Here is a 72,089-nt window from a genome sequence, read left to right on the forward strand (position 1 = left end):
TTAGTTTACATTTGTCCCAGCTGCACTACAATTTAGATTCTGCACATACTCTGGCTCTCAAAACCGCATTCTTTTGCCCTCACACTACTTCTTTGTCATCTAACAACTGAAAAAGCATTGTTTCCTTGACTTGGCTCGAGAAAGGGGACCTCGATGAAGAGTAAACTTCACATTTTCTGGGCTTTCTTATCCTAGTGCCCAACAGGAGAAGGGAGGCCCAGTGTTTGGTGACCTCCTGCATTAGGTTAACGATCTGGATATGGGCCCAGGGGGATAATGAGCCCATGAATAATAGGGAGCTGATTGTCCAAGTCTTATCATGGTGAAGCTGAGTGGCAGAGCTTGCTTTGTCCTGGCTCCCCTGCCTTCTCCCCAAGCATCTCTTAATCTGTCGAAGCCAATGGGTTTATGTGGCAGACATTCATTCCTCACAAGCTTCGATTCAAGCGGCTGTGCACCAATTCAGGCTCAGATGTTTCTACACTTAGGGCTTGTAAAACAGTGAAAGAAATATAGCAGATAAATTCACAGAAAGCCTTCTGTTATAGGCTTGAAAAAAAGATCTACTCATTTCTCTACTGTAACAGGAGTCTTGAAAAGCCCAAATTAAGGTGCAGAAGAAGGGTGAAATGAGAACACTAAAAGGCCTAATACTGCAGAGAGCCCCGCAAACTTTTCCCAAGTGATATATATATTCCCGAAATCATGAGTTAAATTCATTTCACCTGCATTCTCTAATCAACGTTGTTTTAAGACCTGCCATGTCCTCCAAGGAGCACGTGGCCTAAACAATGTTTGCCTGAGATATTCTCGGGAACTTGGAGTCAGCTGTGTGTATCTAGTTGGAGCTGGGCAGGTTAAGACTGGACAGGAGCACGGACCCTCCAACTGGGCATGGGCGGTGTCCGCTGGGTGACCTTTCGACACAGAGGGCTGAAAACTCCACCCTCAGGATGTGCAGAGGCCTATAATATACTATTGCAGAACCTCGATTCCCTGACCTTTTTCCAATCACCTTTCCCCGTGCTCCCCACGCCTCAGTCGGCCCTGACGCTTGATTCCTAAACCTATAAATACCCCCGCCCCTTGCCTTGTAGGAGGCAGTTTTCAGGCTTCATTTCTTGTTTCCTCTCTTCGCTGCTTTCCCATTAAGCCCTCTTTCTGCTGCAAACGTCGGTGTCTCAGCATTTTGGCTTGCTGAGCAATAGAATGAAACTGGTTCGGTAACATGGTTCAAACTCAGAAGAAAGGTTTTTACTGCTCTATGGCTGGAATAAACAAACAGCCATAGGCCTTCCTAAGTTGTTGTTTTTGAGGGAACTATTAGTAAAATTTCTACTCCTTAAGGTCAAACCTTTTGGGGGGGAAACTAGGGAATGGGTGGTCTTAACTTCTGTCTGGTTTTCCAGGAATCCATCTAAGGGGCTGAGCTGGATGTATCTTGGAACTCAAAGTCCTAGCCTAGTTAGTGATCTTTTCATGCAACCCAGGGCCCAAGCATGAGCTATGCTTTAAAAAAAGGAGACTAAGGGCTTCCCTGGTGGTGCAGTGGTTGACAGTCTGCCTGCCGATGCAGGGGACACAGGTTCGTGCCCTGGTCCGGGAAGATACCACTTGCCTCGGAGCGGCTGGGCCCGTGAGCCGTGGCCGCTGAGCCTGCACGTCCGGAGCCTGTGCTCCGCAAGGGGAGAGGCCACAACAGTGAGAGGCCCGCGTACCCAAAAAAAAAAAAAAAAAAAAAAATGGACTGGAAGTTGGCAAGTAGGTGGGTTCAAGGAGAGGGGGTGGTGTCTGCTCACCATTGGCCGCGAAACCCGCTCTGCTTTCTACTCTCCTACTCTCTTGGGTCAAATGTTTGGTCAGAGCTTAAGAGATGAGGCGATGGGGCAGTTGTACACAAACTATCAACTTTCACAGTCCTAAGGTTAAACAGCTGAGAGGGGGAAAGAAAGATGCCAGGTGGCTTCTGCTTGCTTCAAGATTAGACCACTGAGGGCAAGAAAGAGACGGGTTTCAGGCACTTGGTAAACTGAAAGCAAACTTCTTTATTGTACACAGTACAGAATATAACGCAGCTTGGCAGGATGCAAACGGCCCTGCGCAGGGGAAAGTATTTCAAATCAACTGGCAGGTTAAAGCCTTTCTGCACTGTAGACTTTCCACACTCTGGAAAGAAGCAAAAACAAGAACAAAGAAACAAAACCATCAGGGAGGTGCATGAATCCGATGGGAAAGCGACGGTGATGCTGCCATCCTGTGTCCCGAGACAGCACAGGCCACGTGGCTACAGCAGGGGAGAGGAGCTCAGGCTACAGAGGATTCTTTTCAGTACTTGCTAAGACAGCATAAATCCATCAAAAAAAAAAAAAAAAAAAAACCCAACAAAACCCAAACCCGGATAAGTAAAGAAAGGAAAAAACAAATCCTATACAGCATTTACAACAAATTAACCTCTAGCCAGCTGGGGGTAAAATATGCATCTATGTATAGACTATGTGTAGGTTAGAAAGCTATAAATACCGGTTTGGAAAGTCCTTTGATTAGAATACAATGCTAATTAAGGCCCAAGCTACAGGTTCAATACCTTTGTGGGCTAATTAGCTTCCAAGAGAGGAAAATCTTGTCTTTCCATAGCTATAAAATGCACCCCTTATCTCTGTGACCCTCTTCACAAATGTGCTCCTGGTCACCAGGGGGACTGTTTGAGACTACAGAGCGGGTCCATCAATAGAAAAACAACTCAAAGCACTGTCCTTCGCATATGAAGAGTAGCATAGTCATTCTTTGTGTGCTAGGTGTCAGGGGAAGCACAGAATCCTATCAGCAGGCAGCAAGGTGCTACCACTTTCTAATTCTTTTTCCACTACTTTGAGCTTAACTTTCATATAGCTTTAGCTGGGTTATTTAAAACTTTCCCAATATAATACAGCAATCGGAGAAAACCTTTTTTAAAGTGGCAGGAAACTAAGATGCTAGTACTGCTTTACCTGTCAGTGTCGCACGTAAGTCTCAAACCCTATTGAGTCATATGCAGGGTTTAAAGTCCAAAAATTAAAGAAAAAGGAAAACAAAACAAACTGAAATGGAAATTGTCATCAGTCATGCCCAGGGAAGAATCCCTACCTAGGGTTTTCACCAGGTGACCAGGTTTCAAATGGACATGACATGTATTATGTACATATGCTTTCCAGAGAGGGCATGTGAGGGAACATGGGGGACTATACACATAGAATCTAAACGGTGTGTCCAGGCTGCCCTGCACACCTCAAAAATGTACAACTCAGGTGCAAATGTTCCATCAGGCTGTCTGGTGCAGAAAGCACAAAGCAGGCAATAAAAGAGGGCTTGTACTCGGCTAAGGGGACGCCCCCCAGCAAAGCCCCTTTCAAGCTGCAGCGTCTTCATAAGTTGGCACTGCCCTGTTTAAAGGGCGCAGTGCAGTTACCAAAAGGTTTGTTTTTTTTTTGCTTTAAATACCAAAACTACAAAAATCAGTTTATAAACTGTTTTTCCAAAACAACCACCAAAACAAAACAATCCCCCGAATCAAAGCAAAACAAAATACTGTCAAAAGTGTTAATCACCCTTCTCCTAAAATTAAAGCCATCCACACACACAGCCATGTGACTGGGAAGAGAAAGGGGGCCTGCTCTACTTGGTGACCACATGGCCAGAAGGTTCCCAAGGGTAGCAATGGTTTATTATTTGAGAACCATGGAGTGGGTAACAGCTGTTCATCCTTTTTCCCCTTCTTTCCAGACCAAGAGGAAACATTTCAGATTAAGCTGGAAGAGCTCTCTGAGTTTTAAGATATATTTGTAACCCTTCATGGTTTGAGCCTCCCCAACTTTGCCTACCTCCTCTTCTATGGGTTTGTGACATCTTTTTCAATAAATTGTGCAAATCAGAGCCCTTCTACGTAAAGGCATTTAGTAGTCCATGATCAATGCAGATTGTCACACACTCTGTCCTGGTTTGTGGGTACTAACCTGAACAAGGTATTGCTTTGCATATATTGTCCATGGGAAGGAGGCTCCATTTCAATTGCTTTCCCAGAAACCTTGTCAGGTTCAGAGCTGAGGCACCAGCCTTTTGGTGGTTTTCTGCCCCTCCCTGTTCCCACTCCCCCGCCAAGGTATCTGTCTTTAAGGGTGCCGATCCAGAGACAGCTTGGGTTCTCCAGATAATACTCAAAGGGCAAGCTTTGGGAACAGCCAGAAACACAAACAAAACCACTGCCCTCGTTTGCCTGAATGGGAACTGCTAGCTCTAGGGTTTGGCCGCTCAGCCGCTCGGAAACTTAGTAAGCAAAGCCTTCGGCATAGGGGAGGCTGCTGCAGCGGTCCACATCCAGGAGGTAAGCAGGGTTGTCTTCAAAGTGGGTCAGTGGCAGGGTGTCCTCCTCGCTGAGGTGGCACTCAGACTCCGCTTTCAGGAACGGACGTTGGTTGTCGGGGAAGGCCATGGAGAAAAGGGCATCGGGGTCGCAGACAAACTTGTAGACGTATCGTTCCCCAGCCACCTGAAGAGAGAAAACACACCTTATGAGGCCCAGCTGGAACAGGGCATGGGCCGGGGCCAGGGCACCAAGGGAAGAATGAGATATTTGTAAGTCACCAAGCTCTCAGGGAGCCAGGGACCAAGAGGCTCATTGGTAGCTGATTATCCAAATCATTCAGATTTATTTTGATAAACTGTGGGAACCTGTTACCTGCCAAGTGTTTTGTTGACACCACAGCTTAGCAGTTGAAAAGAATATCTGAATTTCAAACTCATATTAGGTTCTTTTAAAAGAAAATCCTCACTGTGTTATACTCACAGCCTAGAAACAATGGTTATGCTGAGGTTGGTGCCTGATATTACAAGAAGATATAAGGACTGAAAGACGCAGGAGTCAGACCATGTGTTCAGTTCCCTCCAAAGTTTACGGTCTTCCCAGGACAGCTTTGCTCTGAAGGGCTAGGAATTCAGAGAGCTGTGTGGGAATTTTAAGTTTGTTCCAAAACCAAACAGAACTGTGTTTTGGCTTACCTGCAGTTTTACATTACTCATTCCATGGTTCTGCTACACTGAAGGAACTGATGACTACCTTTATACGAATTTTATGCATTATAATATTACAAGAACCAAATGGTCTTGATTAAGGGTGGCAGATGTATACAATCAATCATCCCTATTTGGGTTGTTAAATCTCTCCTTCCCCGGCCCAAGAGTCAGCTCATGTATGTGGAAGAGGGAAGTAGGAGGACATAGTGGCAATGATACCGGCTCATAAGCCAGGAGTGGATGGCTCCCAGCCTTGGCTCAGTCGCTAACAAGTCTCAACCTCTCAACCTCAATCTTCCCTTTCAAAAACCGAGGGTATGGGACTACTGCTTTTCTAAGTCCCTCCCCAGACGGGCATGCTACCACTTCTCTTTTATTTAGTTCTCATTTACTCACGGGTCATGTAATAAATATAACAATGATCTCTTACACTGGACAGCACATTACTATTTCTAGAATGTTTTCACATATATTACCCTTTGAGATTAGATTAGGGACTATTATCTACATTTTTACTGGAAACAGGCTTTGGAAGGTTGACTTAAAGCATAAATGCAGTGCTGGATCTGAGCCCCCCAAGTCTCATTCCTGTGCCTTCCTGTACTTTTTGCCTGTTTTATTCTCAGAAAATTCTCTCCTACTTCCTTAGAAAACCTAGGAACAAGTTCATAGGGACAACTCGTTGCCCTTAGTTCAAGTTAACTGTGTCTTGATTACATTCCCTCAGACTGGATCTGGAGTTGGGAACAGCAAAGGAGTAATGGCCCTCCTTCCTGAGTTTAGGATTCTACCCGATAATGTTAAAACTAAAAGGGGAGAGAGTGTGTGTGAAGTTTGAGGGGGAAAAGGCAGTGACTGATAATGGGTTCAGAGTTTCTTTTTAAGGTGATAAAATGTTCTAAAACTGATGGTGGTGACGGCTGCACTACTCTGTGCACATATTAAAACCCCACTGAATTTAACCCTTTTAAAAAAGGGGGGAAGTTGGGTGGGGTGACCACCCATCCTAGAGTATCTATTCACTCTGTGACAAGCACTGAAGTCAAACCCTCATTCCTGCCCCAAAGGAGCTGATACTCCTGTAGCAGATACTGACAAGCCGGGGAGTAACTTACAATACAGACAGTAGGGGAAGTGATGGAGATGAGCCCAGGTGCTCTCAGAAGCAGAAGAGGGACCATGTAACTCAGGCTGAGAACTTCAGATTCTTGGAGTAAAGAGGTGATTTACTGAGAAAACAAGTAGGGGCTGGCCAGGCAATGAAGGCGTTAGGAGTGTTCTGAAGTAGGACGGTAGTTTAATAGGTAGTTTTTCATTTTATAGTGTGCTTGATAACTTACATGAATGTGATATGTATTGTTCGGTAAACAAATATATTAAGAGAAAGATGGCTATGCTAGTGAAAGCAGCCAAGTACAAGTGAGGAAATGAGGGTTTAATGGTGCCTTGAGCCTGTATGAAGCATTAAAAAGTCTGGATCTTATCCAGAAGACCATCCATGAAAAGCTGTTTTAATAATTTTTAAGGACATGAGAGGAATATGGGGTCATATTACCACCTGCCTCTGAGAAAGATAAGCCTGGCTTCAGCGTAGACAAGTTCTCAGCAGCAATGACCACATACTTCTGAGTGCATCTTGGCATCTATCATGTAGACTGCTTAAATGTGTAAATGCTAGAATCTGGGCAACAGTACAGTATAAAATCTGATGGCTAAGAAAAACCAATCAAAGATTTTCCATTCTCATCTTCTGCCTATCCACAGGATTTTAAGATTGTGGCTCTTCACCACCTATCGCAATAAGGATTTTGTATTGGCTTTCTCAAAATTACACTTCATCCTTTTTTCTGCTACCGGCTACCTGGTGATTCTGCCATTTTGCAAACCTTGGGTTTTTAACTTGAGTTCCAGTTTCTAAGGTTCTAAAAGAGAAATAAGATTTTTTTTTACTGCCCTAACACTTTTGGGAGTATTAAACCAACATAGTTGGAGGTCTCGGTGTTTCAACTAAAGACTTCGCCTAAGCTCTCATGGGAGGGGAGACCTTCAAGTCGATTCCCTCACTTGCTCCTTTATGGATATAATAGTTGGCCTAAATGTCTGGATGTTTTCGTAAGTAGAGACAGTTTAAAGCAGAGGAGCCTAATTTTCCTACAGTGTCTTCCATATACAACCTTTGGCTTTCACGTACCCAACAGCATTAAAGGTGCTCCTTATTATCTCATTTAACTTAAGTTTTTCCAAGATGTTTTTCCTATCACAGAATTACTTACGAGGCTAACATGTCCTCCCAGTCATCACATACAGTTTTATTTCAGAAGCCCTTGACATTTTCTTTGAGAGTGGTCAGAGTGGTCTAAGCGTCTCTAGTAATCGCTCACCTTCTGCATGATGCCCTTTTCATAGTAATAGCGTAGAGATCGGCTGAGCTTGTCGTAGTTCATGGCTGGCCGGTTCTTCTGAATGCCCCAACGCCGAGCGACCTGAAGAGACAGGAAAGCAATGGAAACTCATTCCCTGGGCTTAGTGGTTTTCTCCCAATCCCAGGAGAGCCAGTTCTAGAATCTGACTGCTTTGGTCAGTGACCCATTTCTCTGACCTGGAAGGAAAAGCACTGAATTCCCTCAAGACCAAACATTTAGCAAAGGTGATGATTCAGTCAAATGCTAAGAGGTGAGACCTAGAGGTGGAAAAATCCTAGCACTTTAAGATTGCAGAGGGCTCGGCTAGCGTCCCAGAGGAAGCAGGCTCTCTACTGTTTCTCCACATATGAATTATCGACCAATACCCATAGACCATTAGCATGTTGCCATTAAGTGCTATGGTTTCTGTAGCAGTCAATAAGGAATAATTAGAATGGTCATTCCTGAAACATTAGAAACACACTGGTGAGTTGCTAATGGGCCAGCAGAGCAAAAGTTCAATTCTAATAAGATTGGAGAGGGGCTGGTAGATGTTTACTTATAGCAGCTCATGGAGTAAAGGGGAATCGGATCATTTCAGCCTGCTGCCATCCAATCCCCTGCTCCCAGCAGACTTGCAGAATGGACATTAAAACATGTAGCACCATTATCCACTTAATGAAAAATTAACAGGGCTTCCCAAACAGTTCTGAAGTGCATTATATCCAACTTGGTCCAACTCTGAGGTGCAGTGATGGGGAGGGTGTAAATGGAGGTTTGGGCAAAGAGACCTTATAGCAAGAAAACTTCCTAGTGGAGTTCAGCAGGACAGCCAAGCAATTTCTGTTCTCAATTATCTCAACATCCCAAATCCTACTTATCAGGATGACTGTCGAGGTAAGAGAAGAATAACCTTGGAAACATGAGGTCTTTAAATGTATGCAAACCAGGGATCATGTTTTGAACATTTTGGGTCAGTTTTAGAAACTTAAAAAACCAAAATAACTACATTCCTTTTTATTAAAAAAAAAAAAAGATGACAAACATGGAATGAGAAGTAGGGAGCCTGCAAGTGGAAAAGGTGGATCATAAAACCACATTTCACTTGAAGTATTCTTTAAAAGTATTTGGGGCAGAATGAAAACAACATCTTCTGAATTCAGGATTCTAAGATGACCTTTAATAAATACCAAAAATAATCTGGTAAGTAGGGAAGAATGCATCTGTCCTAATTATATTGCAGTAATTCAATAGCCACGATTCCACTCTGCCTTGCAAGACACTGTGTGAAAGTTAAATTTCCATTCGTTTGCTTTGCACCCCACGGCACACACGATTATCCCTGGCTCTCCCCCTTTCTCCACATTGCACCCGTTCAACTCTTTGACATGGCCCAAAAGACAAAATGAAACAAAAATACATCCCCTGGTTAAAGAAGACAAACACTTTATTTTACTCTTATTATTTTTGGCTGCACCAAGCAGCATGCAGGATCTTAGTTCCCCGACCAGGGATCAAATGGTGTCCCCTGCAGTGGAAGCGTGGAGTCTTAACTACTGGACCGCCAGGGAAGTCCCAAGAAGATAAAACCAATTTTTAATCAATTTCTATTTTTAACCAGTTTTTAACCAATTTCAATTTTTAACCAACTTCTTTTTTTAACCAATTTCTATTTTTAAACCAACAGAAATAGGGGTAAGAAAGAACCTAAGTCAATACGTGTCCTTTTACCTGTTCAGAAGAAATGACACCATGAAACTGTACTTGAACTGCTGTCAGACACAAGTGATGCAGGGACCCTTAAAAGAAGCCCAGCCTCATCATTTTACTATAGTCAGTGGTGGAAAACAATTCGTGAATATTTTTCAACTTCAGCCGTGACCTCTCTTTGCTGTCGCGTGCATATGCAGTAGCTTGCTGGAGAGAGGTTTTATATATGCACAGACTTCAAAGCAGCTCTGGTAGCCATAGTTACTGACTCATCCTCTTGGGCCAGGGCCCTCTGATTCAGTAGCCCTCACCAGGGCTGCTCCTTCTGCAGTAATCATGATGCAGCACAACTGCAGAGCAGCTGGGAATTAGGGCTGTCCCATTTCTGGGGGGAGGGGAGCAGGCAATAGCTTGCTACCAGCTCCTCCTTTCTTTCGTCTTTCACATTCGTTACTTTGATAGCATGCATCTTGAGGACGGAGGCCGAAGGAGTTTTAAAAACAAACAAACAAGAAAACCTCACGTCTCTTCCTCCCTTTTTAAGAGAGAGCAGCCGCAGCGCAGGGAGCGGCTCTTTCTAGCAGCCCGTCCTTTTAAACCTCCCCACGGCATCAGTTATCCGCCACATGTTCAACAAACAACCCTACCCCCCAAAATATTCATTAATGCAGATTCACAGTTAAAATGGCTCCAGATTAAAGCCGAGTCAGTCATAATTGAGAGGGTGCTAAGCTGGATGACAATCAAAAGACATTTGATTAGGAGGCCTGCCAAAAGCAGTTCCAAAACCACAATTTCCATGCACAGTGTAATGGATATTATGGATAATTACCCAGAGTGCACTACTCAGCCACACAGCTGCCTACAATTACGGCCCAAACAGCTTCCTCCTCCGCTTCACCCTTCAAGCTTCCCCCATGACAACTTCTTACAGCTTTTTCGAGGAGTTGGTATCTTCCTGACAGTAACAAGAGTAGGGCCCTCCGAGTTATACAAGGATTAGAGAGCGAAAAAATTCAAATGCTGCATGTCCCGAGGCCAGAGTGCACACGTGGAACAGAGCTGATCCTGGGTTAAGAGAATGGAATATTCGGAGTTCATGGAATGCTCGGGGATTTCAAGGTGCGGCGGAAAGAAGTACTTCCTGAAGAAACAAAGCTGTCCAACCAGCTGAGGGAGGCTCCAGGCCACCACAGGCCTCCCCTGCGACTTGGCTGCTTGGCATTTCTGTGAGCATTCTGGCTTAGTATTAGCTTCGTTATTAAGAAAGCCGGGGCCCTTGGCCATCTGTTCATCATTTTCTTTACCACTGGTAGGAGAGCAGCAGATTCAATAACAGCTTTACAAAGGGTCATAACCAGGTTTACCTGCAGCTATACAGCCTGTGCTTAGGCCAGAGGCAGTGGCAATAAAGTAATAAAAGCTCCTGTCTGCAATGAGATAAATCAATAAGGGCTGCCCACATGACAGACTGACTTTCGAAAAGCCTTAGTGAGTCTGGGCGACATGCTTTCCTCAAGCCTCACATAAACCAGGCCACGTTATGAGGAAAAGAATGCAGGGCGGATGCTCTCCAGTGTGGCTGGAAGCCACAAACACAGCTCCACTTCTAAACACGACTTAGCCAAAAAGACACCCTTAGGAAAACACGGCAGTACCAAACTCTGGCTTTGAAGGTAGACTGACTCTTAACAGAAACCGTTTACAATATGAGGTGTTGACATATTTCTATTTTTTTGTGAATGATGCAAGATCGGGAACACCATACATGTACCTTCTCTAACTGCCTTTAATGAAGCCTGCCTTCCTCTCCTCTCAGTCAGGATTCTCCTTAAGTCTCCAATCCACACATTCTCCTTTGCTCATCTTAACTTTCAGGCTCCTTTCTTCTTCCAAATCTCCTGCTGTTAACCCCCATACCCACCTGTCCCCCTGGTGTGCTAAAGTGAGCCCTGGAATTGATGGAAAAACATCTACAACTGCAGTCCCTGTTCAAACTCCTTCCGAGAGCATTGGTCCCATTCCAATCACACCCAACCCAAAGATACATTTTGCTCTGCTGGTTTAATATGTAACACCTAAGTATATGCTACCAAAAGAAGCATATGTCGTATTTTCAGGGAAGTTATTTCTTTTCTATTTATAATCTCTCTAGATTCTAAATCAAATAGAAATCAAATCAACCCCTTTGGGAATTCCCTGGCGGTCCAGGGGTTAGGATTCCGAGCTCTCACTGCTGAGGGAACTACGATCCCGTAAGCCGTGTGGCGTGGCCATAAAACCAAAACAAACAAACATGAAACAACCCCTTTTGAAATATGCCAAACTCAGAGCCTGATTTAATTTACTTTGCAATATTCAGGAAAGGAGGAGTTCCATGATGTTCTCCCCTTTTGAAGAAATGGCATTGGTTCTGTCCATTGGCCTTTCTGTCAAGAGTCTGGGCAAACAGACAGTAACAATGTTTCTTCTTTCTATTAACAAAATAATGAAAGTTTGTGTCCTCTCTCAACCACTGTGATATTACATTTTAAAAAAAAATCTAACTTCCTAAGATTGACCCATCTCTGATAATTTTATTTCTCTAGGTTAGAGCCATTTGAAATACACAGTGGGGTAGTTGCAACCTATAATATATTACCAATATGTCTTAAAATCTGTTCATGTAACCTCTGGTATAGGCTATGACATATGAGGGTTGACACCAAAACAAGTTGGTATCACTGAAAGAACACTTGAAAAAGACTTTCCAACAGAGAGAGCAGACCCTATTAGAATGTAAGTCTTCATGGCCTCCCTCCCCAGAGTTTGCAGAAGTGTTACTAATACATTTTATATATTCTGCAGTGGAGAACTCTGCCTGTCTGTGAATTGTAAGTTGTCCTATTCATAGAAAAGGCACTGCCAAGCCCATTGGCCAGGCTAGAATCTGAACGAGAAGGAAGAGCGTATTTAACACCGTAAAAAGGCTCAATGGAGAACAGGAACAAACATCAACAAATCAAATCACCTGATCCCAGCTTCCAGCGCTTACCTCCTCCGGTTCTATCAGCTTGAACTCCATGCCTCGGCCTGTCCAGGCAATGAAGTGGGCATTGGCTGGGTCGTCAAGAAGGGTAACCAGGAACTGCCACAGCTGAAGGGAACCTCGCCTCTGGTAAGGAGGCCCCTCCCGATACATGGTGGGCTCTTGTTTGACTTTGCCTGTTTGAGACAAAGACACATATGTGGTACTTTAGTCTCAAGTTTCTCAGCTGATTTGGGCAAACACTAATTTAGCATCAAGACTGATGAACATACTCTGACATCTTGAACCTTCCAGCTTCCCAACAAACTGGATGTGGCTACTTACCTTCCAGTCTCTCAGGAACAACACAGGTGTCGTCAAAGTACAACCGGGGATCCTTCTCATATGAAAAACCTGAAGAAGAATTTAGAAAGAACATGTTGCTTAACAAATAGTGTTCTCTGAAAACTCTGGATTTAAGGACTAAAATAGGATTCTACCATTTCAGGTCCTCAGCCTGATGAACTGCTCTATCTATGCCAGACTGAATTTTGGAGGGAACTTCAACTTCACCAGGACTTAGGCGTTCTGTTCTGATGCAATCACCTGCGCTTCAGTCAGAGGAGCATCAGTTCCTGCTATCAGAGCTGAGACTGCAGGGAGGCACTGAGTCACCTGTACGTTCCTTTGCATCTTGCTTACAAGGTCTGCATGGATCAGTGTGTCCGTGACTAAGCCTTTGTATCTGAAAAGACATCTCATCTATTTCAGTTGGCCTTACCGGGTGGATTTGGTTGATCTATACGTGGTCTAGCCGTTTTCCTTTTAGCAAATATTAATTTCAACCTTTCTTACTGCTTGTCTAGGCTGCCCACACATCTCACTCAGTCATGAAAAAGCTTGGAGGGTAGAGAACAATGCCAAATGAGTAAAGGCTTGGGCCTGTGGAGGACTGTGACAAGCAATAATTTCAAAAAGTTGGAGGTATTATCACCTCCAGACACTGTGGAAGGAATCTGAAGAGACTTTCTGTCAATAAAACTTATTCACTGTATAGACAAGAAAACAAAGGGGAACTGACTGGTCCAACAACACATGTAAGTGGAAATGAAAGGAAGGCAGGGCAAAAAGTGGAAGGTGTCAAGAAGAAGGATGGCCTGGCATCCTAAACCCACCAACCCTTCATATGCATTCAACGCTGACCACCAGGTCGCCAGGCACCCTGACAAGGCCAGCGGCTCAAGCCAAAGCCAGTTAGTAGACAGGCGTGATGGGACCACACCCTTGGCTGCGGTCCAGCCTGTTCCAGGGGGCGAGTGCTCCAGCGTACTCTCCTCTACCCGCACACTTCTCAAGAGGAAGCAGCAGGAGCTCCTGTCTGCTCAGTGGTACTCCCTGTGCTTGGTTCTCTGATCAGTTCGTCTGGTGTGCGGTCCAGGCGTATGAGTATCAGGTACGTGGTAGGGGGAGGGCAGAGGAGGTTGCTCTGCAGTGAAGGGCTAGCATTAGATTTTGAGAGGGATTTGCTCTGACTTAAAATCCCTGGGTAAAGGTGCCAAGAAAGAATCTGTTCTTTTTCTTCACAATCAGCCCGGGTGAAGTTCTCCTTGGCAGGATCAGCACAATTTTAAAGAGGCCTGGGGTTGGGAAAACACTGCCCAACCAGGAGGAAACAGACTGTTTTAAGGTTCTGTATTATTCATTTTTGTTTCCTCAGCCCCAAGCATTATTTCTCTGCTTAACTACAAAGGAAGTATATTTTATTTAGTATTTAATCCAATAAATATTTATGCCAGGCACCGTGCTAGAAGGGGGTAGATAGAAGAATACAGACTCCGTGCTTGCTCTCGTGGAGCTTGCGTCCCAACTGGTGGGGACAGACAACAAAGTAGGGAAAAAAGAGACATGGTGTACTGTGGAAAGTGTGGGCCCTGGAGCCAGACTGATAGACCTAGGTTAACTGTGTGACCTTGAACAAGTTAATTAATTGCTCTCAAGTTAATTTCCTCATCTGAAGACTGGGGAAGATAATAATTCCCACCTTATAGGCTTGTGAGAATTTAATGAGTTGATACATATTCTGTTCCATTGACTGATTTATCTTTACAATAGAGAGCTAAGAATAGCTCCTGGTACATAAATGTGCAATACATGATAATTATAAGAAATTAAGACAGTAAGTACTTGTACATTGTGATAAGTGCTATTAAAAGATTAACTGGATAATGTGAGAGCTTTTTCTTATATTCTGTCATGGATTCTAAATTCCTTTAGTAAAAGGACATATCCTGAATATCTTAGCCTCCTTATAGCACCTGGTACGTAAGTGCTCAATAAATATTTGAATAAATATGAGGGAATCTATAGTTTCCATTAAAAGCTTTAAGAATGCAATACTAACTTTTAAGTTAGGGATTCAGGGACTCCTATAATTTATTTTCCAAGTTGGTACTAGGAAACTGACTTATGACAAACTATTATACTTTATATTAACAAGAATTACATAATCCATCATGCTTCATGCTTTTTGCCTTGGCTACCAGGAAGCTATGTATTTTTTGACTTTCCACATGGATTTTGCTATTCCAGTGATGTTTTAACAGCCTTATTATAAAGTCATTATAAATAAACTACAAAGTTTACACACCTGTCAAAATTGCCATTTTATTTTTAGAGCTTTTCTTCCTCTAAGGTAAAGAAAATACATTCACAGTTCACAGTATATAGGGAAAAAATGTAAATCCAGATTAAATTCTAGGTTTGGTTTTTCAAACTAATCAGATGAAGCCCTGCCCATGAGTATCGTTTTGGTGTACTTTGTGGTTTCTAGTCATTGCCACATGTGGTTCTCTAAAACATCTGGAAGATGCTGTTGGTTTAAGTGAAATTTAAGTCAGTTGAATTTGCACAGCAGTTACATCAGTTGTGGCCACAACCATCTAATGACTCAAATAAAGGTGGCAGGAAGGAAGAACCTGTTTGAGGGACAAAGTGGAAATGAAAGATTCAAAACAGTATGCAAAGATTCCAGGTGAACGCTAAGGCAGGATGGCTGTCTTAGTAATCACAGATGCCAATCAGAAACACTTGTCTCACTATTTCACGGGCATGTGTGGTCAAGCCCGTATAAGGAGGAGAGAAAAACCATGTCAGGGTAATTGAGAGCAATTAAGAATGCAGATCTCTTTGAAACTAATTTCTTCAATGTGTATGGGGTCAGGGAAGAAGTGGGGGAAAAACACAAGCTCGCAGATATTCTGTGTGTAGTAAGCAGCCCGATGCCTTACTAAAAATATTTCCTTTAAGAGCATGCTCCTTTCTAAATGTTGTAATCATGCAAAGTGTTTTCCTCCCTCTCTTCCCTCACTCCCTTCTAGTTTGCCTGCTGCAGACATCAACTGCTGCTATAGAAACATTCGGGAACCTGGAAGAGAGCCCCACACAGCTGTGCCGATCACGGCCAGAGGTCCAGTAGACTGCCCTTCCTTCCCAGGGCTGGACACTCGGAATATCCCCGGGTGCCCGTGGCAGCCACACTGGGTCTCCCCTCTAACCAAGTCAGTGGGAGGCAGCCACCCATAGAGACCACTCTTGTGAACCAATCACTCACAATAACCAGCCAATGCTTCACAGTGCTATCTTACCGGCTCTTTCAACCTTTCTCTAAAACTCTAGAACAGTAGTTGTCACCCTGGGACACATGAGAATCACCCGGGAAGCTTTACAAACTACTAACGCCTGAGTCCTACCTGAGAATTTCTGATTTAATTGCTCTGGGTGAAGCCTGGACACCAGAAGTTTTAACAGTTCCCCAGGGGATTCTAATGTGCAGCCAAAGCTGAGCCTCATGACTGCAGTCCTAGTTCTCAGGTCAGTGTGCGTCACAACTGCCTGGAGGGCTTGTTGGAACACAGTGCTGGGCCCCTCCCCTGGAGACTCTGATTCAGCAGGTGGGCCCTGAGAATCTGCTCTTCTAACAAGTCCCAGGTGAACCTGACTGATGCTGTAGGTTTGGGGAATCACACTGCTCTAGGTATTTATGGAGAGCTATATAGGACAGAAAACAGGACATACTTCTGGGGAACGTGTTCTAAGAAAGAAATCCTTCCCTGTTTCAGCGTTCAGAAGAGAACTCTTGAAGGTACCATCTCAAGTCGTGACATAGTTCCTAAGTGCCAGTTTAGGTGATAGTGTTATCTACAGCTATGTATACATAACCTCCTTGTATGGAAGGGTGGAAACCAGACGGTTCGTGTTTTTCCTCTTAAAAGTTACGGTCATTACTATGGAAAAGGATGGCAGCCCTCAAAGGTCAAGAGCATGCCTCAAACCCTGTGTGCGAGATAGCTGGGGATCACGATAAGTGAACTCTCGTGTTCACAAGCTAAGGAAGGTTTAAACTACGATCTCACATCTTAGCCCGGAAACTGTGCAACTTTAAGCTTCCTTGAATATTATTATTTTTTAAAGAGCTACTTACCTTCATGGCTACTGGAGAAGTAGCCCCCTCTCATGTAGGACGACTGGCAGTTAGGCACTTCTGAAAGAGAACAGACACACACACTCCTGTCAGTCTCTGCAGCTGAATCAGCACATCGGTCTAACTGCAGCACTGCAGGAAAGCCCCTAAACCTTCTCCTGCTCCAAGGTCATGTCTTTTTGGCCTTGTCTTGGAAAAGGGGTACCACTCTAGTAAGCAGCGTGGGAAACACTATGTCCCACCATCTGAATGGAGGACTCGACTCACAATCAAGAGAACTGGGAGGAAAAAATACTCTCATAACTTGCTCATTTTAGAAACTAGTTAACGTCAAACCTCGTGAGAGAGTTAATGACAGAAGAAGAAAATGGCTTTCAAAAGGCCAACGTGGCCTTCTGCCTGTCCTGACTCAGGGGCTTTGGGCTTTGGAGGGGCAGGAAGGTCACTTTAGAGCTTTCCCAGTTTGCTCTCCTTTACTGCTGATGGTCATATCCATTTCTGCTCCAAGAAGTGAGGGTATTTTTAGGTCAAAGAGATGAGGGGATGGGAAGTGATGAAGCTAGGACAAGAATGGGCAGGAGTGAGGAACTGCAGCTTGGCAAGCACATTTCTCCCACGTTATTACTGTTAGAATGGAACCCATGCTGAAGCGATCTCTTCTTCAGACACCATGTTATCAAGGTGTCCATCGAGACAAAAGACAGTGAGCTGAGCTGTGCCCATGTGGGATGAGGCTTCACCCTGGGAACACCTCTCAGATCAAAGCATTGTAGATACGGTAACATCTGCTGGGTGTCTTGCTTTAAGGGAGTGGGATGGGGTGAAAGACTCATAGGACTGATTAAAATGTCAGTCCCAAAGGGAAAATGCTGCTGGTCATGCCCACTCCTGAGAAAAATACATCAGAGCCTTCAGGAGGAATGCGAGTGGACATTTTATAAGCTATCGATACCTATACTTGGTAATTTTTCCATCATAAAGCAACAGATGTCTCCCTTCTGCCTACCTCCCCAGCCTTTCCCATAACCAATTTCTGCCTGAATTGAGCAATCTATGTATTATCTCAGAAGGCCGAGAGAAAATCCTATATCCTATTCCATTTGCAAAAGCCACTGAGTACATACTGCCCCACCCCCTCCCCAGGATCTTCAAGGAAAGCACGCACAGGAAAGGTTGATAACTGACCCACCACCCTCAAATTCCTTTAGCACCAACTGCAAAAAAAAAGGAGCAAAAAAGGGTCATTTTTTTAAATACGGGTAAATGAAGAAGAGGAAAGAGTTTCTAAATGTGCAAGCTGCAAAATTCCCACTCTCCTTTCCCATAATGATCTCATTTAATAAGCCTGGCCTACAAGATATGCAGTCAGTGAATGAGTGTTCGGGTGAGGGTGGAGAGGACTCCCAAGCCCAGCTTAAACTTCTTTACGTTTAAGTTTCTAGATAAGAGGTAACCCAAAAGCAAACCATACGTGTGCTAACATGTTATACCTCTCCCTGTGTACACTGGCAACAGCTGAAGGACACAGGAATTTTCCCAGATGAAAGTACTGCAACAGAGCAGCGACCCCTATGAAGCAACTAACAGGACAAACTTTTCCATGGCGTACCCAGCACCCTACACAGCCATGACAGACCAGGCGATTTCTCAGAACACCACTCATTTCAAGAATAGAAAGAATCCCATCCTACATGTGGACTCTCTTATATTTGTATTGGGAGTTTAATGGGTCACTGTATTCAAAAAGAAAGCCACAAAACTAGAGGCAGGCCTAAAATGCAGAAATAATATCCCCCGTGTCCAGTGACTTGAAAGATGACCGGTCTTAAGAAAGGACATCACCAAGACTGGATGGCGGCAATCTTCAGGCTTGGACTCAGATGTGCTGTGCACCACTTCTGAATGCCTACTGCTCTTCCTACCATTTGCATGGCTTTTCTGTTTTGTTTTGTATTCAGTTATGCATAGACATGTTTGCTTTACTAGCTCCTAAGTTCTTTGAGGGCAAATTTTAAAAAACTACTCCCCAAAGCCCTGCACATAGAAGAGACAGTAACAACCTGACAGATGAATGAGAGACTGAAGAAAGGAACGGCATGATTTTATGCTTACCTGAATCAACGCAGTAATCCCGGGGCTCCTGCTTGATTCCCATTGGTGACTGGAATCCATGTGCTGGGGGGCCCGGCATGCCTGGGACCCCATGTTCATAGAGTGGGTCATGGTATTCTTGTTTGAATCCCTGAGGGGGTGGGGGGGGTGCAGGGACGATAGGTTCTGACATTTGCCGGTGGTAATTGGGGCGATTATCTCCAGGAACTCCTGACTGAGGAGGGAAGGGGTGGCAGGGTTCAGACAGTTGTCTCTGAAATCTGCAAAAAGAAAGTAGTAGTTACATTGTTAAGTAAGAACAAGATGAATACCTACCGTGATATAGCACTGAGGATTAGAAGTCCAGATTAATGGAATTATTTGCAAAGTACTTATTAATGCTTACTTCTGGACATCTTACCCTCTTCCCAAAATTATATCACACATTTCAAACCTCCTGAGTCAGGGACTGGCCAAAAAAATAAATAAATAAAACAGTGAATGACATGGGAGCATCTTATTTTCCATGAATTTTTATTTCATGCACAGTCTATGTGTATAGTTGGGCCAGATTACGTATCTGAATATATAAAACCAATTATTTGCAAATATCACTAACATGTTATGTTTGTTCACTGGTTCATTCATTTTCTAACCTGTAGACAGAATTAATTTTTAAAGACAGAGGAGTATTTAACCAGAAGTTAAACAGTTAGAAAACATAGTTTTAAAAAAAAAGCCTATATGTAATAGCAATCAAAGCCACAAAATCCCTAGGAAAAATCAGGAAATGTGTAGGCTATACAAGAATAAAATCTTAAAACTATTTTCTAAGCAACGATCTAATGAAAGAAAATATTTAGAACCTGGAAGGTGTTCACTCACTGAAAATTATTCTGTAAAAGCAATTCCTTCCTAACCAACTTGACAAAATGATTCTAAACTTTAAAAGATTAAGAAAGAATGATCTATTAGACTGACAAATATTATAAAGCCACAATAACAGGAATACAAAGAATGAAAGATAGGCATGTCAAAGGAATCCAACGAGAAGTCACAAACTGTCAAGCATATTCCAGAATATGCTACGTGTTAAGGTTAGCATTTCAAATGAGAGGGGAAAAAGATCCCTGTTTTATACCACATGCCAAAATTTTTATATAAAGATTTCAATGTGAAACCACGATAGTAAATATATGTGAAAACATATCTTGGAGTGAGGAAAAATCTGTCAATACATCATACCAACAGCAGATATCATGAAGATAAATATGGATATATCTCCTTGTATAAATTTCTGTAAGTCAATAAACACAAGAAACCTAAAGAAAAATGATAAACTGGGGGGAAAAATCTATAATAGTCAGAAAATACCAGAAACAAGGCCCCAAATTAAACAAACTGAGGAAAAATCTCTAACAGATACAGTAATGTTAATACTGTTGATATAAAGGGCTTTTAAAAAATCAATAAATGATGGACACGCCAACAGAAAAAATGGGTAAAGAACATAAACGGGGAAATCACTAAAGAAGGGATGTAAATGGTCATAGACCAAAAGTTTCACTTCATTAGTAATCAAAAAAGTAAGTTTTAAAAGTCAACAATGTAACCCTTAATATTAAGGTCTTACTCTCTACTTTTAGTTTGATCCTATTAATAGTTTTAATCAAATAATTTGAATTTGATCAGAATCAATCTGTGACAACAGGTGGCCAATAGATTTCTAGAACATCAAGACTTAAAATCTTAAACTGAAGAGATTTGTGTGCAGATAAAACACTGTTTAGATCAGGGTATAGCATGGCTCACTCTGTGAGTCTTTACTATCTTACTAAAAGCAGCACCACAAGACCATTTTATAACATGAAGATCACCAAACTATTTTATATATATCTATCCTTTTCTCCCAGACACCAAAAGCATCAGAATCTGCCTGGCCAATTATTTAAACGAGTTTTATGAACTCTGTAAGGTTCAGTGGGCACTGAATGCATTACAGTGGATTGTCACCAGGAGTGCAATTTTCAAGGTTGCTGTTATTTAAGGAAACCCTTCTGTGGTCTTTGAAGTGTAAATTTGAAACTTGGGTTTAGGCTTGACATTTAGAATACAGGCACCAGAAGCATGCTGCACCTGATTTTTTTTTTAACGCAAATTCTGAAGAAGTGGGCAGAAAAGAAAGTGAAGATACTCTTTAGGGCTTTTTAAAATAAAGTACCCAAAGTTTATGCTAGCAGGAACAGTAACGAGGGCACCCACTTTCCATGTTCTCTCCCTTCCCCGCTTTGCAACCTTCCTAGCACCTTCCAAAGTAACGTCCACAAATCACTTCCTTGATGGCTCTGAGACGGCACCAAACTGCTCAGTTCTTTAACCGGAGCCTGTGCAGCTGGCAGGCCCAATCACTGCACTTCCGCTCAGCGCTCATCTTCTCACTTTCCAGAATGAAACTCTAGAGTTGGCCTGCTATGGTCCCCTCAGGAAAAGGTACTTCCAGGTGGGCACCAGCCAGCAACCCTCATCCCCTCCCCCCAGCATAACTTTAAGGATGCATGAAGCTTACAGGCCTGGGATCTGCAGAACAGATTCTATAACTGGGATTGTTTTGTCCTAGTTTGTTTTGAGGGAGCGGGAGTGGCAAAGGGGAGCTTAAGGGTAGGTCACAAAACCAACATATTTGGAAGAAAGATTCTCTCAGAGCTTGCTGCCGATAATGGCTTTTATTTGCAGAGATTAGTAAAGTAATTCAGTTCTTGTCCTCAAATACATTCTGTGAACTTTACTCACTGACCTTCATTTGAACCCCCTTCCCCTTTCTGCAATCCTTCTGAAGTATCTAAGAATGTGTTGTATACATAGCACAGCTATGACAGAGATGCCTCTTGTTTACTGAGGCAGGCAATCATTTTCAATGGAGGGGTGGCTTGGCTCCTAACAGACTTCTTTCTTCCTCCTGATAACCACTCCCCCCTTCCACCACCCCCTCACCCCGTGATCCCAACAGATTTCAGACCATAGTGAGCTCACAGTTGGTGAGCAAAAGGAGACTTCTGACTACTGAGCAAGCCTAAATTCAATAGGTTACAGATTAAGGCTTTTTTCAGTGCCAGTTTATTTAAAGAATCAGTTATTTATTTATTTGTCAGATTTATATAGCGCCTTTCCTCCCAAGAGCTCACCCACGCTACCAACATTTGGTTTACATTATGAAAACCGTTAGATGCTTTTTCTGCATTTCCTTTTCGGTTTCTGCTGCCAACACATAGAGTAAACACAATCCTTAGAGAAAAAAGGAGAAAAGTGTGGATTCAACGAAGGCTACACAGTGGCTGGCTATGGGTGCCAGGTGAAGTAGAGTGACAGTTCAGAGGCTAGCCGAGAGATGATACAGAAAATTGGCTAAGAAACCACCAGCACGTACTTAATATTTCCGTTAAAGCTAAGAGAAGATAGAAAATAGAGAAGCAGCATAGCTGGGTAAGAGGCTCTGACTGCGAAGTCAGAACACATTGGGTTGAAATCCAATCTCTACCCCTTACTAGCTGTGTGACCTTGGGTTAGTTATGTAAATGCTCTGAGCCTCAGTTTGCTCATCAGGAAAATAAGGACAGTCGGGTTACTTGTCCCAAAGATCTGTCGTAAAGATTACATAAGATACTGTGTGAGACAGGGCCCAGCACGCTGCCGAGTTCTTGATCTTATGTTACCTTCAAACGTCACCATCAACTCCCCATGCCACCTTGACCCCCACAGTAAGCTAAATTCAGAAGGTATGCAAATGTAAGGGAAGATCTTAAGGAACTGGGAGAAGACTTTCCTCCACACAAAATAAGAGTCTCCTAGCTGCCTACTCACTCTCCTGTCTCAGAAAGAGAATAAAAGAGACTTTTATTCCGGGTGGTAACGTACCACCTAACTTCACATAATATTGATTTTCCTGACATATACCAAGAGCCAGGTACTGCTGCAAAACAAAACCCACACATTGTCCCTAAAAAGCCCACCAAAGAACTCTGACACAGCTCTCAGGACTCTGTGAGGCCTGTTGGCACTGCTTAAACTCAAATTGGCCTAAACTCAAATTGGCCTATCTAAACTACGGTAAAACATAAAGAGATGACGAACAAAATATGTCCTTTAAAGGCCTAGATATTTGTCTGATTTCTCAAGATCTAACATGGAAGAAAAAAGGTGATGTAAATACAAGATGTTACCAGGAGATTAGATGGTGAAAGTATTAGTTTTACGTGTACAACATTAGTAAGTCTAATGATGAAAAGATTTAGGGATACAGGGAGGTTTACATTTTTTAAAACTTAATATTAAACAGTGAACCAACTAAAGTTTACGTTGTAGTATCTACATCATTTAAGGAAGATTCCTTTAGGATAGTTTTCTTTATGGAACAATAAAAGTGATTTTTTTTTTTTTCTTTTGCGATACGTGGGCCTCTCACCGTTGTGGCCTCTCCTGTTGCGGAGCACAGGCTCTGGACGCGCAGACTCAGCGGCCGTGGCTCACAGGCCCAGCCACTCCGCGGCATGTGGGATCTTCCCGGACTGGGGCACGAACCCATGTCCCCTGCATCGGCAGGCGGACTCTCAACCACTACGCCACCAGGGAAGCCCCATAAAAGTGATTTTTGAAATAAAACTTGTCATGGAAACATTTATTGAGTACTTTCCCTGTGCCAATGTGACTTCATCTAATTCACCCAATGATCTAGTATTCTCCCATTTTCAGATGAAGAAACCAAAGCTTAGAAAAGTTAAATGCCTGCCTGAGGTCACACAGATAGGAGAGACGTTAAGTGAGAGAGCAGTGTATTCCAAAATTCTTAGATAGGAAGTAGCAGAGCTGGGATTCAATCTTAAGCTGTTATTCTGTTCAACTCCAGAGCCATTGGCCTATACTATTTGTACAATTGTTTCTATAATTGTTTTAAAATACCCTCTTTCTGACATTTAAATAACAGTCATGTAGTCCAGGCAGCTAGAAAACTCCCATATGTTTGGAAATCAAGAAATATATATTTTAAGAACTCCAGGATTGAAGAAATAATAGAAAACACTTGGAACTGAATTTTTTAAATGCCACAAATCAGACCCTGTGGGATACAGCTAAAGCAGGACTTGGGAAGGGAGATCAAATAATTGATTGTCCCAACCATGATATTTTGAGGAGTGAAAAGGGAAGCTATTAGCAATTACTTTCATAAACCATAAGTGACCCAGGAAAAACTGAATGTATGGTCACCCCAGCCTTAGGAGAACCTTTATTTGGTTATATGGTTATAGTATAAAGAAAGCTAAAAAAATTAATGAGCAAATCATCCAACCAAAGAAGTTGGAAAAAACAGAATAAGCAAAGAAAATAGAGTAAAACATTTTAGTAGGAGCACAAATCAATGAAATAGAAAACATCCAATAGAAAGAATGAGCAAAGCCAGAGTTGATTTGTTGAAAAGATGAGTGATATAATCTGCTAAGACTAAGAAGGTCTAGATAAATAGCATCAAAAATGAAAAATGGATAAACAGATGCTATAGAGGTTGTTAAAAGAACATTACGAACAGCTTTATGCCAATTAATTTTAAAACTCATAAAACGGAAAAATTCCTAGAAAAATAATTTATTAAATTCACTCAATTAAATAGGAATCCCCAGAGCAAGACCATAAAAGGTGAAGACACTGAAACAACCAGTAATTAAAAAATCTTCCCACAAAGAAAACATCAGGCCCAAATGATTTTACTGGTAAATTCTTCCAAAAATTCAAGGAATGAAAACCCCCAAATTCACACGAGCTATTCTGGAATATGTAGAAAGGAGAATACCCTCTACTCATTTGGTGAGTATAACCTCAATGCTAAAACCCAACAAGGACAATGTAAGAAAGAGAAAGTATACATTATTCTCAATCATAAATACAAATGCAGAAGTCCTAAATATATACTGGAAAACCTAGCCCAGCAATGTATAAATGATAATACATAACAAATAATTTTGCCTTATCACAAGTATATGAGGTTGGCTTCACATAACTCAATGTAATTCATAACATTGAAAAATTAAAGGAGAAAATTTGTTTGATCCTCTCAATAGAGGCAGAAAAAGTGTTTGATAAGACTCAGTATGTAGTCATATTAAAAAATGTCAGTACAGGGGCTTCCCTGGTGGCGCAGTGGTTGAGAGTCCGCCTGCTGATGCAGGGGACACGGGTTCGTGCCCCGGTCTGGAAAGATCCCACATGCCGCGGAGTGGCTGGGCCCGTGAGCCACGGCCGCTGAGCCTGCGCGTCCGGAGCCTGTGCTCCCCAACAGGAGAGGCCACAACAGTGAGATGCCCGCGTACAGCAAAAAAAAAAAAAAAAAAAACCACTCAAGAAAACAGGATTTGAAAGATGTTTCCCTAGCATTAAAAAAAAAGGGCTTCCCTGGTGGTGCAGTGTTTGAGAGTCCACCTGCCGATGCAGGGGACACGGGTTCGTGCCCCGGTCCGGGAAGGTCCCACATGCCACGGAGCGGCTGGGCCCGTGAGCCATGGCCGCTGAGCCTGCGCGTCCGGAGCCTGTGCTCCGCAACGGGAGAGGCCACAACGGTGAGAGGCCAAGTCAGTACACTAGGGAAAGAAGGAAATTTCCTTTAGCTTGATAAAAGGTAAAAAAGAAAAAACAAAACCAAGAGCAACCCCCCACCCCCCAAAAAATCCTATAGTAAACATGGGGAAATGTAGAAAACAAGCCCTTTTAAGATTCAGAACCAAAAAAATCACCCCCTACTGGAACCATTAGAAGTACATTATTCAGTCCGTCAAAGAAGGTTCCATTAAGCATCTATGAAACTCAGTTTTGGATCCTAAAGTGAATTTGCGCTGCCACACATAACACGCTGTTAACAGGAGTGCGTGGAGAGGCATGCGTCAGCCAGGCTACAAGTGTGACTCACTGTCAAGTTCTTCCCTCTCTAAAAACTACGAAATATGAAGGACAAAAATGAACAGCAATTTATTAGGGATGGACTTAAAGAGAGCAAGTGGAAGCAAGAGAAAAACTTGCATATATTACATCTCTTAATCTAGCATCTTTAGGGAATAGTTTTCTATTAAATCACAATTCTAGAAAATGTAGGCTCATCCTTTAAGCTCTGAAGTTTCGATCATAACCACTGAGGGAACCTTCTCAACCAGGCCACTCACTCCTTTAGATTGTGTGGCACACAACAGACCCTTTCTTGATGACTCTGGGGACTCGGTTCTGACTATCGATTTCAGTGTGATAGCCTATTGCGATACTGATGCCCTTAGGAAGCATCAAGAAGCAAAGGATTTTTCCACCATCAGGGGTATCTCCTTAAATTTGGTCTTTTCTTGATGCCACGTAAGTGCGACAGCAGCGTATTCCAAAATTCTTAGATGATGCTTTTCTTAGTGGAGCCTCTTCAGTTGAATTGTGGGGACTCAACTTGAGATGGAATGACAAATGGAATAGTAAAGATGAAAACATATCTGGCCAGGACTATGGGCATATCATAGGAATATTTTCTAAGTTCCTCCACCCAGCACATGTGAACCTCGTAAACAGCACAGTGAAAACTCCTGTGAGAGTGGAAAAGCTGCATGAGAAGCACTTCTCCTCTTCAAGGAGCAGCTGCTCTTCAAGGATAAATGGAACATGTCTGAACATGCCAAATTACATGTTTGTTTTTTTTTCTCCTCCTTGAGGGGAGGAAATAACGAACATAAATCACGGCTTTCCAACACAGTATTTATCTTCTAAAAACGAATTTTGAGTTGTAAAGAATTATATACTAAGATTATACAAAACATTAAGAATGTACTCTTGATTGGATTATATTTTACTTGTTTAAAGTATAATCTTAGCAAACAATCGCTATCAATAAACATTGAAGACAAGATACTGAGCTAAATGTGGTCTAAAGAAAGGGGTCTAAGTCATGATTTTTAAACCTGAAAGAGTTTGCTCCATTCAACTGAAGAAATAAGGCACTCTGTGAGCAAAACAGAAAAATATAGGTGTTACAATGTGGGCTTAGATAACTGATGTGGGAATTAAGTAGGATTTTGTAGTTTAAGAGATGGATAAAGTTCTGGTAGTTTAGGAGATAAAGTGATGGATAAAATTCAAGGTCGAAATGGATTTCTCAAGGTACCTTACTCAGCTTTCAGTAGATTGTTAGCAACCTCCCTCCTGCAAGCATAACCAAAATGGTGTACTTATATGTTAATGCTTTGGCTTCCAAATGTAGGACCCTGTATTTGGCTATGTGACCTTTAGGAAGTCCTTTAGATGCTCTGAGGTCTGATTTTTTTTCCTTATCTGTAAAACGGGTTTTTTTTTTTTTTTTTAACTCTGCCTTGGTTACAGAGCTGTTAAAAAAAAAAAAAGCTCAAATAAGACTATATTTCCTTCTATCCTGCAAAATATCACATTTTTGTTATGGGGTCAGTTTTGAAGCAATATTCCCTCTAATTTAAATTAAAAGTCAGCAAAGAACAAGCTACAGTTACAAACTAATCTGCCCCACTTTCAGGCAGGCATAAGTTATTGAATATGTAATTATTAAGCTTGTAATCATACATGACTACAACTCCTATTACTTTTACAAAATCAGACTAGGGATTTTAGTTTGTCTCATTTTCTGCACGGTATCCAGTATCTACAAGCAAAATCAATTGTCATGTTTTTGATGTATTCTGCATCACACAGATATCAAATCTCATTAATAACAGACAAGGGCAATAAGAACAAAATTCACAGTATTGGGTACTTGCTGCTTAAAAAGAAAAAAAGATGGGTTGGAGTAGGTGTCAGGGTAGAAGAGAGGGTGGCACCATGATGTCCCAAAGTGTGACAATAATATTTCCAGGTCCTGCCCTAGAACCACAACTCCATCTCTGGGGTAGAGCAAGAAATCTGCATTATTAATAGCCCCCCATGGGGACTCCTGTACCCTCAGCTTGGAGACTATAGTGGTCTGGGGTAGAAGCCTAAGCACCCAGTCTTGCTTGTATTTCACCTCTCCAGGCACCTGCCCTTCACCCCAATTCTCTCAAGGATCTCTATCACTCCCGTATGTGTGAGGTCTTTTTATTTCAGACCCACCATTCCTAAAGGCAGAGGGTAAGGTGAAGTGAGTGCAAGGTGGACAAGCAGATTTCAGGGAGGAATCACCCCCCAAAAGAAATACCTACTTTCTGGCTCCTGCCTTCGGACACCTAAGGACAGACACTCAAATCTCAGGGATCAAATGTCCTCCTTTTGGGAGGAGGCAAACCTACTTCATCACTGAGACTAAGGCTCCCTGCCTGCCAGGGCTGCAAGGGGATGAATAACCACAGCAGAACTAGGGGATTTCTCCCCCAGTTTAGTTAGCTATTGACACCATCTATTTACACAGGCCCCTGGATAAGAAACAGAGATTGGGAGCAAACAGGAATAAAACAGACTCAACACGAAGTAATTTTCCTTTCTATCTGGTGTAATAAAGATAAAGTTTGCTAATTATTTCAAATACCAAACATATACCCCACCCCAGCCCTCCTCTTCAATTAATAATCCCTGCAGAAAATCAGAAAGATACTGTTTAAAAACATAAAACCAGAAAAATTATTGAAATAAAAATGGCATCCAGGCTCAAGTTCACAAGCTTGCAGGCTTAAGGGTGATTCTGCCCACAGAGAGGTTTTGTTTAGTCTGCAAAGTGTTACTGCTGTTTTAAATTTGAGTTAGTTGCCAGCTTAAAACTAAACAAAACAAAACAAAAAAACCTCAAACAAACCTAGAATTTCTACATAAAAATCCAAATTTTGAAAAACTATAAGACTATTAATACAAGGCAAGAACTAGCAAAAGCTTCGTGGTAGCTGCCTCCTTCAGATGAGCTCCCTGTGGAAACCAAGGCCCACCACTGAGCCAGCCCCCAGTCAACACTCTCCCCTCAGGCCCCGTATATCACTGGTGTTTGTGGCCCCCTGGCTTCAGCAGGTGAATAAACACTAACCAGACAAGTTATATAGCTCTTTATGGTGACTTTCACAGCAAAGGGGGAAGGGAATTGGAACCAGACAAGAGTGCTGACTTTTCTGCATTTCACCTAGAAATAAAGAAAGTGACCTCCAATTAAATACCGGCAGGCATCTGGGTTGGACCAGGCCGGGGGAAGAAACACTCATACGTCCTTCCTCTCCTGTCCTCCTCCCCCACACCCACCTATGCAGAGCAAGAAAGACAGAAAGGACAAACAATGGTCACCACCTGGCAGCCCTTGGTAACCACAGACAACTACCCGTTATGTTATCTCCTCATCCCAGAGGGACTTGAAATAAAAAAAAGACAGGTCCGCAGTATATCCTGTATAAAGGAAGGTGACAAGCATCCAAAGTTCTAGAATACTGCAGGTAATGGACTTTGAAGGCTGGGACCTAAGAGGTTAAGTTTGGTGTTTGCAGAGTAGATTCCTTTTACATCTTAGTTTTTCTGAGAATGAATGACTTCGGACAAGTTATTCCTGATGCCTCTATTTCCTTATTCAGAATGTAGAACTACCTCGAGTGAAGTCAAGATCTCTATCTCAAAAGTGAAAAACTCTAAATAAGGTCCTTGGGTAATCCCCTACTGTAAAAATGTGTTAAAGATCAAATGAGTAATAATACCTCCTATAACTCAGCAATCTTCCCTAATATGTAAGTAAAATGGTAATAAAATATTTATGGGTAGCATAAACCAAAGTGCAGTTCTAGCAGGCAGCATCCAACGAGGAGCCATGGTCAATGGACTGTGCATCCTGAGCAGGCCCCTCTTCCTCTGCCTCTGCAACGGGGAGAGTACCAGCTACCTCTCCCCTACCTACTTCACAGGATGTTGTAATGTCTATAACCCATGTGCAGTACCTCAGGTACAGGGTGATATACAAACAGGTCCTATTCATATTATTAGTAGTCTAACATCACAAGATGCCTCAATGGAATGAGATCTTCATAGGTACCTGGTAAATATGACTGCTTCCCCGCTCCCTGGGAGGTAAAGGGGAGGGGGAAGGAGGCAGTAAAGGAAGCCCAGATATGCACCCACCTCTGTTCTGATGGATACTGGTTTTCAGGCATCATCTTTGGCATCTGCAGGGGCTGATGTGGCGGCCGGGGGACCGCAAAGGTTTGCTGCTGTGGTCCAGGTTCTGGAAGTGAATGAGGGCTGGGGGTGGGGCCCACACCTGGTACTGGGCCAGCTGCAGGGGCATGTGCCGAGGTGGGCAGAGTTGCCTGAGGTGGGGGAAATAGGGAATTCTGATGGGTAGGCGACAGGGGGGTGGTAGGAGGGGTTAATGGCTTGAACCCAGAGGGAGGCTTCCTATCATAGGCACTGTAAACAGAAAAAGAGAAGGAACCATTTAGCTGCAATGAAGCCATTAGCATGGTCACCAGGTCCAGCTTGCAGCCCACGGTTGCCAGGAAATGACAGCATTAACATAGTTAAATTGCTGGCAGCCCGAGGGAATATTTGTACCTCTGCAAAGTGACAAACACACTGCGTCACAGGGACTTGTTTAACACTTCTAGTGATTCTTCTCAAAGATAATTTTAGCCTCTGCTTCCGGTTTCCTTTTTCCCCTTTTCTAAAAGAACTCTCCATGTATGCGTGGGCAGGGGTGGATAGATGAGGGGAGAAAGTATGCCTTGGGAGGAGTTTTCTGGCCCCCTCTCCAAGAATTCCAGGGTTCCCAGGAATTAGAATCTTTATTGAAGATAAATTTCTGCTGTAACATCACTTAACAACTCTTCTCCTCCCCCTTTCAGGCAGGCCTGTGTTTATCTTCCAGAGCAAAGAATGATTTAAAATTAAAGCTTCATTCCTGGGGCCTGGATATTCTTAAGTAAAGGGCACAAGCATGGGGACTTTTTCATATATTCTGATTTGAAGATTACTTCTTTGGTGCTTAAAGTTCACATTAACATATGATAGACATGAAGAAGCATATATTCCCTCCCTCGAAGCCACAGATCAAATATCCCAGCATTCAAGGTTCTTTCCCTTAGGAGGGCTCGGTACCCCATGAACTCAGTCCCCCCCGGAGAGCCGATTTAACAGTTTTGCATTTTACGTGCAGACAAAGCCGCGTTTGGACTGGCTACACCTAGAGGATCATTACATTGCCACGAAAGATGGGGTGCGCTACACTGAGCATCTGCTGAGTAATACTGTAAGCAATCAGCGTGCCGGCCACTTCCTGGCCAGCCTTCCTCTGGCTCCACTTACCAATAGTTGTAGAGGCACTTTTCTCCATAATTAGCACCGAGAGCCTGTTCATGGCTACAGGACGACAGCTCAGAGGAGGGGCTGTGCAGCTCCCGTTTGATCTTGGTTGGAGGTGGGGCATGAAGCACCACTAAAATCAGAAGAGGGATGAGGGAGGAACAGAGGACAGCTGATTAACAGGGAGCACAATGCTTCCTTCTGCAAACCCTATACTAGCTGATTGTTCTTGGAACTCGTGTCAAATCACATGCCAGAGAAAGCCCAACCCTTAACACAGAGCCTACCATCTAAAACCAATGAAACGTTCTTTAAAGTCAGAAATCATCATCTGACACTTTACATTAGCCAAGTCTGTTTTCACCAAACTTCTTTGGTGTTGGGTCTGCTTCCTAGCAGCTCTGAGGCCCTTAAAGAACCTGTAGGTGATGGTTCTTCAAGAAAAATGCAGGTGTGATAGAACACCAAGGATTGCAGATAAGAACAATTTTGTTTCTGAAAAGGACAAAACAACACCAAAAAGATACTGGTAGACATTACACGTTAGCTTATCAAAGGCTTAAAATTCCTGTGGCAAAATACAGAGGCATATATACAAATTAAATATATGACTTTAAAAAAAACACGTGATTTTTCAAAGTCCTTCCTCAAGCAACTAAATATTAGCTCTGAGTAAGAAATACGCAACTTTAGGGGCATTTCAAAATTTTTAAAAGCAAAGGAATACAACGATGGACCAAACCACGACCGAGGAGAGGTTAACTGCATTCTTCTCCAGGAGGAGGCCTGGAAACCTCTGTGCTCGTGTCGGCTCCATGCGTCTCCTAGTACCCGGCCACGAAGGGCAGGCTCTCATAACCAATCCTTTCACAGATGGTGCCAATTACTTTTCCTAAATTGATAGCATACAGAGCTGTTGCTTTATGTTTAGAAGTCGACTGCACATTCCATACGTGATTCTGAGAGGGCAGAGGAGTTAAGAGTTTTTCAAACCAAGGTGACTTACATGCAGTGGCAAAACCCAACCAGTTTTGTCTTTTCTGCCGTATCTACGAGCTAACTCATTTTAGACAGCGCGTTTTACCCAAAGTAGAAGGGCAAACTCTAAAGATGCTGCATCGTAAGGGTTGTCTTCTAGCTACGGGCTAGCATTGCTACTCTCTGTCCAGCATCTGGGAAGGAGAGGGAGGGGAACGAGTTAAGCTTTCCTGCCAGCTGTTCTCCACTGGATCCAAATTCTCATTAAATAGCTAACAGAGCTTAGTGCTCTGGTGACCCACTAAAGTTTTCCGTTCCATTCAATCTTTACTTCTAAGCCATCTTCCAGGAGATTGGTTTTCTTAGTGATTCTATTAGGGAGAATTAGCTAAAGGATCATCCCCTTCCTGTCTGGTAAGACTGAACAATCTTCCCACCAACTGGTTTCTCAGGTGCCTCCTCCAACCCCTGAATTCTGGACTCAGAAGTGAACAAATGAGACTGAGGACTAGATCACAGATGACAAGTTTATAAAGCAAAGTCCTGCCAGGGACTGACTGGCAAGGGCAGGTTTTCATTATTCCTTTCCTACATAATGCCAACTGCTTTTCCCGAACATGCAAAGTAAGCTCAGAACTGGCAGATTATATTTAGAAGTCATTAGAGTCTCTCTTGTGATTTTTTGATGGTGACATCATGGCAGCCAACCCTCAATTGCTATCAAATGTTTTCAGACATTCAGACACAGAAAATGGCTAAGCTTGTTGTTGTTAGAATGTTGTTAGTAAACGAGAAGGGAAGATCGACGATTTGACACAGAAAACCATTTCTCCAACGCAGTGGATGCTCTGGTGGTTCACGGCACTGCCCCCGTGTCATTGCTTCTCCTCTTACCAGTCTTCTGCCATAAAAGTTTTGGCAAGGTAATGAGGGAAGGTGATGATGCCCCAGCGTAAACAGAAGTTACATGTCCTGGAAAGTACTTTTCTGACTTTATCTAAAGAAAATCATTTATAATCACTGTTTTACCGAAGTTTGGAGAGTAAACAAGTTATGGCATGATTCAATTTTCTCACTTCAGGTTTTAGAAATGTTTTGACATTTTCACAATATTGTTATAAAAGTTACCAGCTCTGCTGACAGGACTAACACCAGAGGTAAACCAAAGCTTCCCAGAAAGCAAACTTTCATAATGTCTTCAGGAATAGTATATACCCATTTGGAAAGAGAATCTAAGCTTTTGGCTAACTGGATGTCCTGATTCCCTCAAACCTACACAGTATCTTAGTGCGTACTACACCGTTTTGGCTTTTGATCGTATGGTATCTTCCACCACACCAAACTGTCCTATACCTGGAATCTTATGTTCTCTAACCAAAGGAGGAGCTCAAGAAATAGCTGATGAGTGCTACAGTCTGAATGTTTGCGACCCCCAAGATTCATATGTTGAAATCCTAATGCCCTATGTGATATTAGGGGGAGGGGCTTTGGGGAGGTGAGTAGGTCACAAGGGCACAGCTATCTGAGGACACAAGTCTGTGACCTGGAGGGGAGCCCTCACCCAACCATGCTGGCATCATGATCTCAAACTTCCAGCCTCCAGAACAGTGAGAAATAAATTTCTGTTGTTTGTTAGCTCCCCAGTCTGTGGTACTATAGCAGCCTGAATCAACTACAATAATAAGTGATTGAATGGGTTATATTTCCAATTAATTCTTAACCTTGAAGGCAGGGACCACACTTACCCTTCAAGGCTAGACACGATGTTAGTCATAAATATTCTTTCCCTCAGGAATCGACCATTCGAAGGAGGGAGAGGAGAGTGGTACAGAGCAGGAGCGAGAATTGGAAGTTTCACAGATCACTGACAGGAAAGCCAGTAGGGGCCCTGTGAGGGGTTATGACGAAGGCTTGGTCTCCAAAGGGACTGCTGGGCCAGAGGATGTATGAAGGTGCCTGACGGTGGTATGCACTAGTCAGAGCTAGTCGTGTATTTTAAGCAGGAACTTAAAAGTCCAAGGAATGCTCCTTGCTTTCAGCCTGTTCCCTCTTTGTAAAATGAGATATGTGATGCTGCCTTCAGAAATAAAGAAAATGGCATAGCACCTTGCAGATGGTGCTATGATGTTGTGTAATTATACACTGTGCTTTCAAAAACAGAGTATTTACCTTCGCATGGGCAACTTACTAAAGGATGACAGAGACTGAGGACTATAAAGCACGGCAATGAATTGCAATTAAAAGAGGAGCATAGATCTTCCCTGGTGGCGCAATGGTTGAGAGTCCGCCTGCCGATGCAGGGTACACGGGTTCGTGCCCCGGTCCGGGAAGATCCCACATGCCGTGGAGCGGCTGGGCCCGTGGGCCATGGCCGCTGAGCCTGCGCGTCCGGAGCCTGTGCTCCGCAACGGGAGAAGCCACAGCAGTGAGAGGCCCGCCTACCGAAAAAAAACAAAAAAAAAAGAAAAGAGGGCTTCCCTGGTGGCGCAGTGGTTGAGAGTCCGCCTGCCAATGCAGCGGACATGGGTTCGTGCCCCGGTCAGGGAGGATCCCACATGCCGCAGAGCGGCTGGGCCCATGAGCCACGGCCGCTGAGCCTGTGCGTCCGGAGCCTGTGCTCCGCAACGGGAGAGGCCACAACAGTGAGAGGCCCGCATACCGCAAAAAAACACAAACACACACACACACACACACACAAAAACAAAAACAAAGAGGAGCATGAACTCCTTAGGAAGTTTGAAAAGAGATGCTACTTGACTATTTGAGTTGCTAAACATTTTCTACAGTTAGAAAATTTGAGTTTAAGCTCAGTTATAGAAGATGGGCTCATAAAGCCAACACTGCCCTGAGAACAATTCCTGGCAAACGTGGGCCGCCTTCCTTGTTGTAAAAATTTCTTTCATTCATTCATCCAATCATTCATTCATTGAACATCTTCCATGGGTCAGGCATCCTGAAGGTGTTGGGGATATGACAGTAAACAAAACAGACATGGCAGTCCTTTCTTCAGGGCATGCATAATTTAGTGAGAGGTCTGACTTTCAGCATCTTCCCACAGGTGTAATTAGAGTTGGACTGGGGCCTCACAATCCACTTAATTCAGGCCCTTACATTTATAGATAAGGACCCTGAGGCCCAGAGGAGTTAAAGGAATTGCTCAAGGTCTTGGAGCTTCTGATATTGGAGGGGAAAGGAGGCAAGAGCCCCCCCACTGTCATTTCAGTGATCTACCACATTGACAGCAATGGGAGATACTGCACTCACCCACTTTGTACATCAAAAATAGAGGACATAGACTTTGTTTTCAATGAAAACAACAAAAATACCACATTACATCTGGTTGAGAGAAAGTGCTCTAGAACAAAGGAACAATGGATAAGCACTAACACCTCTGGAAAAGAACCAGGTAGACCAAGAGAGAGGCAGCCAGACAGATCCCTTATCATTGGCTTTGGCCAGTTTGTTTATATACATTATTTTATTCAATCTTCCCAACCCAGTGAGAAAGCTACTTTCACTGTCTCCATTTTAGAGATGAGAAGATCAAGAATCAAAAGCTAAGTAATCCGCCACAGTCTCATAGCTGTAAGTGATCAGGATACTGTCCCAAACAGTTGTTAGTCATTCCATCACATTGCTTCCCAGAGGGAATCTGAGAGAAAAAGATTACATCAAAAAGGGATTAAAAGAAATACAGAAAGAGGTCGAGAAAGAAGACAACACCAGAGAAGAAGATGAAGGAATACTATTCGCCAATTATCAGGGTCTGTGTCCTCATGTTTACTCTGCACTCGCCAGCTGGAGGCACACCTGATACACCTGAATCCACTCAAGGGCTTACACCTTCCCCATCTCTAGGCCACCAAAATACCCAGGATCCCTGCCTCACTCCTACTGGCAACTGGCATCTCTTGACTCCAGTGGCCTCTACTTCTTACAGTCCTTGCCTCCCAACCTAGTATTCCATCTAGAAGATCTCATTCTCCCTTCTATATCCTGCTGATCAAAATCTTCTCATTCAGATAGCTGCAGGCACTTTGGAAAGCCTGGCATCTTCTACAGCCAGTCACTGATCAGCCAGATGCCACACTGTTGCCATGGATACCATCTCGCACCCCAAATGCCCCACCCCTCCTGAAACTGCTTCTTGACATTCCCTCTTAATGCCACCTCTGAGGCAAGAACACTTTGAGTGAGCTGTCTGGACCCCTATTTGACTATAAGAACTTTGTTAAGGATCCATGCACAAATATATGAGAGTCTCTGCTTGTCAGGGGTAGGAGAGACAAGGTGGCTGGCTGACAAGATCTAAGTCCATATCTGTGGGCATGCATTACAAAGTACAATGTGCTGCTTTGTAGACCATCATGATACCATCTAAAATTTAGATACGATGTTCACAGATCAACCAACTTAACTTCACAGTTGCTTTTCTTAATAGGGAACTCCTTGGAATATTTTTCTATCTGACACAGTGATCAAAAATCAAGCCTGATCCTAGCCAGTGCAGTAAGTTAAGAAAAATGAATAAAAGGCAAAAAGATTAGAAAGAAAAATATAACTCTCATTATTCACAGCTGGCCTGGTTGGGTACACAGAAAATGTTAAAGAATCCACAAAGTATAATAATCAATAAGCTAATTTACCAAGATCATTGGCTATAAGGCCAATACATAAAAAGAACGATTTATATACACAGTAACTAAAACAATGTGACATTCAAAAAATACATTTACAACAGCAACAGATAACATCAAATACCTAGGAACACACCTAATAAAAGACATGCAAGATATCTAAACTGAAAACTATAAAACCCTGAGGAAAATCAAAGAACTCTCAATAAATGAAGAATATATTATGTTCATAGGTTGGAAGGTTGATACTGCAAAGATATCAGTTCTTCACAAATTTATGTATAGGCTCAATGTAATCTCAAACAAAATTTCAATACTACACAGAAATAAGAATGAAGAAATTACAATCACACTTAACAACACGGGCTCATAAATAAAAGCCAGACACTACAAAAAAAGCCAGACACTGCATGAGCCCATTTACAATAACATTCAAAAGGAAACAAAATTACTCTACAGTGTTTAAAGTCAGGATGGAGGTTACTCCTGAGTCTGGGGGTGGTGCCTGTTCAGGGAGCACATGGAGTCTCCTTGTATTTTGATAAGTTCTAGGTCTTGATCTAAAGGCTTATACAGTATGAAAATTTATCAAGCTGTACTCTTATGATTGCTATGTGTTATTTCAATTGTTCCTATTTAAAAAAAAAACACAGCCCTGTCCTGGTCAAATAGCATCACTGAGTTAATACTAAGATTTCTCAAACTTTAGAAAATCTTCCTTCTGTGATGGTGTAGAAACAGTCTTTCAAAGACATAACCCAACTGTTTCAAAATAGAAAAAAAATATAGACAAACTAGTCCATTCAAGAGAAATAATAATTCCCTCTGCTGACAAAATCTGTTTCCTGCCCACAAGTACAGGCCTGTGGATTCTGTCCAAGGCAGCTACCCCATGCCAGTGCTGGCAGTGAACTTCACTATTACAGCACAGAGGATCAAAACAAAGGAAAACACTTTTGTTGAATGTTATGATGCACGACAGTTTGAGTCAAAAGGAATTTTTTTCAGAAAGACAAAAAACACCTTGTCTAATAATAAGCCTTTCCTTTGGTGTTTCGTGATCATCAAAATTTCAATTCGCCACAGCCTTTGTTGTGAATACATACAGCATTTATGTAGTCGTTGAGTGTTAAAGAAATTGCCAATCAGTTATACTGCGGTCTGCGCGGGAGAGAGACTAAGACCATCCTACTTCTCCTGCATCACACACAGGCTCTGCCTGCTTTCTGTTGGGTGCCGCCGTTCTGATTTTGTTTTGGGGTTTTCCTCTCCACCTTCTTCAGTTTCATTACTTGCATCTGGAACAGACTCATCTTTCCCAAATCAGCTGTGCAAGCATGACCTCAGGATAGGACCTTATTTGGTCACGATTGACAGGCACGATCTTCTTACCATACATGGAAGGTTGACCAGAACACCAACACCTGCCTCCAAATGGCATGTCCATGAGACTATGTCCCACGTGCCAGCCCGTGTCTCCAGAGCCTCTCACAGCACTCGTGAACAAATGTGGTGTGGATGTACACAGTCATGGCTGAGAGACTTCTCAGGATTCCAGAGCCATAATCCTAAAGGGAAGGTCCATTCCTAAGCTTACTACTCCCTGTGCCACCAGCTTTGGGTCACTGTTCCTGTCTTAGGCCACTACCATCCTGCTTCATTTCCCTCCATAGTATGGAATACATACTGTTTAGTTCAAGAATGATGGTGGTGGGGTTTCCCTGGTGGCGCAGTGGTTGAGAGTCCGCCTGCCGATGCAGGGGACGCGGGTTCGTGCCCCGGTCTGGGAAGATCCCACATGCCGCGGAGTGGCTGGGGCCGTGAGCCATGGCCACTGAGCCTGCGCGTCTGGAGCCTGCGCGTGCTCCGCAACGGGAGAGGCCACGGCAGTGAGAGGCCCGCGTACCGCAAAAAAAAAAAAAAAGAATGATGGTGGAGGGAAGCCCGAGACACCTGCCTGTACTGCTCTTTGGCTGTGGCTGTCAGTAGAACTCAAGGAAAGAGGGCAGAGGGACATATGAACTTAAAAATGACACTGGCAAAACAGAAATGCAAAAGCCGTCTGGAAGGAGCAGGTGTGGCCTCTTCTCCCCTGATGACTCTTACCTTGTCAGGGTACCCAGTTGGCAAAGACCAGAGGGCTTTAAGTCACCAGGTGCAGTGTCCCTTGAGTTCTGTGCACAACAAAACCAAAAGGCTTACTTTCCAACATACTGCTACCTTTCCTTAGTGCTGGCCTGTTTTGGACAAATTCTGAGACAAAGCATAGATAGCTAGTGAGTAAGAAAAAAGGGGTAGGCAGGCTGAGGCTTACTTTAAGTTCTACCATACTACTAAAAGGGGTCAGAAATATGTCTTTATTTTAGGCCTGAGTAGATGAGAAATTCATTTCAAGCATAAAATATATTCCTAATCTCAATGTTCTTTGCAATTGCTATAGCAAATGACAAGGACAGGAGATAATACCCTGTTCTGGGAACCAAAGAGGTTTAAGGGAGATGAGATAAGTGGACGGGTTCTGGCACATAAAAAAAGTATCTGGAAAAGGAGATGCCTTTTAGATTTCTAAACCAAATAAGAGACATGCTCAAACCCGTTTGAATGGATGGTTAACATTGATTCTGCCTGGAGACAGTTTCCAAAAATAAAAATTTGAAATGTTATCAAATTTAGTTAAGGGGCACAAGTACTAAAAGCAGACTTGGTGGAGATATGGGGGACTGTGCCATTTTCTTTAATATCTGATACAGCTAACCTTTGTAAACATAAATTCAAAAATTGAATACAGCAAAAAATCATCCATAAATAGTAAAATCAACTATTTAGTAAGCTTTGCTAAAAAATTGTAATGAATCCCTCAAAAGCCCTCTCCTTTTGAGGGATTCATTTACTTAGTTATATGCATGTTTAGTTCTCTCCAGGAACTAAACATGCATGTAACTAAGTAAACATGCACAGTCTCTCTCCATCTGACTCACTCTGTTCTTTTACCAGTGTTTAGAGGTCAACATTATAACATGGATATGAGAGGTGAGTAAACCCAAAACATAGGGAATTTCCAGGCCTAAGGTCAGCATTTCTGTATGTTGTTTGCATTTCTACATATCCTTTAAAAAGGTACCCTAAAAAAGTCAACAACTACAAAACAACTGGCCAGGACCCTTCAAAAGAAGTCAGTTTTTATTTTTTTAATCTGTATTGGAGTATAATTGCTTCACAGTACTGTGTTAGTTTCTGTTGCACAACAAAGCGAATCAGGCATAGGCATACACGTCCCCATATCCCCTTCCTCTTGAGCCTCCCCTCCCATCCTCCCTATCCTACCCGCCTCTAGGTCATCACAAAGCACGGAGCTATGCTGTGCTATGCTGCTGCTTCCCACCAGCCAACTATTTTACATTCAGTAGTGTATATATGTATATATGTCGATGCTACTCTCACTTCGCCCCAGCTTTGCCCTCCCACCCCATGTCCTCAAGTCCATTTTCTATGTCTACCTCTTTATTCCTGCCCTGCAACTAGGTTCATCAGTACCGTTTTTTTTTTTTTTTCGGTACGCGGGCCTCTCACTGTTGTGGCCTCTCCCATTGCGGAACACAGGCTTCGGACGCGCAGGCTCAGTGGCCATGGCTCACGGGCCTAGCCGCTCCGTGGCATGTGGGCTCTTCCCGGACCGGGGCACGAACCCGTGTCCCCTGCATCGGCAGGCGGACTCTCAACCACTGCGCCACCAGGGAAGCCCAGTACCGTTTTTTTTTTTTCTTTCTTAGATTCCATATATATGCGTTAGCATACGGTATTTGTTTTTCTCTTTCTGACTTACTTCACTCTGTATAACAGACTCTAGGTCCATCCACCTCATTACAAATAACTCAATTTCATTTCTTAAAAAAGGTCAGTGTTATTGGGGGGAGGCGGCAAGGTAGGCAGATTGTTATAGATTGAAGATAAAAGAAGCATAACAATAAACATAATGTATGATTCTTAATCAAATCCTATATCAATAACAATGTCAATATCAGTTATAAAAGACAGCTGGGGAATATTACTGAATAAGTTAATTTTCTTGACTATGTAGAAGAATGTCCTTCGGAGATGCACGCTAAAGTATCTGGGGGTGAAATGTCGTAATGCCTGCAACTTACTTTCCAATAACTTGGAAAAAAAAAATCTATACACAGAGAAATGAAGTAAATGTAGCAATATGTTTTAAAAATAAATCGATAAAGCAGCTATTATATCTCATCTCCTCCAAGATACTTGGAGAAAAAAATTATCTTATGGTTGACTAACAGGTCAGTAGACGTGCTAAGAACTTTAAAACCATGCATTACCACACGACGGAAGTCACCCCCTGGCCTATTACCAAACTGGAAGGAGACTGCCCTGTTTATACCGTACCTTTACCATGTTTGGATAATACAGCCCTGGGAATCTAAAATTACACAAGGACAAATGTTGTCATACTCTTAACATCTAAGCCAGTGATTCTCAAATACGTTTTTGGCCCTGGCCCACCTAGAAAGGAGAAGGGAACACCCAAGAGAGGGCAAAATGAAAACTGCCCCTGCTATCACCATGACTACTGCCCAGTGCCACCTCTACTATGGCCTGGGTAAAAAGACAGCAATTACACAAGTACAAAATATTAACAAAAGTAAAATTGATCAGTAGTTCCATATACATATTAATACACATATAACAGGAACTAAAACAGAAGCTCAACTCAAGATCACAAAGCATTTTTGGAAAAAAAAAATGGAGAATGTCCACTCCTTGTGAATGTATATGCACAACACATTCAGAACGCTACCGGAACAGACGAACAACTCATTAGATTTCATCCCGAGTCCTCAGAAGGGCACAATGCAGCCATCAGCAAGCTGTGAAGGCTGGCAGAATTAAAAGGAATTAAAGTTCTCTTCCTCGAAGTTCTCCTTCCTTCTTCCCTCCAAGTAGCTGGTTTGGCTCCTTCTGCCCATAAAGCCTGAGCAGGGCCAGGGCCAGGAGAGGAAGCTTGAAATGGGTTGCCTGGACTTCTGGTGCCCTGAGCCTTGGGGAAAAAGGCACAAGAGTTTCTGGGAGCTACAACTGGTCCAACCTAGCTTATTAGGCTAAGAGATCAGAAAGGAGTGTGGAGCTGGAGACCTAAATTGTGTTCAAGTCTGTTGGCTTGGAGAATCCCCTGTGCATTTACGTTTTGGGAATCAAGAATGGCAGCAGGACTCTGGTACGGAAACAGGCTTTCCACATAACTCATGGGAAATATGATAAACATCTGGTACAGCCAACATCTGGGTGAGCATACCACATACAGGGGCTGAGATTTCAGGGCAGGTTCATTCTGAATCTCAAATGGCAAGAATAGCTGCATTTGTCCTGGGCAAAGTCCTACGTGGAGAAAGCAAGGCTTCTGTTCTGGGATAGAATCTGGTATCAGTAGGTATAGGGAAAGATCTCTTCACAATCGTCACAGTGGCAGTATTCAAGATTTTATTTATTTAAAGTAACTTCTGTTTTCATCACACTAATAAATTCACATAGTTTAAGAAATCAAATAGAATTACAAGGTTTATGATGATGAGTAACAGGGATAGTATTCAGGGTTTTAGATTGGAGATTAATCATGGTGGTGGGGGGATATGTTGATTTTTCCAGCTTATTCTTTCCTTACTTGTCCTGTTTCTCAGTAAGGACCAAAGGACTGACTATCACCCTGGTGATATATTTCAGGGCCCCAGGACATAAGATCAACCAGGAAGTAGCAGAATTCATCAATTAACAATTAAAGAAGTCTTCCCTATATGGATGGCCAATATCATCTTCTGTACAATAAATAACATAGGAGCCAAATTAGGAACTGATAAAACTAGTTCCTGGAACATCTGGCTCCAGGAATCAGATTTCTCCCAAGCAGTGGGAAAAACCTACAGTCAGCAGAAGAGAGGCTTCAGGAATTGGTGTGTGGACAAAAAAACCCACTCTGTTTTTCATGATTTAGAGCTAGAAACCTGGGGTAACATAATCAGCTCAAGAAAAAAGCCTTTGAACTTATCATGACATGGACTATGGGAAAAGACCGTCAGATCCAACAAATAGGGTTATAATTACATTGGTATTGGAACAGGACCAGCCCAAGAGCGAGATTCAAATCTTGATGACCCTGCATGAAGATGGCTGGGTAATACCAGAGTGAAATAATAACCTACAAAACTAGAGCCAGGTCTTGCTACAGTGGGAAAAGAGGCGAGGGAAGAAAACACCTTTCTTACTCATAAGAGTAAATGAGGTTATATCAAGTATTTGGAATTCTACAGCTGGAAACTTTGGGGGATGCAAGCCCAGGAATATTTTTTGGCGAGTTCCTATAAAAAATGATAGGCACTTACCTGAAAGATGGTGTGGATTGGGAGATTGGGAGTGACATGTACACACTGCTATATTTAAAATGGATAACCAATAAGGACCTACTATATAGCACAGGGAACTCTGCTCAATACTCTGTAACAGCCTAAATGGGAAAAGAATTTGAAAAAGAATAGATGCATGTATATGTACAACTGAATCACTCTGCTGTATACCTGAAACTAATACAACACTGTTAATCAACTATGCTCCAATACAAAATAAAAAATTTTTAAAAAGGTGGTATGGAGACTGTCTCCAGAGAGACCCCCCTCAATGCACAAATGGAGTGGCAGACAAACAGGGTTAGCAGGGACATGAGAAGATCACTTCAGGATTCTGAAAATGGAAACCAAGAGGTCTTGAATACAAGAGTTTAGAAATTAAAGGGAGGAAAAGGAGCTTAAAAAAAAACTGGCCCAACTTTGAAAATGTATAAATAGCATTAGTAGAGAGTGGTATCTGAAACTTCTGAGAGGTCACCTGCAAAGGCAGTGGAATTTCTCCCAGGAGACAGGAATTAGAGTTATTGATAGAATGTCTCCCACCTGGGTTGTAAATTAGTCAACAGAATTGATACCATGAAGAAGTTAAAACCATGAGGCCATGCTCTGTAGGCCTCTCTTCCATTTTGTTTACCTAGGATGACCCTAAATCTCTGTTATGGACTCGAGCTCACAAGAGCAACATGGGTCTAGGTTGTGCCCCAGATCAAGTATTGGGCTTGTAGAATGCTGCTTTCTCAGGGGGGAAAGGCTGGCTGTATGTGAGATTGGTGCTTCGATGACAAGAAGCTGCAGTGTTCACACTGGCTCTGGAAAGTGAAATGTTGCTAAATTTTGTTTGGATGGGCCTGGTGTTATGGTATTTTATGCTCTTACTGCTCCCTGGAATGTGGAATATATGACACAAGATAGATTCAACAATGGAGAAATCCAGTTCCGAAGAAGCCAAAGCTCCAGCTTAAGGGGCCCCGAGGTTGTAGCTTCCTTTAGACCCCCAAACAAAGCCCTTCTGGCTCGGGTAAAAGCAGGAAGAGATGAAAATGGTGGTTTTATACTTAAAAAGGGATTTACATTTCTCTGTGGAAAAGAGGGACTGACTGGACAAGGGGGTTATACTTTATAGGAAAGGGCTTTATTGGGGGCATTCTTACACTGCTGGGGTCTTATATGAACTAGAATGTTCATATTATCTAGTAACGTCATAGAATGGGGAGGGGAGGTGGGTGATTTGGAGGTTTGCTTCTGCTAGGCCCAGCTCCATGGTCTCATCCCACAGAAAGTTTCCTCCCTCCCCTGCCCCCTCTTCCACTGCCTCTTCCAGCAATGGCAGCCACTGGTGGCACAACCAGGACACGGTATCTCAAAATCAAATCACCAGCTGAAATACTATTGGGCAGAAGATGAAAAACTAAATTTTGCCCATGGAAGTCAGTTTGGCAGGTCACTGTATAATGTACACTTGCAACCCAAAAGGTAGAACAGTACCACCCAGGCTGACCACTCAAAATGTGGGCAGCACTCTAGCCTCCAGGGGGTGCTCCAGGCTTCCCCTACCTCTTTACTCTGCCTCCGGAGAGGAGAAAACGTGACCCGGGACAAGGGTGATGCCCAGGTCCTAAAGCGCAGACAGAGCGAGGATAGCTTTGGCTAGGAAGAGAAGTGGTCCTCAAGGCCATCTATTTGCCTCTTCTGCAACAAGGGGCTGGAAAGGCTGGGCAGGTGCTGGGAAGAGGTCAGGGTAATGGGCCTATACACAGGGAGGGCTTAGGGGCCAAAGAGTCCTCAAGGGGGACCTATGGCCCAGTGGCAAGTTTGCCAGGGTAAAGAGGTTGGCTGGTCATGTCCTTGGTCATCAACTAGGAAGAGCAGTTGCTAAATGAAATTTATTGGACATTGGCCTTATCCTTTCTTCACCTCTACCAGTACTAACAATAATGACAGGCGATTTTTTTAAGGGCCTCTATTCTAAGTCTGGCTAAAATAGAAGGAAAAAGATTCTTTGTATTAATGCTTTCTTTCTCCTCCCGAAAGAAGTGGTCATGTTAGTAAGAGGAACCCACCTTGGCTGAATGTACTAAATCGGGAATGTCCTGACTCAGAGGGGAACTGCAGGTCAGAAAGAGGGCCTATCACGGAACAGCTGCCTCTCATTGAAACTGCATCCTTCAAACAGTCATTTCTAAATAGAAAACTGGTTTCTCAAATAAGGAAGATAATTTAATGCCAATGGTAGTAGAGAGGTTTTGGGGTGTTTATTTTGACCCAGATGAACTAGTTTCAGATTTACTTCAAGTTCACACTCTTTCCACACTTTAGTATTATTCTTGAAACAGCTTGGATTTGTGCAGTTCATTTTCTTTCAGGGACTCATTCATCCTAACAATTTAGGATTGTTATTTTAGAATTCCAAAAATGGAAACCCAGAGGCCTTGAATATAAGAGTTAGAAATGAAAGGGAGAAAAAGGAGCTTAGAAAAGATCTGGCCCAACTCTGACTGAGGTAGGGCTTGTGTATTATAATACGGGGCTCTGCCATGAAAATATTTTATACAGAACGAATATTTCTAATTGCATCAGTGTCACATCCCAAAACTCTAGGCCACAGAGAAACTAATATGATAGACAACTTATTTGCTTAACTTTTACCATTGAGAGAGAGGCCTAAATAGAGCCCTGTTCTCCCAACTCGGGTTCGGTTAGAGGTGAAAGGCTGGCTCCCCCCACTGTGGGCTTTCCGTCAGCCACAGCAAATTCTACCACGAAGGGCTGCTCACAGCAGAACACACCATCAGGAAAGGGGGAAACAGCGCATTCCTCCTGAATGGAAAAAAATGCAAGACCGAACCTTACACCCCTTCTATAATTTATTCCCAGTTTATTTGATTTTCATCTAAACTGGCATTAAAGCATCAACAATATTTGAAGTGGGATTTAATCACGGTGGAAAATTTTACCTTCAAGTTTAAAGTTCATCTTAAAAGTCTGACGGGAGAAAACTCAAACCCTAGAGAAATAGGCTTCTCATAGGAGAGAACCATTCCCTTCTATTTATAACCCCAACACTCCTAAGAGCAGAAACGCACCAAGTGTGTCAAGGGTACCTAAACTGTGACTTGTCCCCTCACACATACAGTTTTACTGGGGAACAGCATTAGCCACACAAAGTCTAGATGCAGCCTGGGAAGACCTGGCTAGTGTGTGTGTTTAAGAGAGGAATCAGAAAATGAGAAATAGCCCTAGCTAGTATTTTTCTATCTATCACTAAGGTCATCCCAGGGGCTTTCAGAACTCATGTTACAAACTTACTTCCCTGCAGGCTGGAGGCTGGCGTTGGGGCCTGCTGAGGAACAGGGCGGGGAAGGAACAGAACAGAGAGCCGTGGTGTGCAAAACACACTCCCCAAGTGTCGGCTGCGCACAGAGCACCATGCTACTGCTCAGGCAGACGTGAAGAAACACATGACAGGGGTTCTCTGCTTTTGGACACACTTAGAGCCTAAGAGAAACTGTTTGCTTCTTGTTTCGACAGGAATGGAAATTGGAAAGCAGGGACCTTGTTTAATATGTCAAAATACAGAATACATTAAAGCCCTACGCTGCTGTTTTCTCTTTATTCCCCAAGAAATAAGATCCCAGGCTGGTGGGGAAGGAAAGGAAAGAGAACGAAGCTGAGGAGAAGCAGAAATGTTCTGACTCTGCTGAGGTACCCTCAGCACAGTGACATTATCCCTACTGAATTATTCTCTATTAAAATTCAGATTAGGAAACTTGGGGTAGGACTTCCAGGATCTGATCTTTACTGTGGGCAGCCAAGTAAAAGAGACATCCCCCCTCTTCTATTCTACCTTTTCTATGGGAAAAGTATAAAAGACCCTCCTAAGTGCCCTTTCAGGCAATTACAAAGCATTTCCAGGCACTCAGCTGAGAAGTGTTTATGTAAGCTAAGTCCTCCTCAGCCCCTCTGGAGAAGCACAAGTACCAGCATCCTCTTACACAGCCCATATCTAGGGTTACCTCCTGAGAGGTTTCAAACTCTCTCACAAAAGGACAATCTGCCCAGGCCTGTTCTTTTTTTAATAGGGAAGAGAAGACACTCTTGCAAGACCAATTTACAGCAAGGGAAACATTACAGGAAAAAAAAAAATCTTTACAGCAAAAGCACAAATGCAAACAGCCTTGTTAGGTGGTGAGGAGAAGAACTCTTAATTTAAAACCCTGAGGAAATGGCACCGGATCACTACTATTAAGTTTTGTTTTTTTAACGGATTGTCCTTTTTATGCTTATCATACAGCCCTGGTCTAGCCCACACAGCCCTTTGAGGTAGGGGAGGGGGGGGTATGTCTGTGAGCTGTTAGCCAAGAGGCTGGAAGATGTTTAGGTTGGGCGATACTGAGGCAAGTGTACCCCTAGAACCTGGCCAAGTTTGGGGGTGAGGAGGCCACTCTGGTGTTGGGGTTCCTCAGAGGCTGGGTTCTTTCTGGTACTTCCTGGGATGTTGAGGAGGAAAGGCATTTGATGAGTACCCCATGGGAGGGTTGCTGCCATAGTGAGGCTCTCCCATAGCTGAGGACCAGTCTGGGAAGGGTCATTTTAAAATGACAGGTATCTGACCACAGTGGGAAATTAAACGGGAGAGAGAAAGCCAAGGAGTCGAGAAATTACAGCTAGGTCCCTCCCATGTTAAAATGTTAAGTAGAAGTGCTATAGCAGAAAAACACCCGTTCTTCAGGCCTGGAGTAAAGACTGGAGTAGAAGAGCAGGCAGGACTCTTCAGTGGGGAGATAAGGCCACAGCCCCACGGGAACCAAGAGATAAAAGGGTAATATCCTCAGATCAAGTCTCAACACCTCTCTCTCCAGGGAAGCTAAACCACCCTCTCCTATTATCACTCCCTTTAGACAGCTACAGTCTAAAATGGGAGACAAAGAAAGGGGGGGGGGCGGGCCCATGGGTCAGTAGCAGCCCTTTGCCTAAGCCCAGGCCCCCAGTCTGGCAGTTGGAGGGTTAAAGTCAGTACTTAAAAGAAAACTCAAACCCCATTAAGCCCAGGCTCGGAGAACAGGGAGCAACAGGGAAGCCAAAGGAAACTAATTTTGGAGGTTCTCCAAACTGCCAATCACCAGCATATTTCTAACAGTCCCAGTGTTGTTTGAGTTGGTTGTTTTTCCACAGCCTGCACAATGGGGTCTGGTTATTCATTGAAAAAGTCTGTAAGGGAGCCCGGCCCTCCATTCACAACCAATTTGGAATGCTCCATTCAGGCCGGGGTGGGGGTGGGGGGGACTCAGCCGCTCAGCTCGCTGGGGCCGACGGAGCAGAGACCAGCTGTCGCCGCAGGGACGCTTGCTCGCCCAGCGCGCTGTGTTTATGTAAGAAATTCAGACCCTGCAGGCGTGCTCTGCACTCCCTAAGATTCAGATGGCCAAGACGCTGGCTGAAATCCGCAAGGGTGTGCAAGTCGGCTCCAAGTGAGGTCGGCAAGTGCCCTCTGGCAAAAGAAATCTGTCTTGTGCGGCCCACTTCAGACTCTGACTGTAGCTACCAGCTGAGAGAAACAGACTTCAGCGGTATTTCTCCTGCCCTCAGGGACGAACTGGTTTGCATTAGAGGACAGCTCCCTATGGAAGCCAGCCTTTCCAGACTCCTTGCTTTTCCATTCATTGCCAATAGCTGTATCGGGAGCCACCTGGCTTCCTCCCCAAGGGAGTGGGTCTCTGGAGACACTCACTACTAGATTCTGGCTGCAGAGGGGGAGGGGTCTAGCTACCTATTATGAACAGTTTCACAGTTCCTTTTCCTGGCTTTGCATCCGGCCTGAAAAGTTTATAATACCCACCGGGCATGCTCAGGAGACATCAAAAGAGAAGGGCAGAAGATCTGGGGGCGGGGGGTGGGAGTGAAATCTACTCCAAGGACAACGCAAAGTACAAGGCTAAAAACTGGTTGGGTTTCTATTCTTCTCAGGCCTTCAATATCACCCTAAGGGAGATCTTATGAAGCCAGTGTGACAACTAGACTTTATTTCAAGGAAGAATATACTACTTTAGGAAAGATAAATTTTAGCACATGGGTTTTCCTTCTTTTTCGAAACATATTGGACTATTTTCAAATGTCTTATGTGGACTTCTTCTCACTGCCTGCCCCATTCCCACAGCCAGTGAACTCAGATAGTGACACCAGAAGCACTTCTCTGCATCTTTCTAACTACAGACTCTCCATTCAATGCCTGGAGTGCTCTGCAGATCGGACTCAAACTCCTGGCCTTTTAACAGCTAGACCTTATCCTGCTCCCTGGAATCTTCACCCTTGGCTGCAACTTTCCTCTAGATGTTTCTTTCTGTTAGGCAGGGGAGCCTCCTTCATGAGGCGGCTCTAACATCTGAGTTGCTAACATCTGTCATTTACCTGCCAAGCCCAAAGGTGTACTTACCTTGTGATTACACACACACACACACACACACACACACACACACACACACACACCCCTGTGCGGGCATCCACCCACTGACACACTCGGGGCTTAGTGTCTTGTCTCTCCTTTATTTTAAGCTGAGCCTCTTAGAGGGATGGGACAATGATAGAAACTGACGACCAAAGCCTCTGTTAAATGAGCTTGATGAGTTCACAAAATGAATTTTTAAAAAAGAAACCTAATCCGGTACTGGCATCAACATGCCTGGCACTTGTCCAAGAGCTGGGAGCTGCAACATGACAAGACTCTGAGCTCCCTGGATTCCAAGCGGAGAAGCACTGTGTGCCAGGGCACAGATGGGGCCCAAGCTGCCTCAAGGGCAGCCATGTGCCCGAGAGGGGGCTGTCAGCCTCTGGGCCCGGATGTGCTTTACCACCATGAAAACTGCAGAAACACGTGGAGGGAAGAGTCTCTGGGTAGAGAATTACACACCCCACCTACCCCACCAGGTAACATTTTTTTCTAGGATTGAAATTAAAACAATGATACTACTAGATGGTTGAAATGGCAGACAGTACAAATCCTCAGCTTCACCAGTCTACCCATGTCTTCATCTTATAAAGCCGAAGAACGCTGAAAAACAGGGGATAGACTAATTTCTTGACTGACGCCGGGATTTTGTTACCTCTGGCATCTACAGAAGTGATCTGCCCGGCAGACGCAGATGTAATTCCCCATTCCAAGTCTATTGCGCCAAACACAAATGATTGGAAAGGATACTGGGTTTTATTAGAGGACTGAGAGCAGAGAGACATAGAAGAGGAAGAGAAAAAAAATCTATTGTTTTTAATAAGCCTAACTGAATTAAAGTCAGATGAAAAGAGATTTCGTGTAAACATATGGCTCTGTTTGATAAGTGGGAACACTAGGTCTTGGGTCCTTACGAGTCCAGCATCTTAGGGATCTTGGAGGCTATCAAAACAGGAAGGATTTCAAATCATTTAGTCCCTTCTCAGTGGTAAGGTGGTGAGTGGGATAGATAACAAAGACTTTGAAAAGTTTGTAAAACTTGGAGTCAAATAACCTCCAGTTTTCATCCTCTTGCTTTAGCACGCTTGTTTCTTCTCCCTACCTTCAGAGCTACCGGCTCTGGATAAGGATAAAATGATAGTCTTGATTCCCTCAAGCCTCTTATTTTTAAAGTGCCTACTGTTTTCTCTCCTACCTTTTATAACAAAAAGACTTTAGGATGCTCCTTTCATGTAGAAATGGCCCAAGGACACAGAGCAAGTAAATGTACAGTTTTGCTACATCATGTCTGGGGCCAAAATCATGTGCCCTCTCCCAAAGGAAGGCACTCCCTCTACCATATCAACCTCCTATGCAGTAAACAAACAAACAAAACAGATGAATAATATCGTATAGAAACAGGATTAAGATCAATGTATTTTAGGCTCAAGGGCTGCCATAACAGTTAATCCTATTTCCCCAGTCATCTATTGCAATGTATTTATGAAATGTCGATTTTTATCAGTTAATTAGCCAGTCCTTAGGAAATTACCCTTACTTCCTCCAGTCGGTCCATTCTTTTTGAAGCACAGATCTAAAAAGAACACTTCCAGGGGAAAATAAGGTCATTCAGATTTTAAAACAATTCTTCAAATTATATTTGGTACAGAGACCATCTTTTAAAATAAGATTTTACCACACCTTCTCCCCAGCATAAAATAGTTTAGTTATTCAAAATGCCGACACATAAAACAGTCACAATTCAAACAAATGAGTGAGATTTTTAAAAATCAGAACTGAAATCTGCATTAAAAAAAAAACCCATTTATATATGCTAAAATCTAGTAATTACCCTAAGGTGCCCAACCAGTCAGCTCAGAAAAATGAATGTCGACTACCCACCCCTACCCCAAATCTAAGCACTCTGAGTTCCATCCTTATCCATGGTTTTGATTTGCAGCTAATTCTGTGAAAACGCGTAGTAAAAATGTGTAGTACACACCTATCTACTGGCCCAGATTCTGTGGTTTGGCAGTTCTGTGTGTTAAGGCACAGGTAGCTACACACACATTCATAATATACAGGATATATATTCATAGTTTTATCTGTATACACACTAATGTCTTCTAGGAAACATGTCTGTTTCATAATTTTTCTGTTTTATAATTTCTCTTTCTTCCAAATCCTACATGAAAAAACTCAAAGCACCAAGATATTGAATTGGTTTCTTGGGATTGTAGAATGAAGAGAACTGTGGGTTAGACTGGGCAGCCAGCACTCTCCCAGGCCTTCTTGAGGGCCAGCTCCAGGTATCTGAAATAATGAGGGAGAGCCCTGAGCAGCCCTGGGCGTTGACAGTGCTCCCTGGCTCTGCAGCTTTGTGAGAGCTTCTTCAAGGATATGATTTTATACATTCCCCCCCCTCATTTCACTTAACCCCTCCCACTTGCCCCCCATCACTAGTCAGTCTCCCCAGCTCTCTGGACCTTGTCATAAGTAAAGTGAAAGGGTTAGGCAAGACCATCTCTACAAGGGACCTCTAGCTCAAACAATCTGGGATCTTCAGGATTATTCATCAGGATCAAGGGACAATGGATGGCATTGGCAGAACCCCTATGTCTATAGGTTAAACCTTCTATTCCCTTGAATGTGACCTTTAGGAGTTTCCAGGTGGGGGATACTTTACTAATGTCTGAATTTGTGACATAAGGGGAAATCTATACAACCAGAAGTAGGCTGGGCATTTCTATGAGACTTATAAGAACAGTGGTTTCATTTATTTAAATCACACTTATAGATGGATGCCTATGGATAGGAACCCAAATCTAGAAAATTTACAAAATATAATCTCTTCAGAAGTTGAGCTTACAGTGGTGTTTATCAAAAAAAGGTAAGCCATAATCTTCAAACCTGACGTTCTAAAATAAAACGTTGCCCACATTACTTGGTATTTCTTTTTCTCTCTCTCTCACACACAAAAACTCTCACACATACAAGATGGAAAATTAAATCATCAGCAACAGGAAAGGTAGACTACTACTTGTGGTAGGCCACAGAAGAATATTTGAAGACACAAACGTTCCTGCTACCCTAGGGAAGAGGTTTGCTTTACCTAGCAAGTGTGAGTTTGGTTTATAGTTCATTGATCAGGTGATTCAAACCAGTTCATAAGATTTCATTAAATTTAAATGAGCTTCCCCCCCTCCCCTGGAACAATCATGGGCTCTTCCAGAAGGTGACTGGAGTGGAAGCTGATCCTCAGCAGGAGGTTGTGAGATGCACTCAGAGTCTGCCCAGCCCTGGGCTCTGCCAGCTCCCATGAGTCCACACTGCCTGTCTCAACTGCAGTCAAAGCAGTTACACATGTAACAGCAAGGATAAATGGCTCAAGGATACACCTCCCCGCATTTGTGTTCCTTCCTAACCTCTATTTGAATCTATCCTTCTTGAAGCTCCACCTCCAGAAATAAGAGTCAGAGAGGGGAAAAGAATTATTAAGAGACTTTTTGAGGCTACTCAACCATCTGCTTTATCCTTAAAAGACAGAAAAGCTCAACCTTAAGAAGTTAAAGCAAAAAGCAAACAAAGTAAGAAACACATCACACTTGGTAAAGCAGAAACATCTCCCAAAGCAGCTCCATTTTAGGTATGGCACTTTAATTAAAGAAGGTAGCACATTCTATTTGCTGAGCAGGAATTACTTCTAAGGAGCCAAAACACATTGATTGATTCCTTCACTTTAGCTTCTTCCTGCAGATAAATATCTCTCCAAATATAAATCCTGTTTGCTGACATCTTTCTCTAAAGAATATACCTTTGATTCAGCACATGAAATCAACCTGAATGCAGTCATCTCACCTTCCTTTTTTAACTCTTTTGGATTACAGAGAAACAAGTGTCATAAAAGCATTACCTCTGCCAAGAAAGCCACCTCCCAGACTGCAGTTTATGCTGCTCTGAGCAAGAACTGGAAAGGCTGGGCCAAACTGTCAGCACGGAGCAAAGCAGGATTACAAATCCTGTCTTTTATCTTGCAAACACACACACACACACACAAAATTTAGGTTATCTTTATTTAGCTTTTTAGCGGCAAGCTTCCCAATCACTTGAAAGCAATCAGAGGGCAATAATTAACACGCATTTACTCTCCTATAGAAAACATTCACAGCAAGCTGTGACAAAGCTAAGGTAACCATGCATCTGTGGGTTACAGTTTGTTCCCTTTCAAAGTTTCCCAGCACTGTACCTTGAATACTGAGGCCTATCATTAAAGATTAGCTGGTACCTCTGGTCTTTCATTTATTGATTTAGAACACCCAACTTGTACTTACACCAAAAGATATGCTCTCTCCCAGTGGCATTTTACACACCACACACACACACACACACACACACACACACACGAGATAAAACAAAGCTGGGAAGAATGTGTTGGTGCAAAATGAGAAATCGAATCCTTGCCTGGCTCAGGTGCTTGCCATTATAAACTATGACTAAGACACGAATTTCTCTATGATGCAACTCTCAAGAGAGGCAGCATTTTTCTCCAGGCCTCTCTTAAACCTGCTCATTCGCCAGTAACTAATGCTCTCTAGAGCTGCCCTGTGCTGCTCAAATTTCATCAGCCAGCTTTGTCCTTGATAGCTCTTCCTGGACCATAAAATCTCCCAGACCTGTTGAGGACAGCCCCAAAAGATCAGTGTAATGCGAACTGTGCCTGTGCCAGCACCGAGAGCCGCCTTTTGAGCTCCCACTGCATTTGTTATCTCAGTGATATGAGCACTTAAAGACCATTTTAAGAAAGTTTTTACTCTTCTCTGAATGATAAAGTCCTGACAACTACATGAAAAATAAGTGCAAATCAGGTCACTCTGTGACCACCTTTTGTCAACTTTGAACTAGAAACAAAATTGACAACATGTTTGGTGAAGCAACAATTAACTGGAATCTTCCATTAACTATTTTCTGCACCTTTAAAAGAAAAAAAAAGTCAGGCTCATGATTTGCATCAAGGATTTAATTTATAAAACAAACCCCAAAAAACCACTGTAAAAGGATGACTGATTTATGGATGCTTGGTCCAACAACTTATATATTTCAATTAATTTATCATTTGGATCTTGAAGCCTTGCAAAATTCTTAGGCAAAAAGACATTTTAAGATAAAATCATGTTCAGTAAATCTCACCTGCAATACAGTAAAAGCACTTTAGAAATAATTTCCATAAGGAATGAAACAAATTCGGAGGGGGATTAACTTTGAATTATTAAAAGAAACCAAACACATTCCACTGTCCAAATATGCTGGCTACAACTGGAAAGAGTATTCTAGACTTGGCTGATCCAAGACCAAACAATTTCAGAACACATGTGCCACCACCAGAAAGGTACTTACAGTTATCAGACTGAAAATCTGGGACAAACTGTTCGTCATCAGGAACTTGTGCTGGAAAAGAGATTTTTATTTTAGACCTTTAAGTTTTATTAAAAAGCACAATAAAATGTTTTATGTGGAAAATAGGACAGCCAAGAAACTTGCCTTCAGCTAACCAAGCCTCTTGAAGTTGACTGAGATCCTGAAACAACTCTGGAATTGAAAACAGAAGACACCAGAATGAGGAGAATTCTTCTGCTAGGGAGAAGAGGGAAGAGCTGGCTGCATGCAGCTTTTGCAGGGAGCCATGTGAACAAGCCACAACAGAGGGGAAAGCTTCACTACCTTCAGAATCATGAGCCAGATCTGTGTCCAAAAACTTCCTCTTTCTGTCAATCACAGGCCGCCCTCTACTCTCCTCTGACCGAGATTTCTGAAAGAGGCCAACAGACAGTGAAGACTCAAGTGTAATAAAGGGGTCCAAAGGGGGTTGTGCCATAAACCAATAAGGAGAAGACTCATGTTCGAAGAGGGAAGACAAAACAAACCAAAAGCCACATAAACTTACCCCTGGGACCATAAAAGGGACTTGTTGATCATAAAAACCATCCATGGTGCTTCCAATGTCTCTAATGTCACTTTGGAAGGTCTCAGCATTGAGTAATTTCTGGGGGGAAAGGGGTCCTCCTGTAATACGAATTTGGGAGATTTTAACCGAGAGGGGGGAAGAAAGAGAAATGAAGTAATTTTATATTGCTTGTCCTTTTAGGGCCTGTGCAAAATCACTACCTTTCTCTGAGGTAATTAAAGCCCACTTCAAGGTGTAAGCTTTACAGACTAACGCTGGGCTTGATTAAGGGCATCAAAGATTCATGGTGTACTTAGTGCCAAATCCATTCACCTAGTCAGTCTTTTAATCTTTTTCTCTCTCTTTTTATTTAATCATTAAAATTATAGGTTTACTACTACCTGTCCCCTACCAAAAAAAAAAAAAAGACCGTATTTTCATTAAAAAGGGCGATTTCAAGATTCTTTCCATAAGAATATTCCCCAGGGCGTTTGTAGTGTTAGGGTTTTTTTTTTTTTTAGACATAATTTAATTTTTGACAGTACAGTGACAGGAAGGAGAAAAACTGGGTTTAAGCATTCCAAATTATTTGCAATTAAGAATCTGACATATATACTGTTTCTAAAAGTATTTTGTAGGTCAGTGGTAAAACACTAAAAATAGTTCCAGGAATACAACGATCAGTGGTATACCTAACTTCACACACAGCTTTTTATTAAAACTTAAACCTTCTGTCCAAACAGCTGGAGTGTCTGTAAATGTCACTGACTCCGTGGCAACTTACAGAGATGTCTGTGATATCTCCAACTTCTTAAAGAATAAAGTAGCTATGAAAAGTAACGCATAAAGTTAACTAAATTCCACTGCACATATTTTAAATGCATCTCTACCACAGATCTTTAAAAAGCATTAAAAGCAAAAGATCCATGGAAAGAAAAATGAGTTTATTATAATGAAATCATTTTTTCTCAAATATGACCAAAAAATAAAATTAAACTTGTTTCAGCACTGTCAAGTGTTGGGGCTGGGAAGGGAGGCTGGGGGTCAGAATGGAGAGGAGGAACTTTTTCTAATTTGAGAGGCATAAACTAACAATTTTAGGAAAGTGCCATTTTCCCGAACACTGTTTTATTCTTCAAACAAAAACGCAGTTAAGTCAACAAAATGGGGGAAACACTCATTTCACTCATCCCAGCTCTAAGCAATGCGAAACACTTCAGGATAAATCTTTTCTTTAACTTGTATACAAATTTTAGATAGGGAACTTTTTCTCAGTGGGCAATTCCATCCAATTTGTTTTGCACACTGTGTGAAACATATCCAATTTTTGTAAGTTAGCAGGATACGAGGAAACCCTTCACGGCCAGCCTCCTCTCATCACTTTGGTCCAAGTAATAAGATATTTTCCAAGTCAAAGAGAAAGAGGGAGAGGGACAAAACTGCACACTTCATAACTTCCTAGAAAAACACTTCGGCTAGCCTGCCTGCGTGCCTTCCAAACAGCGCTAAAACGTTCAGAATAAAGCTTCTTTCCCAAATGTCACCAAACGGTAAACAAAATCTGAGGCGCATCAGCAGTGAGCCGAGGGGCAAGAAAATGAGTTCTCTGCAGCCTTCAAAAATCTGTCAGATAAAATAAATCGTGGCCTTAGAAATTCTGTAAATGTCTATTGGGAGACGGGGACAACGGGTAGGAGATCGGAGAGGGAGATATTTTCAGAGTCTCACGATGAAATACGTTGCAAAAATACTTCACCATGAAGAGCAAAAATACCTTTAAAAAAATTAAATGAAAGAAAGGAGCGAACCCAAAAGAGGGATCAAGGATCTTTAACGCAGCTCTCACAGTTCAAGGGCTAGAAAAATCGTGTTCAAAGTGTAATTTTTTTTAAAGCCTGAAGGGAAGGCTCGAGTTCATCCAGGAGTTTAAACCACTTCCTTTGTGCCCCCCCCCCTTCCCGGGGCCCCCAGGAAAAACTTTAACACAGTGCAGCGGCGCGATCGAGGCCCCTCCCCCGCGGCGCGCAGCGGGCCCGGTTTTATGAATGAGAGAGAGCCGCGGCCGCCACATCAGGTAAAGGCTGTAACTGGATCCCTCTCACTGGGCCCCATTCACAAAACAAGACACACTTCCACCCAATTCCCAGCCTTCTCCATTCAAGAAAACTCCTTCAGATGCGCCCCCGCCCCCACTCCCAAAGCTCGCCCAGCCTCCGACGCAGGCCCCTCACCCCAGCGTCCTAGGAAGAAAGCTCAATGCTTCATTCACAAAAAGGGAAAGAAAAAAAAGCCGCAGGGAGCGTCGAGCCAACGAAAGAAACCCACTTCATTCATAAAGTCACCCACATTCATAAAAACGAGCTGCGGCGCCAGGCGCTACCAACCGCCTCCAATCGGTCCCCCCCCCAAAAAAAACACCCTTCCAAACATCTCTCTTTGGCACCCCTCCACAATCAGGATTTCGGCTCCCCCAGAGGTCCCCTCCCCTCTGAAAATGCGGTCAGATCCCAAATCCAGCGCGAGGCTCCAGCATCTCTCCATCCCCCGCCCTCCGCACCCATTTTTTTTCTTTTCCACCATCCCCAGGCCGCGGTTCTGATGCTCTCCTATTTCTCGAGAATCGCCATGCAGCCTGACGCCCTCAGTCTGCTGGCGGTGGGAGTGGGGGGATTGGGTGTCCGCTTTCCACATCCTGAAACTTGCAAGGCCTTCATAAGTTCCTGGCCGACCCCCAACCCCGGTGGCTGCACATGCCTATGTCACTTAACCCCTCCAGGTGCTGGGGTGGGGGTGCATCACTCTCAAACATTCCCCCTACGCTGCTTCAGCCCCCTCCTCCCCCCTGCAAAGATCTGCCGAGTGCCTCTTCTCGCGAACCTCCAAGTCCCCTCGGGGCTCTCAGGTCTCCAGAGACTAAAGCCCGCAACTCCCCGCCCCTCCATCTCCACCCGGGAGCCTCCGCACCTCGCGCTCCCGCTCGCCTCCCCCGCGACGTGCGGAAACCCGCTCTCCGCTAGCTCCGGAACCGTTAGCCGCCCCCGCCCGACGCCTCCCAGGAACCGAACCGGACCTGGCCGCGGGAGGAGGGGGTGGTCAGCCTCGGGAGGGAAGGGGACCCAACCCCAATGGAAAGTGCACCCAGACTCTGAGGATTCTGAATCAGCCAGTGAACTCTCGCCGGCTGGGCCCTTCCTGGACACCTCCTCCTAAGCCCCCTTGTCTCCTCGACGCCCCCTCACCTGAGGCAGCGGCTCTCCTCCCCTTGCAGCGGCCCCGGGGCGCAGGCGCGCTCACGCACGCGCGCACCGGGCCTGGGCGCCTAGGCTAATGGCTGGGCCGAACCGCTACGGGGACGTTGAACCGCTCCGCGCACCAGCCGCTGGACTCTGCGCCGCAGCTGCCAACCAGGCTGGAGCGCTGGCCCGGCCCCCAGCGTCCTGCCGCTCCGCCCTCTGCTATTGGCCCGCGGCTATAGCCCAGTAGCATTCCCATTGGCCCGAGGCCTCTCCAGCGGCTGTCCATCACCTCTTGTTTACCCTGTCTGCGGGCAAATCCAGCCAAGCCGCCCCATCAACTCCGGTCCCCATTGGTCAACAGAGCGTCCTTCCCCACCTCTCAGGGGTCTGTTTTACATAATTTATGCACCGGGGGCCATTGGCCAATCAGCACAGGCTTGTTTATATAATGAATGTAAGGACGTTTTTCATTCATAAAAAACGCGACCTGAGGGGGAAGCTTAGCTGAGTCAGTGAAGAACTTAAAGGGGCCGAGGGCCTCGAGGAGCCGCAGTTCCTTCCTTCCCTGCAGCTCTCCCAACTTTTTACCGAGGCTTGGCTCTTTTCCCTTCCCCATTCACCCCTACTTCTCTCCCCGCCCCCCCGCCCCAGCAACACCACTGCCAGGACTGGGCCGCTGGGCGCCAGTCGTTTGCAGCTGCAGCACCAAGCGAATTTATCATTTTAGAATTCGGGCGACAGGAATCCGTCATTCCACCCGGAGAGAAACTCGCTGACCGACCTGGGCGTTCGGCCCATAGAAACACAGAAAACGGAAACCAAGAGCTCTAATCTTAGTTACCTTTAAGAGAGGCCTTAATTTCCTTTAACTAGGTTTCCAGTGGGGGAAGAATTAGCAGCATCTCCCTTTAAAATCTGAGCTCTCAAACAGATTTTAGTTACTATTTTATACTGGCCGGCCAAGGCCCAACCAAATCCCGTTTTCTCCCCACGTCTAATTGCGGTTTATAACCGCCAGAGTGGGTTTTGGATCCGAGATGAGGGAGGGTCGGCGCTCAAAGAAATCCTCTCCGAGGACTGCACCAACCAGTCCGCAGACCTAGAAATAGAAACATAAAGCCCTCCGAAACGGGCTTGCAGAGTTAGATCGCCTGCCTCCCTCCCGGGGCTGCTGTTTTCCATTTAAGTGTTGAATGCAAGATGGTGTGTTTGCGAATTAGATCCCGTGCAGCTGGGAACGACGAGAAGCTACTCCGCTTGCCAAACGACCGGGCACTAACTGCAATTGCTGAGATTCTTAACAGGGTGTTCCAGGAAACAAATAAGCAGTCCTCTCCCCTCTCCGCCCCCTCTGCCCCCTCCTGCAAGGCCGTGGGGCAGCTCTGTGCTCTCCCCCGGGATGCTGGGGCTTGTGAGCGAGCTCTTCTGTTCTCGTTCTGTTCGTGTGCCCTGCCGTTCACCCCCGTGTGCCGGCGGTGGGGAAGAAAGACGCCAAGTATCAGGGGAGTGCGCCTAGAAAAGGGAGCCCCGGGCAACTCTGGGGCTGCCTCACACCGCCACCATGGGGAATGCAGTGTGGCTTTCTGGGAAAAAAAATTTAAGTAAAAATTTGCCCACTTTCTTTTCTGCTTCCACTTACGGGTTCTTGGTCTGTCGTTTATAGCCAAGAAATGTTGGAATTCACCAAAGGAAACCGGGAGTTTGGAGGCCCAGTGCTGACCACGCATGAGACTTTGCAAGAGAGTGGGGTGGGCATGAGCGGGTGGGTGGGAAAGCGCTGTGAACTTTTAACAAGCAGTTCCATGATATTTAATTTCCTAGGAGAGCAATTTGCTACCTACCCCAGCTCCAGTGGAGTTTTCCCTTAGTGCCTCTCCAGGTAGTGCCATTTCTGTTTGGCGGCTAGAGTACAGCCCTAGCCCAGTTGTGCTCCCAGTGTGTTGCTGAGGGCTGTCTCCCTGGCTAGACTCAGGGCCCAGATTAGCTCCCCAGTCCTCCTCCTCCTCCCCAGCTTGTCTGCCCCCATCCTGCCCCACCTCATCCCATCTCATCCTGCTCTCTGATCTAGTTTCTCCAGAAGAGGTTTTGAATTCCTCTTCGCTTCAATCTGTCTTCAGGCCTCAGCCTGGTAGGCCTGCAGCCCATGGGGCCACATAAACCCTGGTGCATCATCACACTGGCTATAGGGAAACAGTGCAGGACGCTTCACAGCGACTTCCTCCATGGGGTTGAACTTGAGGCCTGGAGCGTGACTTGGATGACCTTTGCCTTGAGCGAAGGCTCTCCATCCCACCTTGGGAAGAAAAGCTGATATTTCTGGATTAAGTAGTAATAAATAGCAGCTTAGTTGGGGGGAGGGGAGGAGTTGAGGGAGGGGTTTTTATGAGAAGATTGTCACAGACACCAGATCATAGAGGGATTTACATCAGAGTAAAGCTCTTGCCAATTAATTATTTAGCCATTCGGTAAACATTTATTTTGTGCTCAATACTCGGCCAAACGCTGTGCTCAGCAAAAATGTTACAGAGATGAGTAAGATCCAGTCTTTGTCTTGGAGGAGCCCACCATCTATTGTATCATTTCAACGGCTGAAGTTTACTTAATGTATAACCTGTTCATGCCAGGTACAATTCTCTACAGATTATCTCATCTAGTCCTCATAAGAAGAGAACTGAAGTGGTCTCTACTGTTAATATCTGCACTTTATAGACAAGAAACAGAGGCACAGAGAGATTAAGTAACTTGCCAATAGTTGCACAGCTTGTAGGTTTCTGAACCTGGATAAGCACTAAGGCAGGCAGGCTCCAGAAGCCCATAAGTGGCTGACTTAGCAAGTGCCTTTGTTGCTCAGGAAACCACCAGGGAATATCATTTGAACCCCAAATGGTAGAGGGCAGAACTGGTTGAAGTCACAGGGAGACAGATTTTTAGCTCAGTATCGGGTTCGGAAGAACTTTGGAATGTTTGGAGTGGCCCCAAAAGGAATACTGCTGCTGGTAATGAGCCTCCTGTCACAAGAGGCATTTATGCAGAAAGATTTAGTGCAGAGATACTACTGCACTGGGTGGCGTAGATGAACTCAGAGGATTGCTCCAGCTCTGAGAATATGACTCGTGTTGGACAGGGGTTCAGGCCCTGGGCCCAGGCACCTTGCCTCTGCTGTGAAATGTGAGGGTGTAACTCATGATGAACTACCTTGCCAGACTGATGCCTGGGCCCAGAGTTTGTTCCTTACTGTTAAGTGTTTATGATGTTTTTTTTTTCTACACCTCTTCCTTCTTTTCTTCTGCTTCTCCTTCTTAGTGACTTACCTCCCCCGCTCCCGTCCCCATCCCACTCCCCGTCTTCTTGAATTATCTTTGCCTTTAAAAAGAGTTAAGGGTCGGTATTTAGAAGTTCTTTGTTTAGTACACGGAGTCTTTCCTCCTAAGAACATTACTTCCATTGGAGGATTTGTCCAGCCTCTGTTCTGATGTACCATTCCCTCTCCTTCAGGAGAGAAACGGGACTGGAAAAGATAACAAAAAGAGAGACCAGCCCTCTGGAACATTCATCTCGTGTCAATCTAGCCTTTGTTCTCTGGCAACAGCAAAACTCAATCACAGTAGGATAACTAGCCCCTTGTTCTTCGATTTGCAATGTGTTTTCAGAGGAATAACACAGAAGGATAGAAAAACAAGTCCCTTGCCCCCAACCTGAAAGCTTCTGTTTCCCTTTAGAGGACTGCTTTTAAAGTCTTCCCCTAAAACCCCAAAAGCGAGTTAAAGTATAACACAGGTAACCCTGCCTCGAGCTATCACCAAGATGGCAGTGGGAAATGTGGCAGCATGGTGATCTTGGTCTCTCTCACAGTGGGACAGTGCCTCCCCTTCCTCTGATCGAAATGCTGCAGGGAGTGTGGCCCTGTCTGGAGGTGAGGGTGTGGGCTACATGACCCTGGCGGGGGTGGTCCTTTCCCATTCTTGTATAATACAGGGGAAGGGACTCGAGGACTGCGTCAAAAAGGTGCAGCAGCGTTTTTCTTGTCTTCAAGGGATAAAGGATTCTATCTGGTTGGCACACCTTCCTTTGTAAAATTCAGATATAAATACCCTAAAAACTGAGGCAAGAAAAGAAAATCTTTTCGATTCAACGTCTCTTTAAACGAATAGTGCCATATTGTCTTCAGGGTTCTTTGTAGTCAGGGAATAATAATAGCTGACATTTACTGAGTGCTTAATATGAGCCAGACGCTTTTCCAAACACTTCACATGTATTAGCACGTTTAGTCCCAACAACAGCCCTCTGAGGGAGGTACTATTATTATCACCTACACTTTTCACAGATGAGGAAGGTTAGGTGCAGGGAGGTTACATAAATCGCTACATGGCTAGCACACAGTCAGAGGGAGACTGTACCCCCGGGACCCCCTCCAGAGTCCTGCCAGTAACCACTCTGCTGGGCTGTCTCAGCTCCCGAGAAGGTGTGTGTTCTTAGTGACAGTAGCTGACACCAAAAAATCATGTTACTGCACCAGGCCATTTAGGGGCTTTGCCTATACTAACCCCCTTGATTCTCCTAACAACCCTGTGATGTAGATACCATTATTATCCCTATTTCATGCATGATGAAACTGAGGCACAGAGAAGTTAAGTAACTTGCTGAAGATCGCATAGCCAGTAAGAGTTGGAGTCAGGAGTCAGGAGCCCATCGCAGATCTTGTACAGAGTCCTTGCTCCGAAACACTTTACTGTGAGGTCTTAGCTCCAGCCATCTTCCAACTCTGTCAGTTTCCCTCATCTTGCCTTTGGGGCTCTGGCTGCTTCCTTGCCATTCCCCTGAGAGTCACTGCGCTTCCTTGGGAACGTGCTCCAGCAAATCCAGGCAGATTTCTGAATTATTATCTTGGGCCAGCTCGAATTTATCTTCATTAGAGCCATGTCAGAAAGAGACTAGAAATTACCTGTACTGAGCATCCTCTAGATGCCAGGCTCTGTGCCAAGACACTGCACATACATTGTCATTTAGTGCTCCCATTCCTTCTTGGAGGTGGTGATAATACCCAGTTTGCAGATGTGAAAACAGAGGGTCAAAGTGAGATTTTAAAAACCACGTCCGAGGCTTCACAGTCAGGAAGGAACAAGCCAAGCCTCTGATCCAATAGGTTGACCCCGTGACCCACTGGCCTAGTGGGGCCTCATTCTTTCCCGGCTCATTTCCTGAGCTTGAGGACACCCTCTCTCCTACCTCTTTCTCCTAATTCTCAATTCTTAGATTTTATAAAACATCAACTATCAAGAAAACTTGGGGGTACATGTTATATTTAGATTCCTGACTGCTGAGGAATTTCTTCCTTAAGCCCCAACCCTTAACCAGAACCGTAGGGTGAAAATCTTTGGAAACTTCCCATGGCTTCTTATTGCCTTCAGAAAGGAGTCCAGCTCCAGAACAGGATCTTTACTGCTCCCTGGTGACTCTGCAGCCTCTCCCGAGCCTTCTAGACCTTGGGTCCGGCCATGCAGAACAGAGCTGCCTGTTCCTTGAGCACATCACCCATCAGCATCCTGCTCTACCTCTGAGGCCAGTGAAGGGTCCCTGCATGAAAGAGCCTCAGGTGCTGGGCTTCTGGGGGATCCCATGTCTGATCTCTAGAGTCTTCCTGCTCCTTTTCCATAGCAGGTTGTCAAGCGGAACTTCTCAATACATTAAGAACACGCTTTTCCAGCAGCCCCTCATGTTCGCTGGGATTTTGTGCCTCCGATGTACCACGTGCTTGGAAATCAACGAACCAAGGGAGTTTGAAACGGGCGTCCACGGGTTCTGAGTGGGAGCTAAAGGGCCCCCTCCGATGAGGAAGTGGATGAACTTGAATGTGTAGACTTGACAAAATCTATTTTGACCTTTCCGAGTCCTCTTTTTTGCTTCCTTCTGTGCCGTTAGTGGACAGTTTCCTATGGCCAGGGGTTAACCCTTGCTTGGATGTGCTCAGATTTGAGCCCCTGAAATCTGAGTAGCAGGGTAACCTAGAACTTGCCCTCCTCCAGCTGTGAAAGGCTTGTGGCGTTGCCCTACCATCCTACTGGGCGAGCAGGCTGAGGGGATGGTGGGGCTGGGAGGTGCATTCTCTCACGGGCCCGCTTCACGGTGGCAGCTGGAGAGCGGGTGGTGGCTCTTTCGGCTATTGGCTTGGTTTGTGAGTGCCCACCCCGGCTCGGGCTCTGTCAGGCCTGTGAAGGGGGGCTGTATTTATTTGGAGTTGGACAAAGGGAAGATCAACTCTGACCAACTGGTAATAGAGCCCTCAGGTGAAATGCTCCACCCGTGTGGATTCTATCACAAGGCTTCAGATGGGGCGTCCAGCCCGCCCGTTCACCCTGCGGCAGTCTTCCCGCCTATTGCCACCTGAAGCCAAACAATCAGCATGTTTAAAACAAGGAGGTGGCTTCTGCCGACCTTTCCCCACCTAGATTCTTGGGAATCGTCTGTCTCTGGCCCCCAACCTCTGGGACGTAGGGCAGCTTCCATTTAAACCAGAGCCCACCTGAAAACCTCTCCGCACCCCTGTTCCTCTCCCTTTTTTGCCTTCTCGCCCATGAAAAAGCCAAACTACTTGGCCGGAAAGGTAGACTTTGAGCACAGCATCTCGTCCCAGGAAAGCTCTGGCTGCTGGGCAGCACAGAGGTGCCGGGTGCTCTGCAATCAGGCTCTGCCTCTGGCGGGACGCAGGTGCTCGTAAAACCATCAGGGACCGTGGTTTAGAGGCCATCTCCCGCTGCAGGGCCATCGCTGGGTATCTAGGAGGCTAGAAGTTCGGCATCTGACTCTTAAGAGGGATTATCTGCTTGATGTAAGCGAATGCTCAGGCATCTCATTTGTGGCTTATTTCGCGTGTTTGTTTACTTTTTACTGAAGTATAACATACATACAGGAAAGTAAACAAATCCTAAGTGTGGAGCTTGATGAATTCTCACAAAGCAAGCCCCTCTGTGCATCTAGCATCCAGATTACAGAACATGTTCAGCTCACGCCCTCAAAGGACCCCTCACCCCCTCCTCTAGTCTAGTGACTGCCCCTCCCCCTGCTCTACAAGGGCAGTCACCATCTGGGCTTCCAGCATCGCAGATCAATTTTGCCTGGTTTTGTATATTACACAGATGGAAGCATACAGTACATACTCTTTTGTAACTGGCTTCTTCAACATTATGTTTGGAAGACTCATCCATTTTGTAGTGTGTACTTGTGTTTTGTTTATTCTCTTCGCTGTACAGTGTCCCACTGTATGAATATATTACAACTGATTTTTCCATTTAATTGTTAATGGACATTTGGGCAGTTTCCAGTTTTTTGCTATTATTAATGACGTTGCTTTGAACACTCTAGTGAGACTCTAGGATATGTTCTTTGGTAAATTGCAACCTGATTTTCATTGTTCATTTAAGGTATAGTCACAGAATTCATTTTCTTGTCTTATTTCTTTGAAAAGTGGCAGAGACTCATGACAAAAATCTCAAGATCACAGAAAGGTACAGAATGGAAAATAAACACCCCATATCACCTCCTATCCCTACCCATTCTTCAGAATCATGCACTATTAACAGTTTCTCAATATGTTCTACTGCCTAGACAATCATATCTAAGTATATGCATTATAGCCTTTAAAAAAACACAAATTGGACTTTACCACACTGTTTTTCTGCCCCCTGCCCTTGCTCCCGCCACCCATAGCACTGTAGAGGCCAGGTAATAAGTGGATGAGAGTGTTTGGCCATGAAAGGCAAACGGCCCTTCCCACCTGTTAGACTAGGCTGGGCTATAACTTTTAATAGGCCCTTACCTCATTAAGGTAAGACGCACGGGAGTTTACACAGCCGTAAATTTCATTTCCACGTCCAAAAACATTTGTTGAGTGGCCGGTGTCCTCGGCGTGGGGCTTGTCCGAGAAGAGCTCCCAGTCTGGTGGGAGGTGGGTGAAAGGCACAGGAACAAATAGCTATTATACAATGTTTACAGGTGTCGTAACCGAGGCCTGTAAATGGGTTCTGGGAGTACAAACGAAGGAGCAGTGAGTACATCCTGTTCAGGTCAAGGAAGGCACCAAAGAGGCTTGACATTTGGGCCAACCCTTGAGTGATTAATTACTAGGATTTGCTGGGCAGAGTGAGGAGGGAAGGGCCTTCCAGGCAGAGAGAACAGTGTTCACACACACCGAGGCCTTGCGGTCCCTGGAGGGTCCGGCCGGAAGGAGATGTGACTGAGAGGGGGCTAGAATGGATACTTGGGGACAGGGTGTCAGGCGTCTTATATAGTCATTCGAGGGGCGATCATTCACACTTTAGAATCATGGGATACACCTCATAGATGCTTACAGATATCAACCAAGAGGCACACGAAGACTGCTTCCAACATCATACCTCTGTATTGCCCTCCATTACAGCATATATCACATTGTTCATGTGTCGAGTCACCCATGGGACAAATTCCTCTAATAGGGACCCTTTGGATGCCTGTCTGAATTACCCAGCCCCAAACATAGCACCTCGCACTTAGCAAGAGGTCACCAAAGGATGAATGAACATGTGAGTGTGCAAGTGATTTCTACTGAACAGCAAACCCTCTGCTCGAGAAAGGGGGTGGCTGGGTTACCCTCTCTTGGTGGATTTGTTTTTATGCATGGCCTGCTTCGGCCTGCCCACCTGGTAGGCGAGGACTGAGAAGCATGTGACCTGGGCTCTGCCTAGCTCAGGTTGTGGGCTGAGAGAGGTGTTGCATTTTCTTAGCAGCAACACCTGGGCCCTGGGACACTGCCTTTCATTTCAGCCAGATCTGGGGTGGCATGGAACTTGGTGAGACCCTACAGCCTCATCACGGCCCTTCGCAACCCAGAGCAATTCATACTGCACCAGAACACCCCAATCTCCCATTTGCATTTTGGAAATCCAGGCCTTGTTCAGAAGGAGGGGATCAGCCTCCTCATTGACTTGTTCAACCCACATCCTCCCCGACAGGTGCCCCCTTGCCCATTGGGCTGGCAATCTTGAACAGCTTTCTGTTTCTCCTTGGGCCTGCCTGCTCCTCCTAAGTGTGGCCAGTTTTCTGGGATAGACTCCAGGGCACCTAGACCATATCCTTCAGGCAGGCAAGAAAGATCAACATTTCAGTCTGACCACTGAGGAATTTTCTTCATCAGGTAGCATCCTGGTTGGGAGAATTTCATGTGCCCTTTGACTTGAACTACCTTTGAAATCTTTCCTCACTCTTTTTTTTTTTTTTTTTTTTTTTTTGCGCTATGCGGGCCTCTCACTGTTGTGGCCTCTCCCGTTGCAGAGCACAGGCTCCGGACGCGCAGGCTCAGCGGCCATGGCTCACAGGCCCAGCCGTTCCGCGGTATGTGGTATCTTCCCGGACCGGGGCATGAACCTGTGTCCCCTGCATCGGCAGGCAGACTCTCAACCACTGCGCCACCAGGGAAGCCCCTTTCCTCACTCTTCTTGCTCCTTTCTCCATAACCTAATTGCTTCAGATATTTATCTGGGTTTCAGCTGGACCTTCCCACCTAGGAATGTTCATCTTGAACCAAGAAACTGACCTCAGGGTTTGTCCTGACAAGGTTGTCTCAGCCACAATAGAATATAAAAGCTAAATATGGTCTTCCTCTTCCTCCCTATATGTTAAACTGCCTTCAATGACAAGATGTACTTTCTCATTACGGGATCCATGTTTTATCCTTTCCAACCCACGCATCCTGACTGGAATGCAGGCAGCATTCATTTACAACTATGTGTACACCTTGCAAATGTAAATGGTAACGAGGTAATCCATATGGTAATATGGTAATAGCTCTATAGCCTCCCTTCTGGAACCAGTTCTTGATTTATTCAAAGATCTTCAGTGGGTTAAACTACCTCCCTCTGCTTCCCGGATTCACAGCCTTCTCTTGCAGTTACTAAGTTATATCTGCACTCCTTGTGTGGTGAATCAAGGTTGAACATGAAGCCAAACGCCCACTTCTTAGCTCACCTCCATCACTACTAACCGACACAGGCTGGGATCTGGGACCCTCTGCTGCAGTGCTTGCACCTGGACAAATGTCTCCTCGAGGAACAAAATACAAAGAAACCATAAGGGACTAAAGATAACAGCGTGCACGCGCAGTTGGGGCAAATTCTTGACACAAGATACAAAAAGACCAAAAAGACCCCAACTGCCGCTTCTGTAGATCTGGAAGCAAAAACAGGGTGTGAGGAGCAAAAGCAGCATACTGTGCATGCCCCCTGCACTCAACACCACCAAAGGGGTGGGCAGATCACCTAAGCCCCCCCTCTGGCCCGACCCCTGGGCCCACCCCTACCCTCGCCCCATATAAGGGACCAGCTCGCCAACCCCCTTGGGGAGTGAGCAAGGGAACAGATTACTTGTTTTTGCTTCCCTCTGCTGCAGCAGGGACCCCAATAGAGCCTTGCCGGAATTTCTTGTCCGGACTCTAGTCGATTTCTCTTGCTTGTGGAAGGCCAAGAACCCTGGCCGGTATCATAACTACATGACTGTTGGCAGACCATTTCACTTCTCTGCACATCAGTCTCCTACTCGAAAAATGGGAATCACAACTCCTGCCTCACAGAGCTGTTGGATTGTTCAGTGACAGCCTGAGTGACGATATCCAGTGCCTAGTAGGTGTGGGCAGTGAACCTGGATTTCCCTTATGGCGCTGCCACTTGCTCAGTGGGTGAATTTGGGCATATTCAGTCTCTCTGAGACTCAGTCTTATTATTTGTAGAATAGAGATGATAATGCAAACCTTAAGGTTTCCGAGGAGGAATAAATACAATATTCAAAAAGCACATAACGGAATGTCTGGCATAGAGTAAAAACGTAATACATCTTCTCCCTCCCCTCTTCTCTGTATGACTGCAGCCACTAGGTGCTAACCTTTCATGACCCCTACTGATTCTTTCAGTATCCGCCCCCACCAACCCTGGTAAATTAAAGAGTTCCCAACATTTTACTTCTCAATGTATTATTTCCTCCTTTGTAGATTTCACTTAGTGCTTTCTTCTTAACTACTTTTCTCTGATGTCTAGTGTTTCTTCTTCATTGATTTCTGGAGGAACTAAAGGAGCCGGGTTGTATCGCGGGACAGAGGGCAGAAAGCCTTCATGAAGGCTGTGCTGTTTGAATGGGACCTTGCGGAATGCAGAGGGGTTTAGAGATCATAGGCAGAACAGGGTGATAAAGGCACAAATGTGCCTGAGTGTGTGATATGTTGGCGGAAAACGGGTGTCATGTGTCTGAAGCAATGGTTTGTAAAGTCACCCAGGTGTCCTGGCTCATAGCAATCATAATTTTCTTAGCAGACCATGAAGTTTTTTTTTTTTTTTTTAAAGACTACCACACCTAGAAAAATGGTACAGATGAACCGGTTTGCAGGGCAGAAACTGAGACACAGATGTAGAGAACAAACGTACGGACACCAAAGGGGGAAAACGGTGGGGGCAGGGGTGGTGGTGGTGTGATGAATTGGGTGATTGGGATTGACATGTATACACTGATGTGTATGAAATGGGTAACTAAGAAGAACCTGCTGTATAAAAAAATAAATAAAATTCAAAAAATAAAAAAAATAAAAAATCATTAAAAAGACTACCACAAAAGCATGTGGTATATAATTCTATCACATGAACCAATAACAATTTTATTAGTAGAAAATGGTAATTTATTTTACATATACATATAAAACCACAAGCATGAGCACATGTCTGTGAAATAAACAAGCTGTTGAAGACACGTGATGGGCTCTTCCTGAGGCTTTTCCATGAATTTTCACCAGGGACTTGTTTTTTTGCTTTGCCATCTGTAGGCTCTCACTAGCGCTAGGCAGAGCTGCTGGTGCCAAAGGTTTAACAAAAGTTGATGGGAGAAAACTTAATGTTGGGGAAAATTGTATCTTTGAGCACAATTTGGACAAGACTCCATTATTCCATTTTAGTAAAGGAACATTTCTTTCCATTGGATGGGACTTCTGAGGGCCACTGAAATGCAGCCTGCCATACTGGAGGGCTGGGCTGGATGCAGGGGTGGGTGGTAGGGAGGGTGGGGGAGATGGAGGGCAGAGGAGGGTGAGTTTGGAGGGAGTTGGGTAGGGACTGTGTGTTGGTGATCTGAGGAATCTGGATCTGATTCCTTGAGCAAGAGGGAGCCAAGGTAAGTAGTTCTGGAGTAGGGGAGGGGCAAGTGGAGAGGGGAAATCTGCAGAAGACAAATCAAATGGGTGAAGGGTGGCTTGAAGCGCATCAGAGCAGAGAGGTGAGAGGAAAATCATGCAGCTTTCAGATGAAGAGATAGGGGGATCGGAAAAGCATCTGTTAGATGCCTTCTTGTCCAGGGCCAGATCACTCCAAAGTGCAAATAAACAGGACGGAGTCCACAGGAAGGATGGGGAAGGCTGTCTATGGGCTGCTGGTGCTCTGAGTGCCTCAGAATGACTGGCATCAACCCAGCACACCCTTCTGCTACTGCTTTCTGCCTCTGCTGGCTGGCAGAGAGGAGGAAGAAAGGAGGTCTAAATCCCTTCAGTGAGTAAGTGATTAAGCACACGCCAGGTTGGGGAGGAGGCTTGTGTTTGCTCCTCCCCCTGCCTCCCTGCCCCCCCCACACCAGGGATTTCTCAGGGATTTCTTCCAGGGGCCCTTCATCAAGCCTGACCATGAATGGTAGAGGTCAATTCAAGCTGTTTTCCACCCAAGTCCACCGTTGACAAGTAACAGAATCCTGCACACTGTTACATTTGTTATTTTTAAAGACTTGGTACATTATTACTTGTTAAGGGAGTGGGGATCAGAAGTAGAATTTGTTCTTTTCAACAGGCAGTCATGCGTATCTATCATGATACTTAAACTTTTTTTAAATTTATGGCCTAACTCCAATCAGAGAAATTTTGGATATTTAATACTCGCTTTCTTAGTTTCCCTCAAATTGTTTTTAATTTTTTAAATGAGTTTTCTTAATTCACCCAAACTGGGAATTCCATCTTTGAAAAGTTTTTAAAACATTACAGATTATAAAATCATTATATACCCATTGTGTACAATTAGGAAAATACAAAAAACAATTAAAAATAAATGAACAGATACCCATAATTCTAGAAATGAATACTGTTGACATTTAAACATATTTTTTCCCTGTCTTTTTTTGGTGGGGGGGGCACTGTTTTTCATAATGGAGATCTTTTTTTAACATAACTTTGCATTTTACCTAGCATGATATCATAGACATGTCCCCCAGGGCATTAAACATTCTTCATAAATTCCATTTTTAAGTTTTGCCTAATGTACCTTCTTATGGCTGTAACATCATTTACTTGTTTCCCTGCTGTTGGATATTAGGCTGTTTCCAATTTTTTGAGGTTAGAAACAACACTACCATGAACATTGTGTGTGTGTGTGTGTGTGTGTGTGTGTGTGTGTGTGTGTGTGTGTATAGGT

The 72,089-nt window shown here is 44.1% G+C and overlaps 1 protein-coding gene across 1 annotated transcript; it reads right to left on the bottom strand.

Moving 5' to 3' along the window:
* Positions 1 to 2,025: 2,025 nt before the first annotated feature.
* ETV5 (ETS variant transcription factor 5) lies at positions 2,026 to 58,800 on the bottom strand. The gene is made up of 13 exons (XM_067738338.1): positions 58,636 to 58,800; positions 55,397 to 55,515; positions 55,174 to 55,261; positions 54,994 to 55,041; positions 54,850 to 54,900; positions 31,013 to 31,142; positions 29,831 to 30,118; positions 18,758 to 19,017; positions 16,646 to 16,705; positions 12,511 to 12,579; positions 12,193 to 12,362; positions 7,428 to 7,529; positions 2,026 to 4,522 (listed from the first exon to the last, which is right to left on the bottom strand). Exons 2-13 carry the CDS (start codon positions 55,439 to 55,441, stop codon positions 4,301 to 4,303), a joined length of 1,533 nt encoding a protein of 510 aa, XP_067594439.1. The 5' UTR covers positions 55,442 to 55,515; positions 58,636 to 58,800; the 3' UTR covers positions 2,026 to 4,300.
* Between the last annotated feature and the right edge of the window lie 13,289 nt (positions 58,801 to 72,089).

Source organism: Pseudorca crassidens, chromosome 5 (genome assembly GCF_039906515.1).
Source record: "Pseudorca crassidens isolate mPseCra1 chromosome 5, mPseCra1.hap1, whole genome shotgun sequence".
NCBI classification, from domain to species: Eukaryota; Metazoa; Chordata; class Mammalia; order Artiodactyla; family Delphinidae; genus Pseudorca; species Pseudorca crassidens.

What these genes read in the sequence shown, in the direction of transcription:
- ETV5 (XM_067738338.1), bottom strand. Translation starts at nt 55,441, where the DNA reads ATGGATGGTTTTTATGATCAACAAGTCCCTTTTATGGTCCCAGGG. An exon ending in CTTCTCCAGTAGCCATGAAG is followed by an intron (nt 12,580 to 16,645) that starts GTAAGTAGCTCT and finishes ATTCTTCTTCAG; the next exon opens with GTTTTTCATATGAGAAGGAT. An exon ending in AAAAGGGCATCATGCAGAAG is followed by an intron (nt 4,523 to 7,427) that starts GTGAGCGATTAC and finishes TTCTCTCTTCAG; the next exon opens with GTGGCTGGGGAACGATACGT.